Source organism: Scyliorhinus torazame, chromosome 12, assembly GCF_047496885.1.
Source record: "Scyliorhinus torazame isolate Kashiwa2021f chromosome 12, sScyTor2.1, whole genome shotgun sequence".
Lineage (NCBI taxonomy): Eukaryota > Metazoa > Chordata > Chondrichthyes > Carcharhiniformes > Scyliorhinidae > Scyliorhinus > Scyliorhinus torazame.
Genome location: NC_092718.1, coordinates 42,649,755 through 42,721,843, shown reverse-complemented (window position 1 = coordinate 42,721,843; position 72,089 = coordinate 42,649,755). Strand labels below are relative to the sequence as shown.

Here is a 72,089-nt window from a genome sequence, read left to right as displayed (position 1 = left end):
GCAGCAAGCTACACACCCTACGCCGGCAGGAGGATGCAAATGGGTCATTTGCATCCATTTACATTCAATTAATGGACTGGAAACCCAATTCTCCAGGCCCCCGTAATGCTCCAGGCCTCTGCGCCGGGGTTTACTCGAGCCGGGATTGGTGCAGGTATTTTCAAGCGTGGACCCCGCGTTGGGTTGAGGGGGTAAGTGTGTAACATAGGTGCCCCCCCCAAAGTCCATCAGAGTTCTCCCAGCCCCCCACAATGCAAATCCTGCCCCCCAGCCCCCCATCAGATCCCCAACAGAGAACACCCCAGCAGACTCCCAACAGAGAGTTCCTCATCAGACCCCCTCCAGTCCCCATCAGAGCCCCTCCATCAGAGACAACCATCAGATCCCCCCAATCAGAAACTTAAGTGCTTCCTGCTGTGAAAAAGAGGATGTCAAAGCACTTATCTGAGTTTGATATGGTGAGGACCTGCCAATCATAACAAGTGTGTTTGTAAACATTGTGGTTCGAATTAAATCAGGGTAATAGAGATGCATTCAAGCGTGAAAGGAAAGATCAATAAACAATCCACCAAGCAGCTGTCTCTGGAGTAATAAAACTGCTAATCACTGGCTAATGCAATGTATTTTTTTGTGAAATTGAATGGAAGATCTGCATTTCAAAGTCTGTCAAGGGATTTCAAGCCCTTTCAGGTGTAATAGGCTTTTGAGGAGGCCTCTGACACTCGGAACAGCTGCTGCTTTGAACACTTCTGTCGATTCCCGGCTTGGGTCACTGTCTGTGTGGAGTCTGCATGTTTTCCCCGTGTCTGTGTGGGTTTCCTCTGGGTGCTCAGTTTCCTCCCACAGTCCAAAGATGTGCAGGTTATGTGGATTGGCCATGCTAAATTGCCCTTAATGTCCAAACAAAAGGATAGCTTGGGGTTACGGGGATAGGGTGGAGGCGTGGGCTTATGTAGGGAGGTCTTTCCAAGAGCCGGTGCAGACCCGATGGGCTGAATGGTCTCCCTCTGCACTGTAAATTCTATAAAGCAAAAAGGGTTAGGAAAGGGTAAGTAAAAATGCAATGATGTTTAAACCTACTACCTGGACTGCTCTTCAGCTTCCAGGCAGGGTTCTCTGAGATGGGCGTCTGATGGGGGTCTCTGAGGTGGGCGTCTGATGGGGGTCTCTATTGGGGGGTCTGATGGGGGTCTCTGAGGTGGGCGTCTGATGGGGGTCTCTGTGATGGGCGTCTGATGGGGGTCTCTGAGGTGGGCATCTGATGGGGGTCTCTGAGGTGGGCGTCTGATGGGGGTCTCTTAGGTGGGCGTCTGATGGGGGTCTCTGAGATGGGCGTCTGATGGGGGTCTCTGAGATGGGCGTCTGATGGGGGTCTCTTAGATAGGCGTCTGATGGGGGTCTCTAATGGGGGGTCTGATGGGGGTCTCTGAGGTGGGGATCTGATGGGGGTCTGTGTGATGGGCGTCTGATGGGGGTCTCTGAGATGGGCATCTGATGGGGGTCTCTGAGATGGGCATCTGATGGGGGTCTCTGAGATGGGCGTCTGATGGGGGTCTCTGAGATGGGCATCTGATGGGGGTCTCTGAGATGGGCATCTGATGGGGGTCTCTGAGATGGGCATCTGATGGGGGTCTCTGAGATGGGCGTCTGATAGGGGTCTCTTAGATAGGCGTATGTTGGGGGTCTCTAATGGGGGGTCTGATGGGGGTCTCTGAGGTGGGGATCTGATGGGGGTCTGGGTGATGGGCGTCTGATGGGGGTCTCTTGGATGGGCGTCTGATGGGGGTCTCTTGGATGGGCATCTGATGGGGATCTCTGAGATGGGCGTCTGATGGGGGTCTCTGAGGTGGGTGTCTGATGGGGGTCTCTATTGGAGGGGTCTGATGGGGTTCTCTGTTGTGGGGTTGATGTGGGGTCACTGTTGGGTGGGGTCTGATGAGAGGGTCTGATGGGGGCCTCTGTTGGGTGGTGTCTATTGATGTGCCTGATGGGGGGTCTGAATGGGGGGGTCTGATGGAGGACTGGGGGATCTGTTGGGGGTTCTAAGGGGGGGGTTGGGTCACCCTGCTGCATGAGTGCTGTTAGGGGGTGGCCCATAATTCCTGTGGTGGTGGGAGGGAGGATGCCCCTATTTGTCAGCAGGAGGGGGGCAGGATTTACATTGTGGGTGGATGGGGGAGGGGGCAGCTGCCGGAGCTTGGAATCGGGCCGCCTGCTCCAAATGGCAGCCCCATTCTGACAGAGCCCCGCCAGCCCCCCTCCCTGCATAAATGTGCATGGAGAAGGGCAGAGAATTAGTCCTGGGCGCCGCTCCTTGCACCAGCAGAGACCAGAACCGAGTCCACTCTGGTGGCAGCACTTAGTCTCCAGAATGGAGAATCCTGCCCCAAAAGTGTCCTGCCAGGTCACAGCTTCCTTTTCAATCTTTAGACCAGAAGTCACGAGGATGATTTTTACACCTTGGTTTGAAAGTTTGCCTTCTAGAGATCTCCTAGCTGAAACCAAGTGACAAATTAACATCCATCCGACTTTAGTGAGTTTCACTCACCAGCACTTTGATGTAATAGTGAATGAATCTGAGTTGGCATGTATCCCAGAGCGAAGAGATGAAAATCTCCAATCTCTCTCTCTCTCCCTCACTCGCTCTCTCTCAGTCTCTCTCTCCTGCCAACCCTCACCACTTTCTGCAAGATAGGCAATGATTTTGAGCAAGTTTAGGCTTGATTCAGTTTGGTTCAAACTCACAGGATGAAGGCATCAGTTTGGCATCACCCTGCTTTGAGAGATCAGGCTACGTAAAATTAGAGGGAGCTTTTTTAATGATAGGGTTGAGATAGACTTTTGGGGGTGTATAGAAACAGCCTGATTCAATGGGAGGAGAGGGGAGTTAGGATATTAAAGGACCTGTTCCTGGGAGGTTGTTTTGCGAGGCTGGAGGAGTTGGGGGAGAAATTTGGACTGGGGCAAAGGAAGTATTTAGATATTTGCAGCTCTGGAATTTTGCCAGGAAACAAGTTCAGAGTTTCCCGATAGCGCCGGCCTCCACATTGTTGGGAGAGGTATTGACGACAGGGGGAATGGAGAAGCGGGGGGGCGGGTGCTGGTGATTTATGGGAGGATTCTGGGGGAGGGGATCAAAGCCAAGTGGGAGGAAGAGTTGGGAGAATTTATGGAAGAAGCTTATGGTGTGAGGTGCTCTGCACGAGGTTGGGGCTGATACAGTTGAAGATGGTATATAGGGCGCACCTCATGAGGGGGAGGATGAGCTGACTCTTTGAGGGGGTGGAGGATGTGTGTGAGCGCTGTGGGAGGAGCCCCGCAAACCATTTTCACATGTTTTGGTCCTGCCCGAAGTTGGTGGGGTATTGGAGGGAGGTCTTTCAGGTTATCTCGGGGGCGGTGCATGTGAGGTTTGAACCAGGACCCCTAGAAGCCATTTTCGGGGTGTCGGACCAGCCAGGGCTGCAGGCGGGTGCGGGGGCAGACGTCTTCGCCTTCACCTCACTGATTGCCCAAAGGCGGGTCCTGCTGGGGTGGAGATCAGCTTCTCGGCCCTGTGCCTCGGCTTGGCGGGGGGGGGGGGAACTGCTGGAATTTCTGACGCTCGAGAAGGTGACGTTTGAGCTGATGGGGAGGATGGAAGGGCTCTCCGATTCATGGGCATTATTTATCATGAACTTTCAAGAATTGGATGCCTTCGAACATTAGGGGGAGGGGGGCATCGATTGAGGGGGGGGGTTGAATATATTGTTTACTATGTATGGGATGACCTTGGATTGTCTTTTGGTCCTTTTTGTTTTGTTGCATTTGGAGGGTAGGGGTGACGTTTGGGTTTGTATGTTGAAGGGGATGCTGGTTGGGGATTGCTATTGTATTTGTTAATGTTAGTTATCTTTTGATTTTTGTATAATTGATGAAAAAGTGGAAAATGAGGAGAATTTTTTTTTTTTTAATTTTAATAAAAACAATAACAATTTTAAAAATAGGAACAGCCTGATTCTGCTTCCAGTTGGGAAAAGTAAGATTCCTCACCTGGGACTACTCGAAGGCGAGTATTAAAAATGGAAATATGTTCCATTTCCCAGCGATGCCACTTCACGCCCAGATGAACACAACTTTTGACCGAAAATACTAAAGAAAACAAATCAGAGCAACCATTGAGTCGTGGGCAGCACGGTATCATAGTGGTTAGCACTGTGGCTTCATAGCGCCAGGGTCCCAGGTTCGATTCCCGGCTTGGGTCACTGTCTGTGCGGAGTCTGCACATCCTCCCCGTGTCTGTGTGGGTTTCCTCCGGGTGCTCTTTACTTGTGGGGGAGGTTGGTAAACCTGGGTTTGTTCTGCTGACATCTGAGAAGGGGAAGAGGAGATTTGATATTGGTGTTCAAAATAATTTTGATCGAGTAAAAATTAGAAACCGCTTCCAGTGGCAGACGGGTCAAAGGCGAAAGGGCACAGGTTTACGGTGAGGTGGTAGCATAGTGGTATTGCCACTGGATTAATAATTTGAATTAAATAAAAATCTGGAATTTAAAAGGTCTCATAACCATTGTCGATTATCATAAAAACCCATCTGGTTCATTAATGCACTTAAGAGAAGGAAATCTGTCCTCCTTACTCAGTCTGGGCCTACCTGGTTGACTCATAGGTTTCCTCTGCAATGGCCTAGCAAGCCACTCAGTTCAAGGGGAATTTGGAATGGGCAATAAATGCTGGCCCAGTCAGTGATGCCATGAACCATGAATGAATTTTTTAAAATGAACCAGTGACTATATGAGGAAACATTGTATCACAAAATCGCAGGGAGAATAGCTTCAATAGCACTATATCCACGATATAGAAGTATTCTGGTCATTTTCCATTACAGCTCCAGTCTTGGGATAGTGATACCAAAAGTGGGTTTCTGTTGTCAACTTTACAAAAGTCAAGATCATTTATGTCTCGAGCTGGACTAACCACGGAGCTAGAACTGTTTTGTTATGTTTCCTTTGTAACATAAGCGGCTTCCTTGTGTTGCATTTGTCAAGGAAGGTCGAGACGTGTAAATAACTTCAACTCATTTATTTACACTATGTACACTTTTATAACTTGAGTTTGACACGACTGCTAATCCTATTGTAGCTACCTAAACTGACTAACCAGCTGCTGTCTTCCACGTGGTGGGTGTGATAATGAATCAACCCTGTGCCTCTCCTCACTGACTGTCTCCACTGGCCGAAGGGGGCTGATCATGTGTGTGGTATCCTTTATGTATGGGTTGGTGTAATGCCCCCCTGTGGTTGTGTCACCTCCTTGTGTATCGTGAGTGTCCATTGGTCGCCTCCCATCTAACTTATCTATTGGTTGAGTGTGCGTGTGTGTGATGTTTCTGGTGCTCCCTCTAGTGTTTGTCTAGCTTACATGTATTTACAGTGATGTACATCACCACATCCTCCCCTTTTTATATGTTCATATTTTCTGTACACTTTAAGAAAAACTGAACAAAGAACAGGTAGAGAAGGTAAGGTATATACAAGTCATGGGAACGGTGATTGAACAATAAGTCAAAATCATTCATGTGAGTTCATAAACCATCAATCATCATGGTCAAATGTCTCTCTTGGTTATGAACGCCATCAACAGGAACTAAGAAGTGGTCGAATCACTGCGCTGTCCGATTTGGAGTCTTTTTCTTTTTTCTTTTTATGTTTGTGGTGGTGCTGTCGGATGGCATCTTGTAGTTGATAGGTCTTTGACATTGAAGAGGTACCATCAACAGTATCATTCAAGGTCATGGATGTGCCAGATGTTGAAGTCGGATGAGACTATGCATACTGGCTCTGGCCACATGCTGTGCTGGAAGGGTGATTCTGCTGAGAAGCGTTGAAGCATGTCGATTTGGAGACAGAATTGCTGCTCGCATCAATGTCTGGTGATGGTGTGAAACTAGAACCTTGCATCTGATAGGAATATGCTGTCTGGCCAGGCTGTGGTGCAGCAAATCCTGGGCAGTAATTAAGGCATCCAGTCTGTAGAGCAGATTGTGCTGGCGGTAGTCCTCCTTCGGTCTTGATTCCATTAGTGGGCACTCCGTAGTGCTGGTCTGTTTGAGAATATGCTGCTTAGACTGCTGGCTGCTGCAGGCTTGAATACTGGGTTTGTCCAGCATGAGCTGTCATTGGCCGCACTGTCGGTGTGGAACAAATGTGTGGACATAGCTGTGGTGAAAATTGGTGTATTCCTCTTAGACTGTAGCTGCTGCTTGTTATTGCTGACCCAGTGTGATTGTCACGTGATCCATCTCCTGTCGTTGTGGCATCTGCTGTCACCCTGAGCGTGCCATCACTGAGGTTGCGACACTGCCTGTCTGGAGTAAAGTCTGGCTTACGTGAATCAGAGTCGGCGTTTGGTTGCTCCCCATCTGGAGTCTGGTTTGTTTTTTGTTGATGCTCCCCGTCCGGAGTCTTAGCAGGTTCACTGGAGTCAGCTGAGATTTCTTGAAGCTGCACGTCTGGAGTCGGAACATGCAGGAATGCATTGACTAGTGGAGAGGTTCGAGCAATTGAGGGTGGAAGTAGTGTGGTGTCACCGGAGTCACCAGTGGTCTCACAGTGATCGTCGCGTGCCTCTGTACGCACTAGCTGAGGTCTGTCACTTTGCACCTTTTGCATGGGAAGTGGGATGCTGTCGTCACTCGTTTCACATACCGTGGGTAGATCCTCAGTAGCTGCTTGCTGTTCACTAGGGTTGGGTAAATTGTCAGAGTTTTCATCTGGTGGTGCAAACAATGTGGGTGGACTGTCATTGTCTTGCCGTTGTCCTTCATTTGGGCTTTTCTTCTTTGGAATTTTAAATCTTCCCCCAGACATTACAGAACCTTGTTCATTTCCCTCAATTTCTCCCATATGTAGGGCATCAAATGTTAGATCCAATGTTTCTTTCGTCATTGTACTAGTTTCCAAAGAACAGTCCGTTTCAATTTTCTTCTCAGTTACTTCATATGGATCCTTTTCTAATGTACATGCCTTCATAGTCTCTGGCTCTGATTTTGCTGGGACTGGCACAGTCACAGTCTCTCTTTTACTGTTCTCAATTGCCCACATTCTACTCCCCAGACATAAATGCTTAATCTCTGGAGTTAATGTGGTACAATGGATAATCGGGTCAACCTTATCTGCATCTTCACCATCACTGGAAAGCACAATTGGTTCACTTGAAACTGTTGCGGGTTTTAAGTGCTTTATCTGGCTACTCGATGTCAGTGTCCTCAGGATTCTTGCTCCAATGTTCTGCTCATTTATCAGTGGAGTGTGCAGAGGTTCAATGCGATTAATATTCCCATCAGGGGTTGAGGAGTCATTACTGACTAACTGCTGGTCTCTGTAGTTGGGACTTTGCGATTTTGTGTTGAAGGGAGACAGTTGTCCCTGCTGTAAATATGATTCAGGTTGTGTCATTTCCATTAAATGAGGATCAATGTCTTGTCCATTTTTTCGATTCGTACTAAAGCAATGGCAATTTTCAGTCTGCTCCTTGCAAGTTAGATATACAAGCAATTTATTTAGCAAGTCCTCAGCATCCTTCTGTGACTGTGCAGCATTATTAATATCTCTTCGGCTAGAATGATCCTGAAGGTCAGCGCATAATCTTTTTTCTTCGGGCTTGGAAGAGGCGATTCCTTTGGCTTGTCTTCTTTTGGGCTTGAACAGTCATCAGCGCTGTGCCCTTCATTGTAGCATGATAGACCGTCATGGTCGTCCTGCTGTGCAGTGGAGCGTGGTAGACTGTTATAGCCTTCTTGCTGTTTACGTGAGCATGGCAGACTTGCATCGTCTGCCGCTAGTTGGTCAGAGGAGGTTGCTAGACCCTCATGGTCTGGTTCCTGCAAGGACTGCACATCGAAGTCATGCGTTTCTGCAATTGTGGAGTGTGTCCACGAGCTTGCTGTGGAGTCTTGTGACACTGGAGTCACGTCTTGTTCCTGCAAGGACTGCGGTGTGGAGTCTTGCATGTCTTCTTTCGTAGAGTCGGGAACCCTGAGCGGGGCATGGACCACGCTCTGTGTGGCAGCAGGCCGCTCTCTGTGGGCTTGTACCGCTTTCTGTCTCTTGATTTCAGGCTGCAGCATCATCCTGCGCTGATGAGTTGGGACGTCATATCTGCTGGGTTGAAGATCCTGAAATCCGAAAAATGAATCCGCATCTGCGTCGGATTCAATGCGGGGGTCACCAATGTGCAACACAAAAGGTTCGTCTGAGTCGTAGTCGTCTAGGACCATGGAGCTGTCATTGGGCTCGCGAGGTCCAGAAAAAATGTAAAGATCGGTATCGAAGTATTCAGGGTCAGAATCATTGGTTTGTGCATAGATAACTGCTTGTTGCAGGGTTCTTCGGAGGTTAAATTCATTTCCTGGTTCAATTTGAGGCATTGTGCTGTCATTCCAGGTGAAGGAAGGTTGTTTTACAGCTTTAAAATATTTTTTCTTTGATTTGGGACGTTTCCCCTTTAAATTGGATTTGGGACGTTTCCCCTTTAAATTGGTGCGGTCTGGGGCCTCTGACGTCATGACGCGCGTGATGTAGCACGTTGGAAGCGATTGCGCATGCGCAGATCGCTGTTCCTTTACCGATGCCCGTTTTCTGGATTGCACATGCACGGCGTCTCGCGCATGCGCAAACGAACCTTCCGGTTCTGCACACTTCTCGCGCAACTGCGCTAGTGTAATCCCTTTAGCAAGATGGCCGCCGACCTCGACCCAACAAATCGCTCTCTGGTCCGGGATTTCGGCCTCGAGGTGAGTACTGGCGCTTTTCTTACCTTTCCTTGCCGATTGGAGTGTGTTTTCCTCACAGTATTTGGCGAATTTGTCCAGGACTGCCTGGAAGTCGTACCTGTTTTGCCCCTTGGAGAACTTGAATTTTTAAAGATTTCTTCTGCTCTTGCACTGGCGATGGTGAGGAGAAACTCTATTTTTTCATCATCTGCCAGGTCTTTAAGTTCGGCTGCCACCAGGAAGAGTTCAAACGTTTGCCGGAATCGCTGCCAGTTTTCGCGGAGATCGCCGTGGCACTGGAGTGGCTGCGGAACCAGGAGGTTGTACATCTTGCCTGGGTATTGCTGGTTGTCACTGTACGCTGAGGTATGGCTATCTGGATTTACGCAGTTCACTACTGGTACCATGTTTTGTTATGTTTCCTTTGTAACATAAGCGGCTTCCTTGTGTTGCATTTGTCAAGGAAGTTTACACAGACGTGTAAATAACTTCAACTCATTTATTTATACTATGTACACTTTTATAACTTGAGTTCGACACTACTGCTAATCCTATTGTAGCTACCTAAACTGACTAACCAGCTGCTGTCTTCCACGTGGTGGGCGTGATAATGAATCAACCCTGTGCCTCTCCTCACTGACTGTCTCCACTGGCCGAAGGGAGCTGATCATGTGTGTGGTGTCCTTTATGTATGGGTTGGTGTAATGCCCCCCTGTGGTCGTGACACCTCCTTGTGTATCGTGAATGTTCATTGGTCGCCTCCCATCTAACTTAGCTATTGGTTGAGTGTGTGTGTGTGATGTTTCTGGTGCTCCCTCTAGTGTCTGTCTAGCTTACATGTATTTACAGTGATGCACATCACCACAAGAACCAGGCAGCATCACTTCAACTCAGCACTTCTCATTTTGAAAGCAGATGCGAGGCTCACTCTGGGCGTCAAGAATCCATAAAGCAGTGACTCACCTCAGTGCTAAATCTGCCTGCTTTACCCTGGATCTCTCACTCTATAAAGGAAGCACTTCAGGTCAGCGCAGACGGTGTACAATCTCACATATATGCCAACTTTGCTCATTTCTATTCTAAAGATAATTCACCTTTATATTAAACTGAAGCAGGAGGATAGTGCAGCAGAGTGTCCCACTGCTAGCTGTCAAAATACTCTCACAGAAATTGAACACCTTTGCAGCACAGCATAGTTAAGTGACTGATGTATTGCAGCAGATCACAAGGAAAGTGGAGATTATGGGATATCCTGGGTGAACTTAATGAGGTTTTTGTATTTCCACCATCTCATGTTTGTCATGATAGCCTGAAGGTGGCTAAAAGTCTTGCTTCCACCTGCTTAGAGATCTCTACTTATATCTTTCTTTCTATGAACTCAATCTTAATTATTTTTGGAGCCTGAGAGTTTTGTAGTTAAGCATCAGCACAGACGACCAGGATTTTCCCTCATGAAGAAATTATGTCTCTTTTCTAGTGTGTACAGTTAAACAGAAAAATATTTTAAAAAACAATTTTAAACCTTTGGAAACTTATATCATATATATTTCTCCAAAATACAACCAAATCTGCAACACATTTATATACCAATTAAACCAAGTCTGCAGCAATCTATTACTTTGATTCATTCACAGGCTGTGAGTGTGGCTGGCGAGCGTTGGTTGCCCATCCCAACCCGTCCTTGAGAAGGTGGTGGTGAGCTGCCTTCTTGAATCGCAGCAATCCATGTGGTGTAGGTACACCCACAGTGCTGTTAGGGAGGGAGTTCCACTATTTTAACTGGGTGTCAATGAAGGAACAGTAATATATTTTGGGGCCAGTTTAGCTCAGTTGGCTAGAGCAGCTGCTTTGTGACGCAGAGGGAGGCCAGAAGCATGGGTTCAATTGCCAGCTGAGGTTATTCATGAAGGCTCGCCTTCTCAATCTTGTCCCTCACCAGAGGTGTGGTGATCCCCAGGTTAAATCACCACCAGTCAGCTCTCCCCCCTCCAAAGGGAAAAGCAGCCTATGTTTATCTGGGACTATGGCGACTTTACCTTTCACCCAGTTAAAAGTCAGGAGGGTGAGTGACTTACAAAGAACAAAAAACAAAGAAATGTACAACACAGGAACAGGCCCTTTAGCCCTCCAAGCCTGCGCCGACCATGCTGCCCGACTAAACTACAATCTTCTACACTTCTGGGGTCCGTATCCCTCTATTCCCAAAGAATCTGTAGGGTAACTTTCAAGAGGTGGTGTTTCCATGTGTCTGCTGCCCTTGTCTTTCTAGGTGGTAGTGTTCATGGGTTTGAACGGTGTTGTCAAAGGAGTCTTGGTGAATTCCTGTATTGCTTCTTTGTGACGATACACACGGCTGCTACTGTGCATCGGTGGTGGGGGAAGTGACTGTTTGTGGATGGGGTGCCAATCAAACAGGGCTGCTTTGTCAAGCTTCTTGACAAAGCTGTTGGAGCGGCACTCATCCAGGCAAGTGGAGAGTATTCCATCGCAGTCCTGACTTGTGCCTTGTAGATGGTGGACAGGCTTTGGGAAGTCAGGAGGTGAGTTCCTTGCCTCAGGATTCCTAGCATTTGACCTGCTCTTGTAGCCACTATATTTATATGGCTAGATCAGAGTAGTTCCTGGTTAATGGTAATTCCCAAGATGTTGATTCAGGTGGGGATTCAATGACAGTCATGCCATTGAATTAGAATTTTTTGAATATGGATTTTATGCTTGCTGGCTTAATTGCAGATAAAGCTGTCTCGTTAATTATTATCAAACATTCCTTCAAAGGATAGGTGGAATGTGGAGTTAGGGCCAATCATATTAGCCATGGTCTTAAGGAATGGTGGAGCAGGCATGAAGGGTCGAATGTCCTTCTCCTAATTCCAGCTGTTGGTCTGTAACATTGTAGGTTGTAGATGAGGAACTTATCAACCATGATAGAATGGCGGAGCAGACCTGATGGGCTGAGTGGCCTATTTCTGCTCCTATATCTTATGAACTTATGAACTTATATATGTTCAAAGAAAAACAAATCTATCTCCGTTCGCCCTCCAAATTAACTTTTCCGTTTTTGGGGTATAAAAAGAGCATTGGGACTTTTGATTTGATTAGTTTTGTGTGAATTGTTACTGCCCCAGTGCTGGTCTCATTACCCCTTTGGTTTTCTTTGTGGAATCAAAGCATTTGGATTTGGATTTTGTTTATTGTCACGTGTACCAAGGTACAATGAAAAGTATTTTTCTGCGAGCAGCTCAACATGAAAGTACATGAAAAGAAAAGGAAATGAAAGAAAATACATAATAGGGCAACACAAGGTACACAATGTAACTATGTAACCGACCGGCATCGGATGAAGCATACAGGGGTGTAGTGTTAATGAGGTCAGTCCATAGGAGGGTCGTTTAGGAGTCTGCTAACAGCGGGGAAGAAGCTGTTTTTGAGCTAAACTGGGCTAAATGCAGCCGTTTCTGGTGTTTTATGGAACTTGTCTCTTTCGGCAATCACGGCCTGCTAATCTCATCTAATACTTCAAATCATGTTCACTCTAGAATTGACGGCAATGATCAAAAAGACTCTCTCAAGTCAATGAGTAATAGAGTTGCCTCTTACCTGTCTCCTGAAGATGTACAGGTGCACCATCAAGAAAATAATTTTGCTCTTCTAGTTTTAACATGACTCTTCCGGCTCAACAGATGTTAGGGCGAGCTTTCTTTGGGTGACCATGATGGAGTGGGAGAATGAATTCCAAATGAATTCAATATGAAAGGAACTTTCTCAATAGGAAACATCTTTGACACAAGCACAACACGGTGCTGTAAACTAATGAATCATAGCATGCATCCTTTTTGTCATGGAAATCTAAAGTTGTAGGAATTAGAGATTAAATTGTCTGCAGATAACACAAACAAACAATAAATCACATTTACAGTGAAATCAGTCATGCTAATAACTTGCAAACAGTTAATAATTCCTGAGAGTATTAAACAAATGGAGCATGTTTTGCTCGACTGGACCCTACAATTAAATTATGATAAGAAAATTACATCTTTAGATATTAAAATTGTGTTTCTCTTTTTCGAATTATAGGTTATGAGTTGATTGTGCTCACAAAGAATTGATTTGTCTTCACTGGATATTTCGAAGTCTCTTCCTGAACGAGATATTCAGAGTTAGCTGCAGTCCCTAATAGGGTAACACAGACTTCTGGTTGCGGCTATGCGGAGCTAAGCCACACATTCGCAAGCTCCCGCTTGGAACGGACTTTTGGGCTCTTTTCAGGCCCCCAACGGCATTTGTTCGACATTTCCCGGTGTGGGAAAAAGACTGCAAAGGATTCTGCACGTGGCGCCAAAGGCCTTTCCCTCCAGGTCGACAGCGCGCCAACCACTCCGGCGCGGGCCTAGCCCCTCACGGTGAGGGCTTGGCCCCTAAAGGTGCGGAGAAATCCGCACCTTTGGGGCGGCCCCACACCGGAGTGGTTCACGCCACTCCATCCCGCCGGGACCCCCCGCCCCGCCAGGTAGGGGAGAATCCCGCCCCTTGTTAATCAGATCCGGAGCCACCACCAACTTCCCTGCCCTGTCCCTCACCTGAACAAGGTCTACCTGGTTACACTGAATTCTGATTGGAGAACTAAACCAGAAATCTCCGGCAATTTGGATTCTTTGTTCCTGCCAGCAGCGTATCTGTAGCCACGGGTTTCCCAGCGGCATGGGGTGGCCTCAATGGGAAATCTCATTGACAAGCGGCGGGAGTAGAGGATGCCACTGCCAACGGCTCACTGCCGGGAAAGACACAGCCGGGGGGGGGGGGGGGGGGGGGGGGGGGGCGAAATAATCCCTCCCCTGAATTCAACAAATCTGCCACTCTCTGAACATAGAGACTGGAGGACGCCAGTCAACTGCTTTTACCTGTTCCGCCCTCCACTTTAGTCGTCGCTGACCCAGATTCAACTCTATTGACCCACTTATGCTCCATATCCATTTTTCGCCTTACCCATCTGAGCCTAATGACTTGTGGCTCAGTATGTGGTTCCCCTACCTGTAAGTCAGATGTTCAGAGTTCAAATTCACCTCCAGGCTTTGCCACAGAAGGAGTGTTCATGATGTGATTTCAGCAGGTTGATAATCTGCCTGCTAATCCTTCCCAAAACCTCCCCTGCTATTCCCCAAAAGGCAATCTGAAAGAAACAATCCTGAAATTCGTAACTCCCCAGCCTTTGAGTTGCCATTTTCTACTATTCCCTTCTGTTTAGATTTGCTTCTTTATTTCCTGCCTGAAATGCCCAGCTCAAACTTTACTCCTGGTGGGGTTTGCCCTGCTGAACCATCACTGCCTCCACATTCCATTCCTGCCTCTTGAAGTTAAGGCTAATATTAGTTACCTTTTTGCTTGAGAATGACATGGAGAAAAGAACGAGAACCAGCATCAAAGAGACAGGCCACAATAATGTTGACTCGCTATGGCGACAGTGTATTTCATGAGCATATCAATTTCTATACAATGGTAAGACCCGGATTTAATAATTCTATTGAAGTAAATAGTAACTGTTTTCTCAAGAATCTTGGGTGGAATTCTCCGCAATTGGCACGATGTCCGCCGACCGGCACCAAAAACGGCGCGAATCAGTCCGGCATCGCGCCGCCCCAAAGGTGCGGAATCCTCCGCATCTTGAGCGGCCGAGCCCTAACCTTGAGGGGCTAGGCCCGCGCCAGACTGATTTCCACCCCGCCAGCTGGCGGGAAAGGCCTTTGGTGCCCCGCCAGCTGGCGCGGAAATGGCTTGGCCGGGCGGCGCATGCGCGGAAGCGTCAGCGGCCGCTCACGGCATCCCCGCAGTGGAGGGGGTCTCTTCCGCCTCCGCCATGGTGGAGACCGTGGCGAAGGCGGAAGGAAAAGAGTGCCCCCACGTCACAGGCCCGCCCGCGGATCGGTGGGCCCCGATCACGGGCCAGGCCACCGTGGGGGCACCAGATTGCCCCGCGCCCCCCGCCCCCCCCCAGGACCCCGGAGCCCGCCCGCGCTGCCTTGTCCCGTCGGTAAGAGAGGTGGTTTAATCCACGCCGGCGGGACAGGCATTGCAGCAGCGGGACTTTGGCCCCTCCGGGCCGGAGAATCGCCGGGGGGGGGCGGCCAACCGACGCGGCGCGATTCCTGCCCCTGCCGAATATCCGGTGCCGGAGAATTCGGCAACCGGCGGGGCGGGATTCACGCGGCGATTCTCCGGCCCGGCGGGGGGTCGGAGAATCCCGCCCCAGGTTCTTCATGGACAAATTCTGTATATATATCAGACGAAAATGCATTAAACACCACAAACTCAAAAGTCTAATGCAAGGCAGTTCGACAAGGGTCTCGCTAGCTTTCCCTGGGGCAGGCCATGCCTCTGGCCATTATCTGTGTGACATTCACCGAGGATATGGCTGTATGTAGGTGCAACCCCAGTGGGCACTGAAACATATTAATTTGCCGCTCTCCTGAGAGACCTCACATATGGTGCCAGGATCCTAAATTTGAACAATGCAGGTTCTGGCAATGCCTGCATTGTCCACTCATTAAAACAAAGCATAGACTTCCAGTGGCGGGGCTGTGCTGAGAAGTCGGACATCAGGTAGCTCTCCTCCACAATTCAATAAAATAGGCACTTTGGGACGAATTTAGCCAGAAAACTCATTCTACACATAAACAAGAAAGGAAGAGGAAAGGTGCAGTGTGCCAGCGAACGGGAGCTCAAGAGGCCACAGAGAAGGTAGAAGCAGGGTTATGCACGATCAATTAAACTCAAAGACGAGGTTGTAAATAACTGAAGGCTTTAATGGACTAGATCTGTTGCCCAGCAGCTTCGGTACAGAATGAGGGCTGCTGGGATGGCACCGGTTCTTATACACCGCCTGTCAGGGCGGAGCTACATGCCAAACAGCCAAAGGTAAACTCCTAGGTTTACAGACTTTCGGGTATTGCAATACCTGATAATACCACACGGGGGAAAAGGGCAGGAGGGAAAAGAGCATGAACAGCGAGCGAGTCAGCGTACCCACGAGGATAGGGGACCCCGGCCACCCCCGAGAGAGGGAGATAGACGACCCGGACAACGGCTGCACGCACCCCCACCACCACCCCTCCCTGCCGCCTGGAGATGGGTGGAAGATATTCCTGACTAAGGAATTGACCTCGATGAGGGAGGCAATTAAAGTACAGATCCAGGTGGCGGTCAAGGTGACGGTGACGGAGGCGCTGGTCGCCATGGGGACGGCGGTCGGCGGAATGGGGAAGAAACTGGAAACTCAGGGGAAGACAATCCAGGAACTTGAAAAGGCGTCGACGGACCAGAGCGACTTGATTGTTGCACTGGAGGCCAAAATAAAAGGGTTGGTGGCGACCCAGGGGAGCCTGAAAGGGAAAGTCGAAGATCAGGAGAACCAGTCTCAGCTCCAAAACATCCAAATTGTGGGCCTGCCAGAGGGGATCGAGGGCAGAGACCCAACTGACTATGTGGCCCAGATGCTGGGCAACTAAGTTGGGATGGACAGCTTCCCCAAGCCACCGGAGATCAACAGGCACACAGGTCACTCCAAGCGAAACCCAAGGCCGGGGAGCAGCAAGGGCAATAATCACCTAAGTACTCAGGTACCAGGATCGGAGAGGATCCTGCTGTGGGTACGGCAGTAAAGGGCGAGCTGTTGGGAAGGACACAGATTACGGGTGTACCCAGACATTGAGGCAGACCTGGCAAAGCGCAGGGCCGAGTTCAAGCAAGCAAAATCGGCCCTGTACAAAAACGGAATAAAATTCGGGCTGCTTAACACTCCAGCAGTGGCAGACAAGTTTGTGTGGTGAATGGCCTGGACAAAGGGCAGACAAGTCAGCGTAGAGGAAGATGCAGACAGGGAAAGGAGAAAGAAAAGTGATGGACATGAAAATGTTTGTGTGGGACAGTACTGCCTTGCTTTGAGCAAGAGCGCCAGCTCACAGGAAAGGGCAAGGGCAGCGGAGCGCAGCAGAGGGTGAAGAGAAAAAAGAACACTCGCCTTGGGAGCATTGTACAAGAGTTTCACCCACGGGGTTAACCCCGTCCCGAGCCCAAACCGCTCCAGTATCTGTATGAGGTACTTCCACTCAACTCTGTCGAAGGCCTTTTCTGTGACCAGGGAGACGATCACTTCTGGTGTTCTCTCCCTGGATGGGGTCAGTATTACATTCAGTAGCTGTTTGCAGTTAGCTGTCTATCGTTGACAAGGCCCGTTTGGTCCTCTACCTCTGGTGTGCAGTTCTCCAGTTTCTTGGCCAGGATGTTCGCGAGTATTTTTGCACCTACGTTGAGCAGTGTGATCCGCATTCTATCGGGTCTTTGTCTTTTTGGATAGAAGCGATATAGTGTCCTGGGTTTGTATTGGAGCAAGGGCACCCTTCGCTAGCAAGTCTGCGAACATCAGCCTTAGATGCAGGGCAAGAATCGGTGGGAATATTTTGTTGAAGTCCGCTGGGAACCCGTCCGGTACCGGTGCCTTCCTCGCCTGCATGGAGTTGATGCTCTCTCCATGACCTCTCCCAATACTATTGGTGCTTCCAGCTCCCCCGTCTCTCGTCCCCCACAACTGGCATGTCCAGCCCATCGAGGAACTGTTTCATCCCCGAGTCCCCGTTTTCAGCTCAGAGGTGCACAGCCCCTGGTAGAAGGCCTCAAATGCTTGGTTTGGCTACCAGTCTGCCTCTGCTAACCTTTACCTGGGCTATTTCCCTCGTGGTTACTGCTTTCTCAGCTGGTGAGACAGCAGGCGGCTAGCCTTCTCTCCATGTTCATAAAAAGTCCCCTTTGCCTGGTGGAGTTGGTGCACTGCCTTCCTGGTGGATAGCAGGATAAAGTCCATTTGTAGCTTTTTCCTCTCTACCAGAAGCTCTATGCTTGGGGCCTCAAAGTACTTTCTGTCGACCTCGAAGATGGAGTCAATCAGCTGTTGCCTGGCCGCCCTCTCTTCCCTGTCTCTACGAGCCTTGTAGGCTAAGCTCCCTCCCCTAATCACCATCTTCAGTGCCTCCCAGAACATGGAAGATGAGACTTCCCCATTCTGGTTATTAGTAATGTACTCGCCTATGGCCTGTGATGTTTTCTGGCAGAAGACCTTGTTGGTCAAGAGGACCGTGTCCAACCACTGTGTGGGGCATTGGGCACGACCCGTCTCCAACCTCACATCCAGGTAATGTGGAGCGTGGTCGGAGATGACTATCGCGGAATATTCCGCTCTTACTATTTCTGGGAACACCGATTTCCCCACATCAAAGAAGTCAATACGGGTATATACCTTGTGTACTGGTGAGAAAAAGGAGAATTCCTTCTCACCTTGGTGCAGGAACCGCCATGGCTCCACTGCCCCCATCTGCTCCATGAACATTCCCACTTCCTTACCATGCCTGCCTTTTTCCCCGTTCTGGGATTTGATCAGTCTGTCAAAGGGTCCTGAAAGCAGTTAAAGTCCCCTCCCACCATGATCAGTCAATGTGTTTCGATGTTGGGGAATTCCGCCATGGTCTTCTTTATAAAATCCGTGTCGTCCCAGTTCGGTGTGTACATGTTTACCAGGACTACCGGTGCCGCATTCAGGACACGACTGACCATGACGTACCATCCCCCTGGGTCCGTAACCATCTTTGTCACCGTGAACATCGTCCTCTTACTTATCAAAATAGCTACCCCCCCCCCCAGCCCTCGTCCCATAGCAGCAGTGGTAGGTCTGCCCCACACAGCCCTTCTGTACCCACAGTCGGTCTTTCTCCCTCAGGTGCGTCTCTTTGAGGAAGACTATGTCGGATTTCAAACTTCTCAGATGGGCGAAGACACTGAATCTTTTCACTGGGCCGTTAAGCTGCTTACGGCACCTTGTTCCTTCAAACCGAACCTTACCTGGTGAAGCCAATCTAAAACCCTTCCCTTCCTTCTCTTTGTGTTCCCCACATGGTCCCCCTTCCCCCCTCCATTCCCCTTTTACCCTCCCCCTCTGTGTGTCCCCCCTCCCTTTTCACCCCCTTACATTCCGCTTCCCTGCCCCTATGGTCCTCCCCCCCCCCCACCTCTGTCAGGTGCCCCCTCCTGCTGGGAGGTGTGCCACCAGCAGCTATGAATATTTCCAGTTGCAAGGAGGCACCAGGCAGGGATGCCCCGCTCCTGTTCACCCTGGCGAACCCCGAGCAATTGCCCCGGGAGACGCGTGCGGCTGGAAGGGTATCCAAAGAGGAGGCAGAGAGTACAGAGTCTCACTGTCTGTGGATGATCTGCTCCTCTTCATCTCAGACCAGCAGAATAGCTTGAAATAAATCATGAAGCTTCTGGAAGAGTTTGGGGCCTACTCGGACAATAAACTCAACCTGGGCAAAAGTGAGGTTTTCCTGGTGAACCCGAATAGTGGAGGGACAGAGCTGGAGGGTCTACCATTTAAATAAGCCCAAAACAAATTCCGCTACCTGGGGATCCAGGTAACCCATGATTAGACACAGATCCACAAGTGGAATCTGACCAGTCTAGCAGAGGAAGTTAGAAAGGACCTACAGAGATGGGATACACAGCCACTTTCCCTGGCGGGGAGGGTGCAGATGATCAAGATGTACGGACTGCTAAGGTTCTTCTTTTTGTTTAGATCCATACCGATCTTCATCCCCAAGGTCTTTTTCCAAAGAACAGATAAAATTATTATGCCATTGTGGTAGTCTGTGTAGAGGTATTACGGTACCTGGTAATGCTGGAACACCATTGGCAGATATTGTATGTTTTCCTATTGGTCAAACTGTATGGTAGCTCGCCCTGCAAGGCGGGGAATAAGAGCCCGTGCCGTCTCAGCAGCCTTCTTTCTGTACCTGAGCTGCTGGGGGAAACATCTAGCTTATTAAAGCCTTCAGTTGGACTACAACCTCGCTTTAGTGGTCATTGATCGTGCATCAGCCATTTTTATGGGGGGGTGGAGGGGGGGAGAATCCAAGAATCCCTAAGACAACACTGCAGAGGAGAAGAAGCATGGGAGGCCTGACCCTTCCAAACTTGCAATACTATCACTGGGCAGCTACAGCCAAGAGAGTGAGGGGTTGGGTAAGGGAACCAAACATGGAATGGGCGAGGTTGGAGGAGTCCTCCTGCATGGGAAAGACCCTCCGAGCCCTCACCATGACAGCGCTCCCTTCCTCTCCGGCAAAACACACATCCAGCCCAGTGGTAGTAACAACACTAAGAACCTGGAACCAGATGAGGCAGCACTTCGGTTTAATCGAGGTGTCCACCATGGCCCCCATCTGGTTTAGCACAGTGGGCTAAATCGCTGGCTTGTAATGCAGAACAATGCCAGCTGCGTGGGTTCAATTCCCGTACCGGCCTCCCCGAACAGGCACCGGAATGTGGCGACTAGGGGCTTTTCACAGTAACTTCGTTGAAGCCTACTCGTGACAATAAGTGATATTAAATTTAATTAAAAATTAAAATCTGCGGTAACCACAGGTTCCCACCAGCCATGCTAGACGCCACCTTTAAGAGGTGGAGACAAGATGGGGGGACGGTAGCGATCAGGGCTTTTACATGGGGGACAGACTCGCAACCTTAGAAGAGCTGACAGAGGGGCTGGAGCTATCGAACGGACAGGAACACCGACCTTTACAAGTCAAAACCTTTCTCCACAAGGAGACGACAAGGTACCCTAGGGCCCCGAGAGACACAATGTTGGAGGAGCTCCTGGATGGGGACAGTACTGGATGGAAAAATGGAACTGCGGGGACATATATAGATGGCAGTTAGAAAGGCAGAGATGGATGGAGCAAGGTCGAGATCTGGACAACCTTCTTCAAGGCGATGTCCAAGGTTGTGGGGGTGAGGGTGAAGCCGTGCCCGAGAATGGCAATCTTCGGGGTATCAGACCAGCCAGAACTTCATATGGGGAAGAGGGCGGGGGCCTTTGCTTCTCTGATCGCCCGCTGGAGAATCCTGCTCGCTGCTCAACAGCACCACTTTCAGCTGCAGACTGGTTGGCAGACTTGTTGGAATTTCTCCATCTGGAGAAGATCAAGTGCACCATCTGAGGGTCAAACAATGGCTTCCACAAAGCGTGGGGATCATTCATCAGCCTGTTCCAGGACCTGTCTGAAGCCAACGACAGATAGAAATGGAGGGGGGTGGGGAGGACACCCCAGGGTTACAGGAAGCAGACAGGAGCAAGGTGGGGAAGGGGGGAGCTAGGGGGAAGAGACCCAAGGAAACGCCAGTATAGTGTTGAGTGTTCTGATGTACAGATGAACCAACACGGTTGTATTTGGTACAACGCTGTTTTATTTCAACTTGTTATTTACAGTTCTGTCTTGATACTCTGCACGTGGTGACTCCCTGTGTGTGATGTTAATCAAGTCCTGTCCTTGTCCTGGTCTCCAGATCTACTGGCCACCAGGTGTCGTGTTTCTTCTCTTATACTGTCTCTGTCCTTGTCTATGATTGGTTGTCGTGTTGTGTGTGCTGATTTGTCTGTTGGTGTGTCTATCATGATGTGTGTGTTTGAATATCATGACATCCCCCCTTTTTTACAAAATTATGTGCCTACGTGGTTATAAATACGAATGTGTCATGAGTGCATCTAAAAGTGTGTGTGCGTGATATTTACAGCAGGTGCATGTGGCGTAACTATATACATGGGGCGATGTCGGGTGTGTCATGCTAACGAGGTTGTACAATAACAAAACAGGAAGACGAAAAACTTTGAAGTGTGGTCCGGTCAAACGATATCTGGAATGATAAAACAGTAACATGTTACAATACAATAGTCTTTCAACTTTAACGTGTGAACAGTCTCATAAGTCCAATCTAGTAGGTGTTCGACGAATTCGGGTTGACCGCCTCAAGGGTGGGTCGAGAACCACCGGCTGAGGTTCGAGCCTGGCCACGGGTGGCGATGGAAGGGGCATGATCTGTGGCAGCTCCACCAAGTCATCCTCGGGAACCAGTGGAGGACCCGGCGTGTGTGCACTGTTCGGTTGCGAGCGTGGAAGGCGGCGAAGGGCTCGCCGATTGCGGCGACGCACTGATCCATCTGGCATGCGTACCAGGAACGAGCGGGGAGCCACACGTCGGAGAACTTCGGCAGGTGCTGACCAGCCACCATTTGGCAGATGAATGCGGACTTTATCCCCGGAGGACAGTGGGGGAAGATCAGTTGCCCTTGTATCGTACAGACTCTTCTGGCGATCACGCTGCAGTTGCATCTTGTGCAGTACCTTAGCATGGTCCGTTGTTGGTGTCAGGATGGAAGGCAGAGTTGTCCTGAGGGTGCGACCCATCAGTAGCTGTGCTGGCGAGAGACCCGTGGCTAGCGGGGCCGATCGATAGGCCAGCAGGGCGAGGTGAAAGTCCGATCTGGCAGCAGCAGCCTTGCAGAGGAGCCGTTTGGCAATGTGAATGCCCTTTTCCGCCTTTCCATTTGACTGTGGATGTAGAGGGCTGGATGTTACGTGTGTGAAACCATATGATGCGGCAAAGGACGACCATTCACGGCTGGCGAAACAGGGCCCATTGTCCGACATGACAGTCATCGGAATGCCGTGGCGAGCAAAGGTGTCCTTGCAGGCCCTGATGACTGCAGACAACGTCAGATCGTGTAGGGGTATGACTTCTGGGTAATTGGAGAAGTAGTCTATGATGACAACATAGTCCATGCCAAGCACGTGAAATAGGTCGACACCCACCTTCGCCCAGGGGGACGTCACCAGCTCATGGGGCAGAAGCGTCTCAGGAGATTGCACCGGCTGAAACCTCTGGCAGGTTGTGCAATTGAGTACCATGTTGGCAATATCGTCATTAATGCCCGGCCAATATACCGCCTCTCGGGCCCTCCGTCTGCACTTCTCGACTCCCAAGTGGCCTTTGTGTATTTGATTGAGAGTCATCTGGCGCATACTGTGCGGAATGACGATCCTGTCTAGCTTCAGAAGGATCCCATTAATGGTGGTTTGACCTTCATGGCATGGAATGCTGAATATGCTATGAGGTTGGCGGATGCGCCAGTGTCCAGGCGGAAAGTGATCTGCGATCGGTTGACCGTCAGGGTGGCACTCCATTCATCGGCCGGATTGATGGTGTTGACCCTGTTCACATCAATGACTGAAACCCGGAAGGCATCTTGGTCATCTGTGTCATTTGGCTGGATGTCCTGATGTCGGGCTGGACGGTCCTGACGTGTCTGCGAGGTTGTCGGAGATGTGTAGTATCCATCGGTTGAACCGCTCGACAGTAGGCAGCGTAGTGGCCCATCTTGCCACATCGTAGGCATTGTCGGTTTTTAGCAGGACATTGCCCTTTTAAATGTACAGCTCCACAGTTACCGCAAGTCATGACGTCACGGCGTTCGTTACGCCACTGCGCATGCGCAGTTCAGTCTTGCAACGGGCGCGCTTGCGCAGTGCGTCCCTCGATGTTGCCGTTGGTTTTGGCGCGCACAAGCGCAGGAGACCGCGAAAAGCGCGGGAAACGGCTGCCCTCGTCCGGGCCGCGGGCCGGGAGATAATCAATTGCCTGGATGCGTTCGGCCTCGTGGGCGGCCTGGCTTGCCGATTCGACGGCTAGGGACCCCCTCCGTGCCGATTCGGTCGCCTGAAATTGGGCGAAACGGCTGGTTGAATTTTCATGGAGGACACAAGCTTCCACCGCAGACGCTAAGGTCAGGCCTTTAATTTTAAGAAGCTGCTGGCGTAGGCCACTGGAGGCAACGCCAAAAACAATCTGGTCCCGGATCATGAACTTTGATGTGTTGCCGTAACCGCAGGACTGCACGAGTATGCGGAGGTGCGTCAGAAAGGGTTGAAAGAGCTCATCCTTACCTTGCAGGCGTTGCTGAAAGATATACCATTCAAAACTTTCATTCACTTCAACGTTAAAGTGCTGGTCTAGCTTGAGGAGGACCGTGTCATACTTGGATTGGTTCTCGCCTTCCGCGAACACCAGTGAGTTGAATACATCGATGGTGTGCTGACCTGCGGTGGTGAGGAACATCGCAATCTTTGTTTCGTCCGAGGCACTCTGTTTCTCGTTGGCTCACATGTACAGTTCAAATCGCTGCTTGAAAAGCTTCCAATTGGTGCCAAGGTTCCCAGCGACTTGCAACGGCTGCGGTTTGTTGGTGATGTCCATATCTTTTACAGTTCTGTCTTGATACTCTGCACGTGGTGACTCCCTGTGTGTGACGTTAATCAGGTCCTGTCCTTGTCCTGGTCTCCAGATCCACTGGCCACCAGGTGTCGTGTTTCTTCTCTTATACTGTCTCTGTCCTTGTCTATGATTGGTTGTCGTGTTGTGTGTGCTGATTTGTCTGTTGGTGTGTCTATCATGATGTGTGTGTTTGAATATCATGACAGCCAGGAGGGAATCCAGTGAGAGACCGACGCGGGGGCCAGAGGACCCCCCGACAAAGCTATAAGGACAAAATGAGCGACAAATAAACCATCTAGGGCAGAGGGAAATGCCTAAGAAAGTGCTTGAAAATAGTAGAAAAGGGGGAGGGGTGCGGGGGGGGGGGGGGGGGGGGGGGGGGACAAAGTGGGGGGAAGGGGGCGCCAAAAAGGAACAGCATGGAAATAATAACCGTTTCAACCATCTCCTGTACAATATAAAAATGTAAACTTCAATAAAAAATACTTGGAAAAAATAAGCATAAAGCAACAAGGTGGGTCCTGCAGTCGCATTGGTTAAAAGGCAAGGCACTCTGATTGTAGGTAAGTTCTTTAGAAGGATATGGCACAAGGAAGTGCTGAGGGTTTTGGCCAAAGTTGGTATCATGGTTGGTGCAGGCTTGGTGGGCCGAAGGGCCTGTTCCTGTGCTGTATTATTCTTTGTAACAGTGTTACGTTGCTTCTGAAAGCAGCTGGAGACATATCGTCCATCATTACACTTCCCATTGCTTTTGCCTACATTATATTGTCACAATTGGTGAGCACAAGGTTTTGGGCACAGTGTATTTTTTATGCCATATTTATTGCAAAGATGAAGTGCATGTTTAACAAATGAATTCCAAGCTAATCACCAACATACTCCAGGTCTGTTCGTGTACTTGAAGTTATTCTCTGATTATGTGAGATGAAATTAAACTGGCACTTTGAGTTCTAATTAAGAAAAGGCTCACAGCACTAGACTGAACAAAGTAATGACCCACAGGAAATATCTAAACTGATAAATCATCAGTCGGTAAAATGTGCTGAATACAAATATCTAACTTAAAAATAGAGGGTGAGCTGTGTTGCCTACAGAGGGAAAGTGCCAAAGGCTACCCAAAGGTACCCACAATAACTGGGCAGTATAATACTCATTAAAGCATTGATAGATGAATCTCCGGAAGCTATACTCATTAGGAGACAGTTTATGGTGAGAATCAAACTGGCGCTAATTCCAAACAACTGAGAGTAAGCACTCTGATAAATATTTAATCGAATAGCTTTTAAAACTGACAAAAATGTACTCCAGTGCTGCATCATAAGTACCTACAGTTACAGTTGTAGAGCAGGAACCAGTTTGGCACAGGATGTGCGTCAGGAGATGTGCAGCTGAGAGGGTAGAACAATTCTGCTGACTCCATATCATTTGCAAGCCACACAAAGCAAGCAGGTTAAAGAGCAGGGCTCTACCCGTTAACACACACATGCCAATTAATTTCGACATCACGAAGAGCCAATGGGAGGGTAATTTTGAAAACGTTAAAAATGAAGATGTTCCCAGGTGATCCCTAATGTTGGCTAGCAACATCTGAAGCTTCACACCGGCTGAAGCCAATAGGGATCCAAGACTAAGGTCACCCCGTGAATTTGGGCAGCTTGACAGTGGGGTTACATTACACAGATTGCATCAATAAAAAAACGCTGACTATTTCAGATCAAATGGTTAAAGTATAACTGACTTATCATATTTGATGACAAAAGATTATCGGTGATATAATATTAATTTCAAAGAAACACTCTAATACGGAGGGCTTGTCCACAGGGGATGGCTTCTTTAATGTGTTTAGGGTGGAAGCTGGAGAAGTGGAGCAAAGTGAGGTTACCCGTGGGCTTGCGGTAAAGCGAATACGGTATACGGATAACCTACCCTAAACACATTAAAGAAGCCATCCCCTATGGACGAGCCCTCCGTATACACAGGATCTGCTCAGGCGAGGAGGAGCGTACAGACATCTACAGACGCTGAAAGATGCCCTCGTACGAACGGGATATGGCGCTCGACTCACCGATCGACAGTTCCAACGTGCCACAGCAAGAAACCGCACCGACCTCCTCCGAAAACAAACACAGGACACAACCGACAGAGTACCCTTCGTCGTCCAGTACTTCCCCGGAGCGGAGAAACTACGACATCTTCTTCGCAGCCTTCAACACGTCATCGATGAAGATGAACATCTTGCCAAGGTCTTCCCCACACCCCCACTATTTGCCTTCAAACAACCGCGCAACCTCAAACAAACCATTGTTTGCAGCAAACTACCCAGCCTTCAGAACAGCGACCACGACACCACACAACCCTGCCATGGCAATCTCTGCAAGACGTGCCAGATCATCGACATAGGTACCACCATTACACATGAGAACACCACCCACCAGGTAAGCAGTTCATACTCGTGCGACTCTGCTAATGTTGTCTACCTCATACGTTGCAGGAAAGGATGTCCCGAAGCGTGGTACATTGGTGAGACCCTGCAGATGCTGCGACAATGGATGAATGGACATCACGCGACAATAGCCAGGCAGAAATGTTCCTTTCCAGTCACGGAACACTTCAGCAGTCAAGGGCATTCAGCCTCTGATCTCCGGGTAAGCGTTCTCCAAGGCGGCCTTCAGGACTTGCGACAACGCAAAATCGCCGAGCAGAAACTTATAGCCAAGTTCCACACACATGTGTACAGCTTCAACCGGGACCTTGGATTCATGTCACATTACATAAGAACATAAGAACTAGGAACAGGAGTAGGCCATCTGGCCCCTCGAGCCTGCTCCGCCATTTAATGAGATCATGGCTGATCTTTGTGGACTCAGCTCCACTCTCCGGCCCGTACACCATATCCACGAATCCCTTTATTCTTTAGAAAGGCATCTATCTTTTTCTTAAAAACGTTTAAAGAAGGAGCCTCAACTGCTTCACTGGGCAAGGAATTCCAGTGATTCACAACCCTTTGGGTGAAGAAGTTCCTCCTACACTCCGTCCTAAATCTACCTCCCCTTATTTTGAGGCTATGCCCCCTAGTTCTGCTTTCCCCGACCAGTGGAAACAACCTGCCTGCATCTATCCTATCTATTCCCTTCATAATTTTATATTTCTCAATAAGATCCCCCCGCATCCTTCTAAACTCCAATGAGTACAGTCCCAGTCTACTCAACCTCTCGTCATAATCTAATCCCCTCAACTCTGGGATCAACCTAGTGAATCTCCTCTGCACTCCCTCCAGTGCCAATATGTCCTTTCTCAGGTAAGGAGACCAAAACTGAACACAATACTCCAGATGTGGTCTCACCAACACCCTATACAATTGCAGCATAACCTCACTAGTCTTGAACTCCATCCCTCTAGCAATGAAAGACAAAACTCGATTAGCCTTCTTAATCACCTGTTGCACCTGCACACCAACTTTTTGCGACTCATGCACCAGCACACCCAGGTCCCTCTGCACAGCAGCATGTTTTAACATCTTACCGTTTAAATAATAATCCATTCTGCTGTTATTTCTCCCAAAATGGATAGCCTCACACTTGGCAACATTGAATTCCATCTGCCAGACCCTAGCCCATTCACCTAACCTATCCAAATCCTTCTGCAGACTTCCGGTATCCTCTGCCCTTTTTGCTTTACCACTCATCTTAGTGTTGTCTGCAAACTTTGACACATTGCACTTGGTCCCCAACTCCAAATCGTCTATGTAAATTGTGAACAACTGCGGGCCCAACACTGATCCTTGAGGGACCCCACTAGTTACAGGTTGCCAACCAGAGAAACACCCATTTATCCCCACTCTCTGCTTTCTGTTAGTTAACCAATCCTCTACCCATGCTACCACTTTACCCTCAATGCCATGCATCTTTAGTTTATGCAGCAACCTTTTGTGTGGCACCTTGTCAAAAGCTTTCTGGAAATCCAGATATACCACATCCATTGGCTCCCCATTATCTACTGCACTGGTAACGGCCTCAAAAAATTCTACCAAATTAGTCAGACACGACCTACCCTTTTTGAACCCATGCTGCGTCTGCCCGATGGGACAATTTCCCTCCAGGTGCCCCGCTATTTCCTCCTTAATGATAGATTCCAGCATTTTCCCTACAACCGAAGTTAAGCTTCCCGGCCTATAATTACCCGCTTTCTGCCAACCTCCTTTTTTAAACAGTGGTGTCACGTTTGCTACTTTCCAATCCTCTGGGACCACCCTAGAGTCTGGTGAATTTTGATAAATTATCACTAGTGCGTTTACAATTTCCCTAGCCATCTCTTTTAACACTCTGGGATGCATCCCATCAGGGCCAGGAGACTTGTCTACCTTTAGCCCCATTAGCTTGCCCAATACTGCCTCCTTAGTGATTACAATCATCTCAAGGTCCTCACCTATCATATCCTTATTTCCATCAGTCACTGGCATGTTATTTGTGTCCTCCGCTGTGAAGACTGACCCAAAAAGCCCGTTCAGCTCCTCAGCCATTTCCCCGTCTCCTATTATTAAATCTCCCTTCTCATCTTCCAAAGGACCAATATTTACCTTAGCCACTCTTTTTTGTCTTATATATTTGTAGAAGCTTTTACTATCTGCTTTTATGTTCTGAGCCAGTTTACTTTCATAGTCTACCTTACTCTTCTTTATGGCTTTTTTAGTAGCTTTCTGTTGTCCCCTAAAGACTTCCCAGTCCTCTAGTCTCCCACTAATTTTTGCCACTTAGTATGTTTTTTCCTTCAATTTGATACTCTCCCTCACCTCCTTCGATATCGACGGTCGATTTTTCCCCTTTCTACTGTCTTTCATTTATGGCGGTATGAACCTTTTCTAAACACTGTGAAAGATCGCTCGGAAGGTTCTCCACTGTTCCTCAACTGCTTCACCATGAAGGCTTTGCTCCCAGTCTACCTTAGCTAGTTCTTCTCTCATCCCATTGTAATCGCCTTTGTTTAAGCACAAAACACTAGTGTTTGATTTTACATTGTCATTCTCCAACTGTATTTTAAATTCCACCATATTGTGGTCGCTCCTTCCAAGAGGATCCCGAACTATGAGATCATTAATCAATCCTGCCTCATTACACAGGACCAGATCTAGGACCGCTTGTTCCCTTGTAGGTTCCATTACATACTGTTCCAGGAAATTATCCCAGGCACATTCTATAAACTCCTCCTCAAGGCTGCCTTTACCAACCTGGTTAAACCAATCGATATGCAGATTAAAATCTCCCATGGTAACCGCTGTACCATTTCTACATGCATCTGTTATTTCTTTGCTTATTGCCTGCCCTACCATCCTGTTACTATTTGGTGGCCTATAGACTACTCCTATCAGTGATCTTTTCATAGAATTTACAGTGCAGAAGGAGGCCATTCGGCCCATCGAGTCTGCACCGGCTCCTGGAAAGAGCACCCTACCCAAGGTTAACACCTCCACCCTGTCCCCATAACCCAATAACCCCCCCCCAAACACTAAGGGCAATTTTGGACACTAAGGGCAATTTATCATGGCCAATCCACCTAACCTGCACATCTTTGGACTGTGGGAGGAAACCGGAGCACCCGGAGGAAACACACGCACACACGGGGAGGATGTGCAGACTCCACACAGACAGTGACCCAAGCCAGAATCAAACCTGGGACCCTGGAGCTGTGAAGCAATTGTGCTATCCACAATGCTACCGTGCTGCCCTGCGGAGTGTTTGCGTGGGTTTCGCCCCATAACCCAAGGATGTGCAGGCTAGGTGGATTGGCCACGCTAAATTGCCCCTTAATTGGAAAAAATGAATTGGGTACGCTAAATTTCTTTTAAAAACAGGATTGAATCCTAGCTGGAAATTGCTGCAAGGGTTATTAGTAGAAATTGGAACACACAAAAGACTTTTCGCCTTACTATTCCTGATTTCCACCCAAATTGATTCAACCTTGTCCTCCATAGCACCAATATCATCCCTTACTATTGCCCGGATGCCATCCTTAAACAACAAAGCTACACCACCGCCCTTACCGTCCATTTTATCCTTTCGTATAGTCTGATACCCTTGGCTATTTAACTCCCAGTCGTGACCATCTTTTAACCATGTTTCAGTAATGGCCACTAAATCATAGTCATTCACGATGATTTGCGCCATCAACTCATTTACCTTATTTCGTATACTACGAGCATTCAGGTAAAGTACACTTGTGCTGTTTTTTATGTCATTGTTTTGAATCCTAACACCTTGATCAGTAACTTTTCGCAATTTATTTTTCTGTGAATTACATTCATTCCCCCACCATCTGGCCTGGGCTTGCGGAATCCTACCAACTGTCCAGGCTTGAGACAATTCACACCTCTTTAACCTGGGGTTACCCCCATCTCTGGATCTTAAGACTTAAATTACCTGCAAATGCTCACATTCAAAGCATTGTCTTGCATCTTTGACTTTGTCTATATATATGTTTCTGGAACATACCTCTTCATTCACCTGAGGAAGGAGCCGTGCTCAGAAAGCTGTTGGACTTTAACCTGGAGTTATAAGACTTCTTACTGTGCTCAAGAAAATATGATGTGGAGATGCCGGCGTTGGACTGGGGTGAGCACAGTACGAAGTCTTACAACACCAGGTTAAAGTCCAACAGGTTTGTTTCGATGTCACTAGCTTTCTGAGCGCTCCGAAAGCTAGTGACATCGAAACAAACCTGTTGGACTTTAACCTGGTGTTGTAAGACTTCGTACAAGAAAATATGATTCAGACTCACAGCTGAGCTTTAGGTTTTACCCACACTTAGTAAAGGAGGCTGGCAGGCTTCGATCACTCGATGTTGATGTCTTCTCTGGGTTCGAAACCCAGGGCCAAGGGTGAATGGTGGCTCAATCAAGACTCATTTTCCCCTGAAACTCCCTTTGTCATGCCAGCCATCAGTTCATTTGTAAGGAGCATCCAGGAAGGCTTCTTAAAACAATATGTAGATAGTCCAACTAGGGAAGGGTCTGTACTGATCCTGGTATTGGGGAATGAGCCCGGCCAGGTGGTAGAAGTTTCAGTAGGGGAGCGTTTCGGGAACAGTGACCACAATTCAGTAAGTTTTAAAGTGCTGGTGGACAAGGATAAGAGTGGTCCTAGGGTGAATGTGCTAAATTGGGGGAAGGCTGATTATAACAATATTAGGCGGGAACTGAAGAACATAGGCAGCACGGTATCATTGTGGGTAGCACAATTGCTTCACAGCTCCAGGGTCCCAGGTTCGATTCCGGCTTGGGGCACTGTCTGTGCGGAGTCTGTGTGTGCGTGGGTTTCCTCCGGGTGCTCCGGTTTCCTCCCACAATCCAAAGATGTGCAGGTTAGGTGGATTGGCCATGATAAATTGCCCTTAGTGTCCAGAATTGCCCTTAGTGTTGGATGGGGTTGGGTTGTGGGGATAGGGTGGAGGTGTGGACCTTGGGTAGGGTGCTCTTTCCAAGAGCCGGTGCAGACTCGATGGGCCGAATGGCCTCCTTCTGCACTGTAAATTCTATGAAATTGGGGGCGGTTATTTGAGGGTAAATCAACATCTGACATGTGGGAGGCTTTCAAATGTCAGTTGAAAGGAATTCAGGACCGGCATGTTCCTATGAGGAAGAAGGATAAATATGGCAAATTTCACGATCCTTGGATAATAAGAGATATTGTAGGCATCGTCAAAAAGAAAAAGGAGGCATTTGTCAGGGCTAGAAGGCTGAGAACAGACGAAGCCTGTGCGGGATATAAGGAAAGTAGGAAGGAACTTAAGCTAGGAGTCAGGAGGGCTAAAAAGGGTCACGAAAAGTTATTGGCAAATAGGATTAGGGAAAATCTCAAGGCTTTTTACACATACATAAAAAGCAAGAGGGTAGCCAGGGAAAGGGTTGGCCCACTGAAGGACGGGGAGGGAATCTATGTGTGCAGTCAGAAGAAATGGCTGAGGTACTAAATGAATACTTCGCATCTGTGTTCACCAAAGAGGAGGAATTGGCGGATGTTGAGTCTGGAGAAGGGTGTGTAGATAGCCTGGGTCACTTTGAGATCCAAAATGACGAGGTGTTGGGCATCTTGAAAAATATTAAGGTGGATAAGTCCCCATGGGATCTACCCCAGAATACTGAAGGAGGCAGAGAGGAAATTGCTGAGTCCTTGACAGAAATCTTTGGATCCTCACTGTCTTCAGGTGATGTCCCGGTGGACTGGAGAATAGCCAATGGTGTTCCTTTGTTTAAGAAGGGTAGCAAGGATAATCCAGGGAACTACAGGCCGGTGAGCCTTACGTCAGTGGTAGGGAAATTACTGGAGAGAATTCTTCGAGACAGGATCTACTCCCATTTAGAAGCAAGTGGTCATATTAGCGAGAGGCAGCACAGTTTTGTGAAGGGGAGGTCGTGTCTCACTAACTTGATAAAGTTTTCCGAGGAGGTCATAAAGATGATTGATGCAGGTGGGGCAGTGGATGTTGTCTATATGGACTTTAGTAAGGCCTTTGACAAGGTCCCTCATGGCAGACTGGTACAAAAGGGGAAGTCACACGGGATCAGAGGTGAGCTGGTAAGTTGGATACAGAACTGGCTAGGTCACAGAAGGCAAAGAGTAGCAATGGAAGGGTGCTTTTCTGATTGGAGGGCTGTGACTAGTGGTGTTCTGCATGGATTAGTGCTGGGACGTTTGCTTTTCATCGTACATATAAAGGATTTGGAGGGAAATGTAACTGGTCTGATTAGTAAGTTTGCGGACGACACAAAGGCTGGTGGATTTGCGGATACCGATTAGGACTGTCAGGGGATACAGCAGGATTTAGATTGTTTGGAGACTTGGGCGGCAAGATGGCAGATGGAGCTTAATCTGGACAAATGTGAGGTAATGCATTTTGGAAGGTCTAATACAGGTAGGGAATATACAGTGAATGGTAGAACCCCCAAGAGTATTGACAGTCAGAGAGATCTTGGTGTACAGGTCCACAGGTCACTGAAAGGGATAACACAGGCGGAGAAGGTAGTCAAGAAGACAAACGGCATGCTTGCCTTCATTGGCCGGGGCATTGAGTATAAAAATTGGCAAGTCATGTTGCACATGTACAGAATCTTAGTTGGGCCACACTTGGAGTATAGTGTTCAATTCTGGTCGCCACACTACCAGAAGAATGTGGAGGCATTAGAGAGGGTGCAGAAGAGGTTTACCAGGATGTTGCCTGGTATGGAGGGCATTATCTATGAGGAGAGGTTACATAAACTTGTTTGTTCTCACTGGAACAAAGGAGGTTGAGGGACGACCTGATAGAGGTCTACAAAATTATAGACAGAGTGGATAGTCAGAGACTTTTTCCCAGGGTAGTGGGGTCAATTACTAGGGGGCATAGGTTTAAGGTGCGAGGGGCAAGGTTTAGAGGAGGTGCACAAGGTAAGTTTTTTACACAGAGGGTAGTGGGTGCCTGGAACTCGCTGCCGGAGGAGGTGGTGGAAGCAGGGACTATCGTGACATTTATGGGGCATCTTGACAAATACATGAATAGGATGGGAATGGAGGGATATGGACCCTGGAAGTGTAGAAGATTTTAGTTTAGACGGGCAGCATAGTCGGCGCAGGCTTGGAGAGCTGAAGGGCCTGTTCCTGTGCTGTACTTTTACCCCATCTCTGGATCTGTAAAGATTTAATCACCTGCTAATGCTCGCATTCCAAGCATTGTCTGGCATCTTTGAATCTGTCTATATATATGTTTCTGGAACATACCTCTTCATTCACCTGAGGAAGGAGCAGTGCTCCGAAAGCTAGTGACATCGAAACAAACCTGTTGGACTTTAACCTGGTGTTGTAAGACTTCTTACTGTACTTTTCTTTGTTCTTTGTTTGTTCTTAATTCATTTAGGAGTCTGATTGCTTCTTTTGCCTGTTCTTCGTCCTGCTGTAAAGTTGATCACCCGTGCCTGGAAGTTTCTTGCATATTCATAGACTTGGAGTGGGTAATCAAAGTCAATATCGCAATAATAGGTTTATGCTTTGACTTGAGTGCTTTCACAGCCAGTATCAATTCCAGCCACGGTTTCATGAGGCAGTTTCTGTTCCTGGCCTCTGTGTATCTTCTCAGCCTGTTTTCAGTACCACAATGGTTAGTCCAGTTCAGTGGACAACTTTCAGGAACAATCCGAAGGAAGTATTGGAAGTGTTGCCTGTATTTTCAATACTCTCCCTCCCACGGGAATATAGAACATATAGAACATAGAACAAATGTTACAAACTCTTTTCTGGCTCATTGGGTGGGAATTTCTGGGGAGCTGTCAATGCTGCTACTTCCCTGGCATGCAGAAGCTTGAATTCAAGGATAGAGAGTCAATCACTGCTCTATAATACTTCATCCAAAAGCCCAGTTCAAAACTCAGTCAACTGAAGAAGGTGGATTCCAATGAGAGCATGATGAGAGTCTGCCTCAAGACTTAAGTGTCTGGCTACCAGACAAATGAATTTCTGGCTACCAGACAAATGTAGGAGTATCCAAAGAACTATCTGCACCTCCTTGTTAATCTGCCCAATGGACGTCATTGTTTTATCCTGTTTCAATTTTGGAGATTTGAACAGGTTCTCTCTAGCTGCTAAATCCTAGCTTAGAACCCCAAGTGCAGTCGCAATCGCAACTTGAGATATGTGCAGGTTTTTTGAGACCCATGGGGCGGAATTCTCCCCCCCCCCTCCCCCACGCCGGGTGGGAGAATCTCCGGGGCGCCGCGCGGATCCCGCCATGCCGCCCCGCACCCGCATGCGATTCTCTCCCCCCCCCCAAACTGGCGCAGCAAGAATCACGGCTGGCCGCTCGGAGAATCGCCGCTCGCCGTTTGTAACGGGTGAGCGGCGATTCTCCGGCCCGGATGGGCCGAGCGGCCTGCCCAACACGACAGGTTCCCACCGGCGCCGTCCACACCTGGTCGCTGCCGGCGGGAACAGTGCGGGAATGCTGGGGGAGCGGCCTGTGGGGGTGGAGGGGGGTTCCTGCACCACGGGGGGGAGACTCAAAAGGGGTCTGGCCCGCGATCGGTGCCCACTGATCGGCGGGCCGGCCTCTGTGAAGGAGAACCTCCTATCCTCCGCCGCCGCACAAGATCCATCCGACATCTTCTTGTGGGGTGGCCGCGGGGAGGACGGCAACCTGCGCATGCGCGGATGACGTATTTTATGCGGCACCAGCTGCGTCATTTACGTGGCGCCGCTTTTACGCGACGGCAATGGGAGAATAGGGGGCTGGGAGCGGCCTCCGACGCCGGAGTGAAACATTCTGGTTTTCACTCCGGCGCCAGGACTTAGTCTCCCGATGGGAGAATTGCGCCCAGGATGTGAGCAGCCATGAAAACAAGAAAATATCCGTGTAGAGTTCATACTTTTACACATAAGTATTTTCGCATTGACATCACCTTCAATTAGCATTTTATGTGCTCTGTACAGTCCATTTGTTTTACCTTACAGTGATACACCCTGACAACATTGGGCTGGGGATGCTCAAAGTGCATGATCTCTGCTCAGCATTGAATAATGTATCCTAATGTATTATATGCGTTGATTGCAGTTCATTCATTTTTAAACATACCCTGTGTTACAGTTCAAGAGAGGGGACAATAATCGCTCCAACACACTGAGTTTTTTTATAGACCATAAAAAAAGAGTTGGGATATTAAATACGCTGAAAAAAATTAAAATGATGTCGGCTAATGATTATTTGTATAAAACTGCATTTCGGATGCTGTAAGGTGAAAATCCATAGGGAGGCTTGTGTAATTTGGTAACAAAATTTCAGGAAGATTATTTTAAATGTTATTAGCAGTTGTTGCCCGCAGCAAGTCGGTTGGGTAACAATTTTAAAATGGGAGGAGGATTTATAGCCTGTAGCATGCAATGGCCACCACTGTACGCACCACCCCCAGCCCGGGGCAGTTTGAATGGTGGGGGTGGTAAAGTGAGTTGGCATGGCAGCAGCACATTACCTACCCGCCTGTGCTGGAATGTTGCCCATGGCAGGGCTGGCATCAGGCAGCCCATTCACCCATGGGCCAATTGAAGCCCTTAAGGCCTCCTCTCATCACCGCTGGGATTCTACCAGCAGTGGGAGATGTTCCCAGCAGGCGAAACCACTTGATTGGCCAGTAGTGGGATGTGGGACCTCCTCATAGATGGGGTCAGAGGTCTCATCCTGAGCCAACTAAAGTCCAAGTGTTAGAAAATGGTGACCCAGCTAAGCAGACGCGGATCACCCCTAACCTTTTAGCCAGGGGACGAGTACACCGCCTACATGTAAAATTCAAACAAATGTGTTATTATGCTATGATGGAACTGTGTTTAAGATGATCTGTCCGTCTAGGGTCACAAAGTCTTAGTTGTGTATTGCTGAAAAAAGAGACATGCTATCAAACCTTTGCATATTGCGCTCATTAGGTCATCTTTGCAAGGTAAACCATTTGTAAATAATGGGAACAAGAATTTATACTGTTTGAGAAGAGCATGTTTAATCATTGTTTACAAATTCTTTTGGTTCTTGTTTGGAAGTTAATTACCGCACGCTTTCTACGTTCAATTGGTACATTGCCTACCTATCTTGTGCGGTTTGCAATTGTTTTATATTATTACTGAATCCATTTGCTTTTCCTTTTAGCCAATCAAGCATTGAGATACCAAAACGTGAAGCAAATACTCTGCCAGAAAATGCATATACTCATATTACAGTCGTATAATTGTTAGATAGCTTAGATTGAGTGATACAGCTTCAATTCATTCAATTTAACAATTTAATGTGAAGCACCATTATTATTTTGATACTTAGCTTTGCAAACTGATGTAAACGCCAATATTCGAGAAGCTTGTGCATAGCTTTGCATATTACTCAGATAAATTCCTTTCAAACAGGTCCAGAATGCTGTATTAGGAGTGGATGTCAGCAAGAGAGCAAATGAAAGACTTGTGCAGTAGCAAGTGAGTTCCATCAGCTGGCACACAATTAGTGCTCACAACAAGTGCACCCTAGCGTGTTTTAGTTTAGCAACAGATCAATGCTTTAACAAATGCCTCAATTTAAACTAATCTGGGCGCTGGGATACTTGCAGTGTAACTCTTGTGCATATAATGAGCAGACATGAAGGGTTAAATTATGAGGAAAGTCTACAGTAATGAGGTTTTTCAATCCTTGGATTATAGACGGGTGATTTGACTGATGTCTTTGGGATTTTTAAACCAATTGATAGGGTAGATGGAGAGAAACATTTCTTGCTGGTGTGGGGGCAAGGAACATCCTGGAACTCCCTCCCTAACAGTACAGTGGGTGTACCTACATGTCAAGGACTGCAGCGGTTCAAGAAGGCAACTCACCACCACCTTTTGCATCGATTTCAGTCTAAATCAGTTTCAGAGTCTGTATCCATTTCAGAGTCTAAGTCAGTTTCAGAGTCTGTATCCGTTTCACACTCTAAGTCAGTTTCAGAGTCTGTATCTGTTTCAGAATCTGTGTCGGTTTCAGAATCTGCATCGGTTTCAGAGTTTAAATCAGTTTCAGACTCTGTGTCAGTTTCAGAGTTTAAATCAATTTCAGAGTCTGTATCATAGGATCATAGAATTTACAGTGCACAAGGAGGCCATTTTGCCCATCAAGCCTGCACTGGCCCTTGGAAAGAGCACCCTACCTGAGCCCATACCTCCACCCTATCCCCTCACCTCCACCCTATCCCCATAACCCCACCTAATCTTTTTTGGACAGTAAGGGACAATTTAGTATGGCCAAACCACCTAACCTGCACATCTTTGGGTTGTGGGAGGAGACCGTAATCAGCTTCCTCTGAATAGCTTCACTGCATAATCCACAAACCAACCTGTCTTGAAGCGTATCATCGAGTGTTGTACCAAATTCACAATATCTAGCTAATGTCCTTAAAGACGGTACAAACTGTAAAATGGACAATGGTGGTGGAATCGGAACCTTTCTGCAATCAGTAACTGTTTAGGATAGAAATGTCCCTCTAAAGTTTTCATTAATTCACTGAAGGGCTCACCTCCTGGTTTTGTGGGGATGACAAGATTCTGTAGCAGCGTATACATTTTACAACCAACTGAGCTGCGAAATGTTGAGACCTTTAGATTCAATGGTGTCTGATTAGTTATTAAAAACAATTGGAACCGGGCAGCACGGAGCGCTATGGTTAGCACTGCTGTCTCAAGGCACCAAGGACCCAGGTTCAACCCTGGCCCTGAGCCACTGTCCGTGTGGAGTTTGCGCATTCTCCCCGTGTCTGCGTGGGTCTCACCCCCACAGCCCAAAAGATGTGCAAAATAGGTGGATTGCCCCTTAATTAAAAAAAAACAATTGGAATCTTTTTTCATATGAATTCTATGCTTCATAATCTTCATCAATTGCATCCATGGCACCCATTTTCTGGCTCTCGGCTCCTAGTGTCTCCACTTCCTCCCTTCTGACTGTGTTGGAAATTATGGCACAAACAATCCCTTGAACAAGCAACTAGGAATTCTTTCCACTGTTGATTTTGATTTTCTACCAAGTAGTGGCCTGTGCAGTCGGCAGACTTCAACATACCCGTTACCCGAAGCCCATGTAGCTTCACCATGCGCACATTCACTGCAGCCCAGACTCCATTCCACTTGAACAAAAGTAAGTCTTCCCCAACTGTCGGTCTTCTTACTCACAGTTGCTGTCAAAAACATTTTTTAAACCTTCACATCGGCAGCAGTTCTTCGCCGGATGTCAGTGTGCGCGGGACCGGTCCTGAGAATCTTCCGTTGCTACCAATGCCATCCTATAATTAGTCAACAAAAATCTTCTTTCCAGCAATTTTTAGGTCTCAATCCTCATCGCCAGTTTTCTCCCCTGTTATATTTCTTTGTTATCACAAAGAGAAAAGGTATGGAGGTGCCCACTCTCTGGATTCTTGTAAAACACGATGAGAGGTTTATTAAGGGTGTTGCTCAATACAAACTAGATAGTAATCTATCCACAGCCCGCGCAAACACTCTGCTGATGTCACTACACATCATATTATACATAACCAGCAAGAATGCATTCTCAGACACATAACAGACACCAATTCAATCAGCTGTGGGTCTATAACTTTGTTGAGATGGACTCTGTATCTGACAGAGCACCCTGAGAGCCTAGCTTTCTAAAATTAGCCCTCAGGAATCTACAGCTGCAAAAGGAAACTACAGCTTCTGACATCCCCTACAGTAGATAACCAACCATTGGATACAACAGACAAGAAAAAAAACACTGAAGATCAGTAAGAGATCACAGTGCAAAGCCAAAGTGGAGTGCAATGAGGTTCATTTGGCTGAACATACATCAAGAAAGTCCATACCACTGAATGAGAGGGCACTAAAATTATTGACATGCTCTTCAAATGAAATACCATTGGTGGGATTCTCTATCCTGCCGCACCCGTTTTCTAGTGTGGCACGCCCCCGCCAGCAGCGGGATTCTCCATCCCGGCAGCCAGCCAATGGGGCTTCCCATTATGGGAACCGTCACATCGTCGGGGAATCCATGGGCATGAGGGCACTGCCGGCGAAATGGAGGATCCCACCAATGGAGAATCCAGCCCTATATCTCCAGGTTCATTGTTAATGGAATGCTATCACACTTCATCCCCAACATGATTCATTTAAAAATGTGAAGATTTAAGTTTCAGATATTGCATATTGACAGCAAACTACGATTGGAGCCGGGAAGTAGAAGATAATAATAATCTTTATTGTCCCAAGTAGGTTTACATTAACACTGCAATGAAGTTACTGTGAAAATCCCCTGGTCGCCACATTCCAGCGCCTGTTTGGCTACACGGAGGGAGAATTCAGAATGTCCAAATTACTTAACAGCATGTCGTTCAGGACTTGTGGGAGGAAACCGGAGCACCTGGAGGAAACTCACACAGACACGGGGAGAACGTGCATATGTTCTAGTCGTGTTCAAAACTTGTTGGTTCTTGGGCCTTCTTTAACACCTTGTCACGGAGTCTTGGTATCGAACTGGAGCCTTGTCCGCTGGTGTCTATTTTCAGGGTCTTGAACTCGTCTGTGTTTCAGTCAAGGATGAAGGCTGTCATGTGAGAGTACCTTTAAGAAATGGATGTTAAAGCAATGTACCTTTAAGAAATGGAGCTGATCATATTACTGAAGTGATGTCAGAGGGTGGGGGGAGCTGAGCTCACTTCTGCTTTTTTGAGTTTCAGTTTGAGAAGACAGCTGGGAGTGTCTGTGTGTTTTGCTGTGAGCTGCAGGAAGAAACACAGAGCTGGTCTGTTGATGTCTGCAAATCCAAAGACTATAAATATATTGAATGTAACCTCATGTCTGTTTTTGAAGGTTTGAAGTCTTTTGGATGTTTAAAGGAACAGTTTGAAGGATTATTTAGTGTTGTAGTCTTTTGGGGTTATCTTTGAAGTAATGGGTGTTAAGATATCAATGTTTGTTTTTAAAAGGTTAACTTGAGGTCATAGCATCAACATTGTTTTGTTTTAAAAACCATTTGTCCATTTCTGCTGTATCACACCTGGAGAGTACGCCGTGTGCTTCCCACACCACAATCTATTAAAAGTTGTGGGTCGGTTGAACTCCATGAAACACTTTGGGGTTCTGTAAACCCAGACCCATAACAAGGCGGATGGGTAAAGGGTGGAATAACGCATTTGCTGTTGGTTTTTATAAAATTTCTTAACACATTCCTTTTGGCTTCCATTTTCTTCTGGAACTTTGCATTTTACTCCTACCGCTCCTGCATTTTACCTTAACTCCTTTGTCACTTCCCTTTATTCCATGCTCCATGTCTGCTCTGTGAGGGGCAGCGGAGACGCTGCGGTTAGCACCGAGGGCCCGGGTTTGATCCTGTCCCTGGGTCATTGTCCTTGTGGAGTTTGCACATTCTCCCCGTGTCCGTATGGGTCTCACCCCCACAACCCAGGGCAATGTGGATTGGCCATGCTAAATTGCCCCTTAATTGGAATTTGTTTTTTTCACTCCACCAAAAAAAATGTTTGCTATGTGACGTCACCCTGTACCTTTTTCATTTTGTGCCCTTGAATTGCTGAGTTCACCTGTTGTGTCGGTGATTTTTGCCTACTTACATTGCTTGAACTACCTGCACTCAGACTGTTTTCCAAGCGGTGGTTAAAATGCCTCCGTTCAACAGGCAACCGGTGTCTCCTTCGCAATACTGGGAGTCCTTAATTACAGGGGCTGGTTTAACACAGTGGGCTAAACAGCTGGCTTGTAATGCAAAACAAGGCCAGCAGCGCGGGTTCAATTCCCCGAAATGGCCTCCCCGAACAGGCGCCGGAATGTGGCGACTAGGGGCTTTTTACAGTAACTTCATTGAAGCCTACTTGTGACAATAAGCGATTATCATTATTATCTGTTCTTTTTGTCTTTGTCCGGTGTACAAAATAAACTGTCACCAGTCTAACTCTGGAATTCTGAGTTCTTACACAACCTGCGTAACATTTAGAAGAGCCCTCGAATTGCTTAGCTATTGACCAGTTAGCCTAATCTAGTCCCAGGCTTTTCGCATTCACCCTCTTCAACAAACATCATTTTAATTCATGCCCATGGTAATATGCCTTTGCATATACAAGAAACCAGTCAAGGGACACTACAGCAGACTGCTAATATTAAAACAACTTTGCACTTCGCGTCGGCCATTCATTTCAAAAGCATTTGCGTTCCTTTGAACCGTAGGTTGTGTTTTGAAGGTCATATATTTGAACAGCAATGGACATTATCTCCAGCCTGTCGCTTCAGGGCTTTTGCTGGTGTAGAAATGGATCATTAGTCCCAACAATCCACTGCTTTAATTCTAGCTAATAAGCCCATATGCTGCTATTCCTCGAACACAAGTATCATAAAAACATTCACTAAAAGATTTTTAAGACCTTATCCATTTGGGTGTTGTGTTTAATGTCTTGTGAACATGGACATGCAAATTCCTCCGCTCTTCCATGACACTCACTTTTCTATTCGAACAGAATTTCATATTTTTTCAGCAATTTTACTATCCAAAGTTACTAACAGTGAATTTCATCTGCGAGCTCTGTTGCCATTACACAATTTTTACCAACATCCATTTGCTCCTCAAATAAGGTTATCATCCTGTTACCATCTTCAAATGTGGGCATCACACCCTCTAGTCCGATATTCAAATCATTTGTGTATTTATCCTGAACAGGGCTTTACTGATGGGGGTAGTGAACACCGAGTACGCAGCGATCACTATCTTGGATCGTGCCCCGCACTGGGTTGACCTACAGGTGAACAAGAAGAATAGCCAGCGTCCGCACTGGAGGCTGGACGTGGGACTTTTAGCTGATGAGGTGTGTGGGCGGCTGACAAAATGTATCCAGAACGATCTGGACGTCAATGACACGGGGTCAGTTTCGGCTGCGGTGGTCTGGGAGGCGCTGAAGGCGGTGGTTAGAGGGGAGCTGATCTCGATACAGGCTTATAGGGAGAAGGCATACTGAGCAGAGACGGACCGACTGATAAAGGAAATACTACAGGTCGACAGGAGGTATGCGGAGACCCCAGAGGCAGGGCTTCTAAGGGAACGACGGAGGCTACAGATGGAGTTTGGCTAGTTAACTACAGGGAAGGCGGTAGAGCAGTTGAGAACGGTGAGGGGGGCGATCTATGAATATGGAGAGAAGGCCAGCAGAATGCTTGCACAGCAGCTTAGAAAGCGTCAGGCGGCCAGGGAGATTGGGAAAGTAAGGGACAGAGATGGGAACCTGGTCGGAGATTCAGTTGGGGTCAATAAGGCGTTCGAGGAATTCTACAGCGGCTGTATGAGTCAGAACGCCCAGCTGGGCCGGAGGGGATGAGGCAATTCTTAGGGGGGCTGAAGTTCCCGAAGGTTGATGAAGACTTGGTAGAAGAGCTGGGGGCCCCGATCGGGTTGGAAGAGATAGCAGATGGGCTGAAGGCCATGCAGTCGGGTAATGCCCCGGGATTGGATGGGTACCCCGTGGAGTTTTACAAAAGGTTCTCTGGGATGTTGGGGCCACTGCTGATGAGGACATTTAATGAGGCAAGGGAGAGAGGGGGGCTTCCCCCGACGATGTCACAGGCCATGATCTCACTGATCTTGAAAGGGATAAGGACCCGGAGTTATGCGGGTCCTACAAACTGATCTCCTCAATAAATATAGACGCCAAATTGTTGGCTAAGATTTTGTCCTCAAGGATTGAGGACTGCGTCCCGGACGTGATTGGGGGGGGACCAGACGGGATTTGTTAAGAGGAGGCAGTTGGCAGCCAACGTAAGAAGGCTGTTGAATGTTATCATGATGCCCCCAGGGGGTAGAGACGTAGAGGCATTTGACCGGGTGGAATGGGATTATCTGTGGGAGGTAATGGGGCGGTTTGGATTTGGGCGGGGCTTCATTGACTGGGTTAGGCTGCTGTATCTGGCACCTGTGGCAAGTGTTCGGACGAACAGGCTGACATCGAGCTATTTTAGGCTTCACCGGGGGACAAGGCAGGGATGCCCCCTCTCCCCACTGTTGTTCGCACTGGCCATAGAACCGCTGGCAATTGCGTTGAGAGCCTCAAAGGAGTCTCGCTATATGCGGACGATCTGCTCTTATATGTGTCGGACCCATTGGAAGGGATGAAAGAAATTATGAGGTTTCTGGGGGATTTGGGCCGGTTTTCGGGCTACAAATTGAACATGGGGAAAAGTGAGATGTTCACGATCCAGGCAAGGGGGCAGAAGAGGCGATTGGGGGAGCTGCTGTTTAGAGTGATACGGTGAAGGTTTTGGTACCTAGGCATCCAGGTGGCGCGGGAATGGGAACGGCTGCACAAGCTTAATCTGGCCCGACTAGTAGACCAAATGAAGGAGGATTTTCGGAGGTGGGGCGTGCTCCCGCTGTTACTGGCTGGGAGGGTACAGATAGTGAAAACGACGGTTCTCCCAAGATTCCGGTTTGTGTTTCAGTGTCTCCCCATCTTTATTCCTCGGTCTTTTTTTAAACGGGTCAACGAGGTGATCTCGGGCTTTGTATGGGCGGGTAAGACCCCGCGTGTTAAAATGGGGATGTTGGAGCGCAGCCGGGGAGAGGGCGGGCTGGTACTCCCGAACTTTAGTAATTATTACTGGGTGGCGAATATAGCCATGATTAGGAAGTGTATGGTGGAGAGGGCGTGGTCGGTGTGGGAGCGAGTAGAGGCAGCATCTTGAAGGGCACTAGTTTGGGGGCATTTGTAACGGCGCCTCTGCCATTCCCGCCGGCACGCTACTCCACCAGCCCCGTGGTGGTGGCAGCCCTGAGAGTCTGGGGACAATGGAGGAGACAGGTGGGAGCAGAGGGAGCTCCAGTCTGGTCCCCAATTTGCAATAATCACCGGTTTGCCCTGAGGAGGTTAGATGGAGGGTACCGGAGGTGGTAGAGAGCAGGAATCGAGAGGATGGGCGATATGTTTTAGAAGGGAGCTTTCCCAGCTTGTGGGAACTGGAGGTGAAATTTGAGCTGATGGGAGGAAATGAATTTAGGTACCTGCAGGTGCGAGACTTCCTACGCAGGCAGGTCTCAACCTTCCCGTTCCTACCACCAAGGGGGATACAGGATAGGGTAGTTTCCAGAGTTTGGGTGGGAGAAGGGAGGGTTTCAGACATTTATAAGGAGCTTATGGAGTCAGAGGAAACACAGACCGAGGAGCTGAAACACAAATGGGAAGAGGGGTTAGGAGGAGAATAGAGGATGGTCTCTGGGTGGACGCGTTGAGTAGAGTCAACGCGTCCACAACATGTGCCAGGCTCAGTCTGATACAATTTAAGGTCGTTCACCGGGCTCACATGACAGTGGCCCAGATGAGCAGGTTCTTTGTGCTGGAAGACAGGTGCGCAAGGTGTGCGGGAGGACCAGCGAACCATGTTCACATGCTCTGGACATGCCCGAAGCTTAGGGGATTCTGGCAGGGGTTTGCGGACGTCATGTTCAAAGTATTGAAAACAAGGGTGGCGTCGAGTCCAGACGTGGCGATTTTCGGGGTGTCAGAAGATCCGGGATTCCAGGAGGAGAAAGAGGCAGACGTTCTGGCCTTTGCTTCTCTGGTAGCCCGGAGACGGATATTAGTAGCTTGGAGGGACTCAAAGCCCCCGAAGTCGGAGACCTGGCTAACTGACATGGCTAGCTTTCTCGGTCTGGAGAAAATCAAGTTCGCCCTGAGAGGGTCAATGTTAGGGTTCGCCCGAAGGTGGCAGTCGTTTGTCGACTTCTTTAGGGAAAATTAACAGTCAGCAGAAGGCAGGGCGAGCTGTGGGGGTAGTTTAGTGTGGAGTAGGAGGCTAGAAAAGGTGGGACCTGTGAGAGAGGAAGACGGCTTTTGCACTATGTTTATAATTGTATGTACACTGTTTCTTCTGTTACTGTTATAAAACCATAAATACCTCAATAAAATGTTTATTTAAAAAAATAATTGGTGTATATAAATGGTCGAAGAGGGGACTTCCGGTTGCGGCGGGAATGAGCTAGCCGCACGTTTCGGCGGCTCCAGCTCCGATGGAACTTCGGGCTCTTTTAAGAGCCCCAACGGGGACTTTGCCGGCCGAAAAACACGGTGAGGAGCGTGGGATGGGAGTCTCCCCCCGAACGGCAGAGGGAAAAACCGGCGGCGGCGGCTGCAGTCCGAAGAATCTTCAACCACAAGGTCAGAGGGAGTGGAGAACAAAATGGCGGCGGAGAAATTGCAGGCGACATGGGGGCCTGAGCAGGACGAGGTTGTGAGACGGTGCGTGGATCTGCTGAAGAAGGAGGTAATGACCCCGATGTTACAGGCAATAGAGGGGCTTAAGGAGACTTTAAAGACCCAGGAGACTGAGCTTCGCGTGGTGGAACAGAAGGTGTCAGGTATTGAGGACGAGGTCCTGGGCCTGGCGGTTAAGACTCAGACGCATGAGGCACTTCATAAAAAGTGTGCTGACAGGATTGAGGCCCTTGAAAATGGAGCGCGAAGGAAGAACCTTAGGATACTAGGTCTCCCGGAGGGTGTGGAAGGAGTGGACTGTGGAGCGTACGCAAGATGCTGAGCTCACTGATGGGTGCTGAGGCCCCTGCGGGCCCCATGGAGGTGGAGTGGGCAAATCGGATCCCGGCGAGAAGACTAAAAGCGGGAGAACCACCGAGGGCGATAATCGTGCGATTCTACCGCCTTAAGGACAGAGAAGAGGTCCTGAGATGGGCTAAAAAAGTGCGGAGTAGCAGATGGGAGAATGCTGTGGTAAGGATCTACCAGGATTGGAGTGCGGAGGTGGCGAGAAGGAGGGCGAGCTTCAACCGAGCCAAAGAGGTTTTGCACAAAAGGAAGGTGAAGTTTGGGATGCTGCAGCCGGCAAGACTATGGGTCACGTATCAGGAGAGACACTATTATTTCGAGACGGCGGAGGAAGCATGGTCCTTCATCAATGAAGAGAAACTGGACCGGAACTGAGGGACTGATGCTGCAGGGAACTGTTATTGCTGTTATTGTTATTGTTTTTGTTAATGTGATGGTGAAAGTTAATCGAGGGACACTGGGGAAATGTGGGCGCCGGTGAGGGGGGAAAGGCGGGACATAGTCGGAGAATGGGGAAGGAGAGGGGGAGGGGAAAGGGTGCTGCACCATAAGAGGCGGGTCAGGTAAAGGGATGTTCCCGCGCCAGAAAGAATAAGGCGGGAAAACAGGCGCAAGGCGGATGGGAGTTCCCTCACACCAGGGGGTGGTCGGGGGCGGAATGCGACGCCGGGGGAGCGCGGAGGCGGGATATGGGACTGGCCTCGAGAAGGTAATGGCTAGTCGACATGGGAGGGGGGCAGGTAGCCCCCCAGTGAGGCTAATCACGTGGAACGTGAGAGGCCTAAATGGACCGATAAAAAGGGCCCGAGCGCTCGCGCATTTGAAAGGACTAAGGGCAGACGTGGTTATGCTCCAAGAGACGCACCTAAAGGTGGCGGACCAAGTTAGGCTAAGGAAAGGATGGGTGGGACAGGTGTTCCACTCAGGACTGGACGCAAAGAACAGAGTGGTGGCCATTTTGGTGGGGAAACGGGTAGCATTTGAAGCAAAGAACATCGTAGCAGATAGTGGAGGTAGATATGTAATGGTGAGTGTTAGGCTGGAGGGAATGGAGGTCGTGTTGGTTAATGTGTATGCCCCAAATTGGGACGATGCGGGGTTCATGAGACGGATGCTGGGGCGTATTCCGGACCTGGAGGCAGGAAATTTGATTTTAGGAGGGGACTTTAATACGGTGCTGGACCCGGGGCTAGATAGATCCAGCTCAAGGACTAGAAGAAGGCCGGCAGCGGCCAAGGTACTTAAGGGGTTTATGGACCAAATGGGGGGAGTGGATCCATGGCGATTTCTTAGACCCAGGGCTAGGGAGTATTCCTTCTTCTCCCACATCCATAAAGTGTACTCCCGGATAGATTTTTTTGTTTTAGGAAGGTCGTTGATCTCTAGGGTGGAAGAAGCTGAATACTCAGCCATAGCGGTTTCGGACCATGCCCCACATTGGGTGGACCTGGAAGTAGGAGAGGACAGGGAGCAGAGAACACTCTGGCGATTAGATGTGGGACTGATGGCGGATGAGGGAGTGTGTGCAAGAGTGAGGGGGTTTATTGAGAGATACCTGGAGGTCAATGACGACGGCGAGGTCCCTGTGGGAGTGGTCTGGGAAGCACTAAAAGCGGTGGTCAGAGGAGAGCTGATTTCTATTGGGGCCCACAAAAGGAAAACAGAGGCCAAGGAAAGGGATAGATTACGGGGGGAGATTTTAAGGGTGGACAGGGAATTTGCAGAGACCCCGGAGGAGGAGCTGTACAGGGAGAGGAGACGACTCCAGACCGAATTTGACCTTCTGACCACCAGAAAGGCGGAGGTACTGTGGAGGAAGGCACAGGGGAGGAGGTATGAATATGGGGAAAAGTCTAGTCGCCTGTTGGCGCACCAACTGCGAAAGAGGGCAGCAGCGAGGGAGATAGGAGGAATTAGGGATGAAAGGGGAGACACTGTGCGAAGGGCAGGAAAGATAAATGAGGTGTTTAAGACCTTTTATGAGGAACTGTATAGGTCTCAGCCCCCAGAGGGAGAGGAGGGAATGCGGCAGTTCCTGGACCAATTGAGGTTCCCAAAAGTGGAGGAGCAGGCGGTGGCAGGCCTGGGGGCGCTGATTGAGGTGGACGAGGTTATTAAGGGACTGGGAAGCATGCAAGCAGGGAAGGCCCCGGGGCCGGATGGGTTCCCGGTGGAATTCTACAGAAAATATGTGGACTTGTTGGCCCCGTTGTTGGCGAGGACGTTCAATGAGGCCAGGGAAGGGGGGACTCTACCCCCGACGATGTCGGAGGCGACGATATCGCTAATTTTGAAGAGGGACAAAGATCCGTTGCAGTGTGGGTCCTATAGACCTATTTCACTATTGAACGTGGACGCCAAATTGCTGGCAAAGGTGCTGGCATCGAGGATAGAGGACTGTGTCCCGGGGGTGGTGCACGAAGACCAGACAGGGTTCGTAAAAGGGAGACAATTGAATGTTAACGTGCAACGACTATTAGGGGTGATAATGATGCCCTCAGTGGAGGGGGAGGCAGAGATAGTGGCGGCAATGGACGCAGAGAAGGCATTTGATAGGGTGGAGTGGGAGTATTTATGGGAAGTGTTAAGGAGGTTTGGGAACGCTGGGTTAGACTACTTTATGGGGCACCAACGGCAAGTGTAGTGACGGGTCGACATAGATCGGAGTATTTCCGATTATATAGGGGAACAAGACAGGGATGCCCGCTGTCTCCATTGTTGTTTGCATTGGCAATTGAACCTCTGGCCATGGCGTTGAGAGACTCCAGGAAATGGAGAGGGGTGACTAGAGGGGGAGAAGAACACCGAGTCTCGTTATACGCGGATGACCTATTGTTATACGTGTCGGACCCAGCGGGGGGGATGATAGAGGTTATGCGAATTTTGAGGAGGTTCGGGGAATTTGTTAAACATGGGGAAGAGTGAATTATATGTGATACATCCAGGGGACCAGAGTAGAGAGATAGAAGGCTTACCGCTAAGGAAAGTGGAAAGAAACTTTCGATACTTGGGGATTCAGATCGCTAGGAGCTGGGGAACCTTGCACAGACTTAATCTGACACGGCTGGTAGAACAAATGGAGGAGGACTTTAAGAGGTGGGACATGCAGCCTTTAGCGCTGGCGGGCAGGGTGCAAGCAATTAAGATGATGGTCCTCCCGAGGTTCTTACTTGTATTTCAATGTCTCCCTATTTTAATCACCAGGACCTTTTTTAATAAAATAGATAGGAGCATTACGAGCTTTGTGTGGGCAGGGAAAGTTCCGAGAGTAAGGAGGGGGTTCCTTCAGCGCAGTAGGGACAGAGGAGGACTGGCACTACCGAACTTGGGAGATTATTATTGGGCCGCCAACGTGGCAATGATACGTAGATGGATGATGGAGGGTGAGGGAGCGGCGTGGAAAAGGCTGGAGAGAAGGTCCTGTAAAGGGACGAGTCTAGAGGCGCTGGTGACGGCACCGCTACCGCTCTCACCTAAAAAGTACACCACGAACCCGGTGGTGGCGGCAACACTGAACATATGGGGACAGTGGAGGCGACAGAGAGGGGTGCGGGGAGCCCTGGTGGGGTCCCCTATCAGGAACAACCATAGGTTCGCCCCAGGAAGAATGGATGGAGGATTTCAGAGCTGGTACCAGTTGGGAATTAGGAAGGTGGGAGATTTATTTATAGGTGGGACTTTTGCGAGCTTGGGAGCATTGGAGGAAAAGTATAAGTTACCCCGGGTAAATTTCTTGAGATATATGCAGGTGAGGGCGTTTACTAAACAGGTGAGGGAATTTCCGTTGCTTCCGACACAGGGGATACAGGAAAGGGTGCTTTCAGGGGTGTGGGTCGGAGGGGGCAAGGTGTCAGAGATTTACAGAGAGATGAGGGAAGAGGGGGAGGAGTCGGTGGGAGAACTAAAGGAAAAGTGGGAAGAAGAATTAGGGGAGGAGATAGAAGAGGGTATGTGGGCTGATGCCCTAAGCAGGGTAAACTCCTCTTCCTCATGCGCCAGGCTTAGTCTGATTCTATTTAAGGTGCTACATAGAGCACACATAACGGGGGCAAGATTGAGCAGGTTCTTTGGAGTGGAGAACAGATGTGGGAGGTGTGGCGGGAGCCCGGCAAACCACGCACATATGTTTTGGGCGTGCCCGGCACAGGAAGGATATTGGAAGGGAGTGACGGGAGTGATCTCGCAGGTGGTGAATGCCCGGGTCAAACCAAGCTGGGGGTTAGCTCTATTTGGAGTTGCGGAAGAGCCGGGAGTGCAGGAGGCAAAAGAGGCCGATGTCGTGGCCTTTGCGTCCCTAGTAGCCCGGCGCAGGATCCTACTTATGTGGAAGGAGGCGAAACCCCCCGTACTGGAGGCCTGGGTAAACGATATGGCGGGGTTTATTAAACTGGAGCAGATAAAGTTTGCCCTGAGAGGATCGGCTCAAGGGTTCACCAGGCGGTGGCAGCCATTTCTCGACTACCTAGGGGAACGTTAGAGGAAAGACAGATGACCAACAGCAGCAACCCGGGGGGAGGTGGGGGGGGGGGGGGGGGGGGGGTTTAGTTGAGTATAGGTCAATAGAGTATGAGGTTTTGTTACTTGTGTATTATTATTATTATTGTTAAAAAGTTAAAAATTTCTGTTTTGTTATTGTTATCATTTCGCTTGTTTTGTAAGCGGGAAAAATGTTGCTCAGGGAAAAAAAATTTGAATAAAATATATTTTAAAATTTTTTAAAAAATGGTTGAAGAGCAGAGTCCAGAGACACAATTATCCACTTCCAACCATTTGAGAAACAACCCTCAACTCCCACTCTGCTTCTTCCCTTCCAGTCAGTGTTTAATCCATTTGCAAACCAGCTCCAATTCCATACCGCTTGATCTTCAATGTCTTGTGTAGTACTTGGTCAAAGGCTACATTCAATGCATGTCCCTTAAACTACCTGTGCGTCACCTCCTCCGAGAACATGGCCAGGAGTTTTCGTTCTGAAATCTATGCCGACTAATTCTGATTAATTCCTCTAAATGTGATTTCAAAATTTTTCCCACTGCAGATGTTAAACAAACTGCTGCAGTTACCCAGATTAGTTGTCATCATTATTTGAAAATGAGCATTACATTGGCCGATTCTCCTCTACACAATTATCTTCAATAACACTGAAACATAATTTCTAGGGTCAGCTATTATCCTAACCAATAATTTTTGCACGCTCCTTGTAATGTATGGGACATTGAAAACCAAGTTAAGCTACAGAAAGACAAACATCTTTCTTTAACTTACATCTCGCATTTTGATTTTAACTAATTCTAGATTCACCTCCAGGCCAATATCTGTCAACAACTTGCATTGATATATCACATTTAGTATAGTAAGGAAGTCTCGTGGCACAGTAGGTAGCGTCCCTGGCTGAGTCAGACGCTCTGGGTTTAAGTCCCACCCAGGACTTGATGGCCAAGGAAAGAGCATTCACAACATGGCCAAACAAGTTGGATATCAACTTGTAATCCCTTTCAACACACACTTTGACAGTGAGAGCAGGGAGAGTTTCCTTTAGCCTCTGGTGACAGGCTAGTAAACTGTCTCAGAACAATGAAACAGACATAACCTGTCTCATGTGCCAAAGACACGGCAAAGCTTGTAAGTCTGAACATAGTAAAATATCCCAAGGCAAAGTAAAATATCACAAGAACAAAATCACACTGAAAAAAGTATATAAGCAAATTACTGCAGATGCTGGAATCTGAAACAAAGACAGACAAGTTTTTTGACCAAGAGTCATCCCGACTCGAAATGTTAGCTCCCTTCTCTCTCCAGGCAGTGTCAGACCTGCTGAGATTGTCCAGTGCTTTCTGTTTTTGTTACTTGTTAAGTACCCCACCAGCTTCCATTTGTCCCTTAACTCAATGGAATTTCCTTTCAGGAGCCCCCTTCCCATTTGACAATTTTCTTTTACCAATATATGTGGAGAAACCATATGGTTTTTCACCATCAGAGTAAATTCAGCCCCATGTCCTCTTATGGGCAGCACGGTAGCACAGTGGGTAGGTAGCACCGTTGCTTCACAGCGCCAGGATCCCAGGTTCGATTCCCGGTTTGGGTCACGGTCTGTGCGTAGTCGGCATGTTCTCCGTGTCTGCGTGAGTTTCCTCCGGGTGCTGCTCCGGTTTCCTCCCACAAGTCCTGAAAGACGTGCTGTTAGGTGAACTGAACATTCTGAATTCTCCCTCTGTGTCCCCGAACAGGCGTCGGAATGTGGTGACTAGGGGCTTTCACGGTAACTTCATTGCAGTGTTAATGTAAGCCTACTTGTGACAAAAATGATTATTATTAGTAAGATCCTTATTTGATTTCGATAGGTCTTGGTCATTCAGTCCACAACTGATGGCTCAATTCTACTTAATTTTCAAGCTAGTGCACAAATGAATGGCAATTCTGGGTCTAGACCTGTAACCCAAAGCATTCACCTCCACCATGGTATGTTGTGAAACTGATTTCAATAAAACTGGCAATTTATGGACTGGCTGAAGAAAAATTAGCAACCCAACTGTTTCACTAATGCCCATCAGGGGAAGGAACCTGCCATCTTACTTGGTCTGGCCGATACATGACTCTGGTCTGGTTGTCCCTTAAGTAGCCTATAGTAAACCACTCGGTTCACAAAAAAAACACTTTACAATAAACTGCTGCAGATAACACAATCCTCTCATTCTCCACTGGGTATCTTTTCCTCATCAGATTGTTTCTGGAATTAAACCAAAACAAATCTCCACTTATCTACAGTTCACAGCAGGAATGGTAGCGAATTTCTCATCATTGTATTCCAAATTGCAGTTCCGAACATAAGCATGCCTTATTTCATGCATTAGAAAATGATCCCCCCAGTAATATATAAATATCAATGGCATTTTCACTTGTTTCGTCACATTTTGGTGTTTCTCATTAGTACCGATGAAGCGTAAAATAAGCCAATTTATGACTCTCACTGTCAGATGCCCTTTTGTTCTATAATTGGAATCAGGACTTTTTCAAAGCCAAAAATATGACAGTACGTGTTTCCTTCATTACACAGAAACCTCAGTTGCTAGCATTTATTTTTCCTCTGCAGCTAACATGCCATTAAGTGTGGGGAAAACAATCAAAAATAGAATAGCAAAATAAATTTTTTCCCTAAATTATGCACAAATTCTAAACATATCTGGAAACAACATTTTACCCATTGTGAACTGCTACATTCTTCCAATCTTACCGTATTCTATTAACGAAAAGGACCATTAAGCAGACCAGGTAAGAAAGTTAGATTTCCTTCCCTAATAGACATCAGTGAACCAGATTGGGTTTTTACAACAACCGACAATGGTTTCATGATCATTAAAACTTTTTAATTTCACATTTTTTATTGAATTCAAATTACACCACCTGCCGTGGTGGGATTCGAATCCAAGTCCCCAGAACATTATCCTGGGACTCTGGAGGCAATGTCTTAACGCTATTTTCACTGGACTAGTAATTCAGAAGCCAGGCCGATTCTCCGGGAACCCGGGTTCAGATCCCACCACGGCAGGTGTTGAAATTTGAATCCAATAAAAATATGGAACTGAAAGTCAAACGATAACCATGAAACCATTGCCAATTGTCGTAGAAAAAACACACCTGGTTCACTTATCCTTTAGGGAAATAAATTTGCTGTCCTCACCTGGCCTGGCCCACATGTAACTCCAGATCCACAGCAATGTATGAATCTTACAATCACTAGTGCAGGAGGCCATTCGGTCCATTGAATCTGAACTAACCCTCTGAAAGAGCACTTTACCTAGACTCAATCCCCCACCTATCCTCGTAACCCCATCTAACCTTTGAACACTAAGGGGCAATTTAGCGTGGCCAATCCACCTAACCAATGAGTCATGTGGTTGACTCTTAAATGGCCCAGCAAACCACTCAGTTCAAGAGCAATTAGGAATGGAGAATAATTGCTGGCCCAGCCAACATTGCACACGTCCCATTAATTAATTTTAAAAATACTAGTATGGAGGGCATTAGCTATGAGGAGAGGTTAGATAAACTTTGTCTGTTCTCACTGGAACAACGGAGGTTGAGGGGCGACCTGATAGAGGTATACAAGATTATGAGTGGCATGGACAGTGGATAGGCAGTTGCTCTTTCCTAGGGTAGGAGAGTCAAGTACAAGGGGACATAGGTTTAAAGTGCATGGGGAAAAGTTTAGAACAGATGTGCAAGGCAAGTTTTTTTTTAAACAGAGGGTGGTAAATATATGGAGCGCGCTGCCTGGGGAAGTGGTGGGAGCAGATACGAAAGTGGCATTTAAGGGACATCGAGACAAATATATGAATAGGGTGGGAATGGAAGGGTACGGACTCGGCAAGTGCATAGTTTTAGTTTAGGCAGGTACCATGGTTGGTGCAGGCTTGGAGGGCCGAAGGGCCTGTTCCTGTGCTGTATTGTTCTGTTTGTTCTGTCTTTATAGTTACCCTTATTTAATTGTAATACTGTTACATCTGATTGCACCTCCTCCCTCTCAAACTGCAGGGTAAATTCTATCATATTGTGGTCACTGCTCCCCAAGCGTTCCTTCACCTTAAGATCCCGAATCAAGTTTGCCTCATTACACATCACCAAATCCAGAATTGTCTGTTCCCTTATAGGCTCTGTCACAAGCTGCTCCAAAAGTCCAGAATTGTCTGTTCCCTAGTAGGCTGTCACAAGCTGCTCCAAAAGTCCAGAATTGTCTGTTCCCTAGTAGGCTGTCACAAGCTGCTCCAAAAGTTCAGAATTGTCTGTTCCCTAGTAGGCTGTCACAAGCTGCTCCAAAAGTCCAGAATTGTCTGTTCCCTAGTGGGCTCTGTCACAAGCTGCTCAAAAAAAAATCCAAAAAAGACATTCCACAAATTCCTTTTCTTGGGATCCACTACTAACCTGATTTTCCCAGTCCACCTGCATATTGACGTCCCCCATTATTGTGATACTGCCTTTTTATACATGCTTTCTCCATCTCCTGATTAATTTTCTGCCCCACATCCTGACTACTGCTAGGGGGCCTGTACATAACTCCCATCAGGGTCTTTTTACCTTTGCGATTCCTCAACTCTACCCACAGAGATTCTATGCCTTCTGATCCTATATCGCTCCTTGCTATCGATTTAACTTCATTCCTTACTAACAATGCAACCTCTCCCCCCTTTGCCCACCTGCCTGTCCTTTCAATAGGGCACACATCCTTGTATATTTCGATCCCAGCCCTGATCCCCTTGCAGCCACGTCTCTGTGATGCTCACATCGCACCAACCAATTTCAATGTGCGCAACAAGCTCATTTACCTTGTTCCATATACTGTGCGCATTAAGGTATAACACCCTCAGTCCTGCATTGACCACCTCCCTACGAACACTTGTCATTAGTCTAGCTGATTAGCTATTTGAAGGGTCATTATTTCTCAGTATGTCAATCTATGTTAATGCTAAAGGATTTAAGGGACAACTCAGAATATGAAGTCACTTGTTCACCCAAGAGAGCCTTGCTGTACAGCAGACACATTTCAACCCAAGCAACAGTAAACAATTGTGAATAGAGTACAGCATTAAAGAGGGCTGATGTAATTCTTGAGACAATTTTCCAGTTCACTTTGCCGATCCCCAAGGTGATCTTTGATGCTCCACTGAAGCACGTGATCTTACTTCCAGAAATAGTGACAGAACAGATGAACCAAGGTGAAAATAGTTTTATTCACTGGCTATCTTCACCACATGCTTTCTCTAGATAAGAGACAGGAATACAGCTGTTGTATTTTGTTTTTTAAAATGTATCTTTCAAATGATAGCAGCTCAGATCAAAGCTGTAATTAAGGGAAAGGTACCAGAGACAATATGCAGGTTATCTTTCGGTAGTCAATGCGTAACTTATAACATGTAATAAACTGTGAGAATGAAAGTTGAGAAAAAAAATGAACCTCAAGATATTTAATATATTAGAAGTCAAAACAAGAGTTGTATTGTTGATTTAGAATTGGGGATTGGAAAACTCGAAATTCGGCTGTTGGCAAACTGGAAGTGGTTTGCAAATAATCAAGAGCAGGGTGATTCTGTACAGAATAATTGCAAGAGATTTTAGATGTTGGATTGAAAGTGGCAGATGAAACGCTGTGCTGACAAGTGTAAAGTTGATGAACCTAGATGAGAGAACAAAGAACAAAAGTACAGCACAGGACCAGGCACTTCAGCCCTCCACGCCTGTGCCGACCATGCTGCCCGTCTAAACTAAAATCTTCTACACTTCCTGGGTCCATATCCCTCTATTCCCATCCTATTCATGTAGTTGTCAAGATGCCCCTTAAACATCACTATCGTAAAGGCAGGGGCTGGTTTAGCACAGGGCTAAATCGCTGGCTTTTAAAGCAGACCAAGGCAGGCCAGCAGCACGGTTCAATTCCCGTACCAGCCTCCCAGAACAGGCGCTGGAATGTGGCGACTAGGGGCATTTCACAGTAACTTCATTGAAGCCTACTTGTGACAATAAGCAATTTTCATTTCATATTGGCACTCTGTAAATCTACAACATCTGCACAATATGTGGCAACAGCAAACAAACAAATGGAATCTTGGGTTATCCATAGAATTCCTACAGTGCAGGCCCATAGAGTCTTCACCGGCCTTCTGAAAGAACACCCTAAATAAGCCCATTCCCATGCCATATTCCCATTATCTCACCTAACCTGCACATCTTTGGGTACTAAAGGCAATTTAGCATGGCCAATCCACCTAACCTGCACATCGTTGGGACTGTGCGAGGAAACCAGAACACCCGGAGGGAACCCAGACATGAGGAACGTGTAAACTCCAGTCACCCAAGCTGGGTCCCTGACACTATGAGGCAGTAGTGCTAATCACTGTGCCACCCATGATCCAGAACATGAATCTCAGACTGTGGCTCTGAGTCTATGCCAGGCATTGACTTTGCTTATTATGCAGTGTGCATGGTAAACCATGGCACTGCAAAAGACTACTTAAAGAATTTGATAAGTTGAATTGAGAAAGCCTCATAATGCAAAGGCACTTGGGATGAAACTCAAGAGAGCAGGTGGATGGATAGATTGGATATTACTTCAAAGGGTGGTGGGGATACTTGGAATTGTCAGGAAAGGTTTTGAACTGTTAAAATGATTCAGAGTGACAGGAGGCCATTCAATCCAACCCAGCTTGCCAGTCCCATTTCCCCACTCAAGTGCCCATCCAATTTCACTTTGCAATGATTTGTCTCCACTTCCAAAACCCACACGGACAGCAAATTCCAGGTAATTAACATATGGACCAAATTCATCCTTTTCAGTCGTGTGAATTCTTCAAGAATGTACAATGTGATTAGTATGAACAATTGGAGAAAATAATTTTCAAGGAATTACACTTTTAGTGCAGATGACATCAACAGATTTAGTTTTCCCTCAAAGATGCCTTAAAAGGAAGGCAGTCTATAATGTTGTTAATTAAACAGGAAACGGGCTGGTTTACCAAGGCAGGCCGGCAGCACGGTTCAATTCCCGTACCAGCTTCCCCGAACAGGCGCCGGAATGTGGCAACTAGGGTCTTTTCACAGTAACTTCATTTGAAGCCTACTTGTGACAATAAGCGATTTTTAAACATGCATGCAAAGCATTTAACACAATTGATGCATCTCATCTGATGTGTATTGGTTGTCACCACGTTACCCATATGTAGTTGTGTTATTATCTAGTCTTTTAGCTAATATCAATCTTCTTGGAGATTTATACCTCTCGTGCCACTTTTCCTTTTTCCAATTTCAAAGCTCTTTATCAATGAAAATCTGGACTTGCAAGATTATTTGTTTTGAATCAGTTCCATTGTTCACCCATGATTTCTTAACCAGTTGTTCAAGTTACAGATCATTGTGCATAGGTCCAAACTCAAAAGTTTGTTCAAAACAGTTTTGATTTTCGGGAGCTCCTCATACCTTTAACTTCTGGTAAAATATTTGTGAAGTTGCCAATACGCTACCTTTTAAAGGAGCGGCATGGCTTTATTAGGAGACATATGCAGGGCTATGGGGCCAATTGAGTAGCTCTATCAAAGATGGGGTGAAAGATGCCTCCATGAATCACAAAACTGAATATCACCATGGAACAGAAATCCCTGCCAATTCACCAACCATACAGATAACAAGTGAAGGATGAGAAACTATTCCCCTAATTTTTTTCTCCAATCCACAGGTATTCTGAACCATCTATGACCAACTGTTTCTTTCAATAGTCGTTGTCATTTAATACAGGGTCACATTACACACTAACGGTATTCAAATGTAATCCTAGATATTCAGCTGATAACAAGGAGCTGTATCAGGAGCAGGCGGACAGAATGCATAATTTAAAATGAGTTCATTTACCAGATTTGAATTATGATTAATATTCCAAATACAAATTTAAAATGTTGACTTATTATGGGTGCTACATTGGCAGTCAGAATAGAATATTATAGGTCATTGAATGGAAGGATCAACACTTCACATCCGAGTGGAAATACAAGAGGTCAATGATAAAGCAGTGATGAACCTGTGAGCACCAATCAAATTCCCTCATGCTTCTCTCACTTTACACTAAGGAGGAAGAACATCCTGAATTATAGACTTCAAACCACACCAACAATATAATTGTAACCAGTAAGTGGAAATGAATTACAATTGGGCCGGATAAAATAGTTTTTCATACTCAGTCAATTAAAATTAAATTTTATTGTTGATTTTTTTTAAACTTACTCAAAGGGAGTTCAGGTTATGGCCAGCTCTGGGATTTGAACATGTAAACATCATGTGGAAATCAAGAAACCAATTGATCTTCCAAGCTTATTTCATGCTTGGCACTGCCATAAAGCAACCGGTGCCTGCTTTTTGGTTCATAAAGCACAAGAATGAAAAATGCCGAGAATCAAAGCAAAACCGGGTTAGAAATGGTCACTTGTGGACTGCATTACACAACTGGAAACAAGCCTTTAGGCACTGATTTCAGTTGAGACCAATTTTTAAGGCCATAAGACACAGGTTGACTTTTACATGGATAATATGAGTGGTTGACATGCCTGTTGATTTGACACAAGACCGTTGTAATGGAATAAAGCAAAAAGCCAACAGCACTAAAATAAAATTCATATTGTCATTCGTTATCTGATTGCAAAGATTTGTTTAAGCATTTACTTGTTGACTTTCATTTCATTTGTATCTGTACATTTACGATTAAATTGAATCGCTACCATCTCCAGCATTATACTCTAGTTCTGAAATTTTTGAGCTTTAATCACTGGAAATACTAGGATCTTATCAAATGGTAGAGCAGGCTCAAGGTGCCAAACGGCCAACTCTTGCTCCAAGTTGGAATGTTCGTATGACTCTTATATGAGGTATATTGAAACAAATAGCATAGATGCATTTAAGAGGAAGCTAAATAGGTGAAAAGGAACAGATGAATATTCAATAAAGAGGTTAGTTAAGAGGAGGCTCGTGTGGAGCATAAATACTGGCACTGTCCAGATGGGCTTAATGACCTGTTGTTGAGGTGTAATTTCTGAGTAGCTTCATGGTGCAAATAGAAAAATCAAACACAAGCCTGTAATTCCACTACCCAATCAAAAAAAAACAGGAACTCAAAACATATGCGTAACTTAATATCTGCATCACAATCTCACAGATTATCACAGCTACAAGTTTGTTTTTTTAAATGTGAAATATATTTTTTATTGACTGAAATCTGAAAATTTGAGTTTAAAGTAATCCACATTTAAATCTGGCAGGTCAGTCAACAGTTTTCTTTTCAATATATACCTGACACTTCTGGAACAGAAAACTTTTATCATTGGACAGGGAAACAAAAGGTGCACCAGGTTATTCATATTAAAGCAGCAGTACTGAGCGAGTGCCATTTGTGAAACTGGTATTTTCTGCCAGTTTTATGAGGAAGATGATTTGATAATCCCAATCTTTTAAGACTCGGCAGGTAAAGATTCATTAATGGTACAACAAACAAACGGGTTATCCATCAGGGTCCAAACTACACCATGCAGGCCCTCGCAATTTGACACAGGAGCCTGATCAATCTGATACACAAAATTCAGGTACCTGAATTTCTTATTCCACCTACATTTCTTTCTCGTCGGTTTGCCCTGTTTGAATTTTGGGGATCAGGAGATGTGAAAATTGCCACTGGTTATTAGTGTGACTATTGGTGAAGTCATTCTAAAAATTGTTATATCCACAGCATTCTACAAATTGTTATATCCACAGCTTCTGAGACATACAAATGAATGGGATTTTTATGTATTCACATATCTTGTACTTTTTGGGCACCAAATAGCAAGTTAAGAATCTTCTGCCATTTCCATATCTTCTTGCAAAGTTTGTACCATCTTCTCTTCCAATTTCCTGGGTCTCTCTGTTAAAAGAAAATATTAAGACTTGTAAATTATCAGAACAAAACATATTAATATAGCATTATTTCTGAATGACTTCTAAACCTCAAAGAAATTTATATTTATAGACAACACATGTTTGTTAGGTTGGGGGTTTGTAAGTTTCCTCTATACACCATGAATATCTAAACAATCCCAGTCCGTTACCTGCATGAGGAGCCTTGATGAGATGGATGTTCTGTTTGACCTCTTTGATGTCTTCCTTTGTCTGTAACTCTTTGCTTTTTTTCAACCTTGGACAAAAAGCAGGATGTTCATTACATTAGCAATCATGTTTTATTAAATACTAGTTTTCGATAAATAAGGTTTCAGCCACATACTGCAGCTGGTCATACACAACGAAGACTCAAGATTCAAATAGAAAGCAAGAGTCTCAAATTAGAAATCAAAAGAAACGTACACATACATAAGAAATAGGAGGAGTAGGCCAGTTGGCCCATTGAGCCTGCTTCATCATTCAATAAGATTACAGCTGATTGGACTGCTTCCCTAACTCCAATTTCCTGCCTGTTCAAGAACCCTTATCTCCCGTGTCGATCACAAATCTGTCGAGCACAATCTTCACTGCTCTCTGAGCTAGAGAATTCCAAAGATTAACTAACCTCAGAGAAAAATCTCCCCCTCAAATCTTAAATGGGAGACCCCGTATATTTAAACTATGTTTTCCAGTTCTAGGTTCCCCACAAGAGGAAACATCCTCTCAGCATCTACGCTGTCAAGCCCCCTCAAAATATCACATGTGAATAAGATTGCCACTCATTCTTCTAAACTCCAGTGAGTACAGGTTCAGCTTGCTCAACAATTTCTCACAAAACAACCACTTCCTTCCAGGAATCAGCTTAGTGAACTATCCCTAAACTGCTTCCAATGCAAGTATGTCCCTCCTCAAGTAAAGAGACCAATACTGAACAGTCTCCAGATGCAGTCTCACTTACACAGGTGTGGCAAGACTTTTACTCCTCCCCCCCCCCCCCCCCCCCTCCATACTAGGCCACCCAAATCCCACTATATTGCAGCATTCTGCAGTCTCTCAGCCCATTTAAATATATTCTGCTTTTCTATCCTTCCTGCCAAAGTGAACCTCATATTTTCTCATGTTATACACCATCTGCCAATTTTCTGTCCACTCAGTTAATTCCTAAATAATAAAGGATTTTGGGTCCCATGCTTATACTTAAGGAGGACATTTCATCAGATATACCGGCAGATACCATCTTAATCTAACCATTACTTAATCTAAATATATTGACAAACATTTAGCATTTTCCTACATATTGTGAACACTCACCTTTACTGTAACTCTACTACAGCATGGATTCAATTTGGCATATTTCCATTTGATTTTTGTTTCTCCAAAACTACCAGTGATCAGGCAACCTACACTCAATGTTTCCTCTCATGGCCATGCAGGATCCAAAAAGACACATACAAACTGGCCCCTTTTAACTTACTGAAAGTAATTAGCTTCAGTGATAGCATTCTCATCACAGTTTATAAGATTACAAGCTCACGGTTCACTCAACCACACTAATATAGATTGCCACTTTGGTGCAGTACTGAACAAGTGCCATTTTCCATGAGAGGGTATACTGGACTCCCACTTATCTGTCAGTTGTATATAAAAAGATCTAATGGTGTGACTAAAAGAGGAGAAAGGTTTTGGTGTCCCGGCCAACATTCATCCCTCAATTCGCATTATCCAGACCAACTGATCGTTTTACCTCATTTGCTGTTCATCAAACCTTGCTGCATGAAAACTGGGTGGAATATTTGCCTACATAATCGCCATTACATTTCCAAAGTAATTAACTGGCCGTGAAGAATTTTGTGGCATGGTAAATTGTCAGTGGCACAATAGCCTGTGTGGTCTCTTTTGTAGCTGTATCCATCCATGAAAGTGCATATAAATGCACTTTCTTGATTTGCAGTCACCAGAAATTTACACATCAAGCTACTATTTTAGAACAGGAAATATTAACAATTGGTCAAGTTGTAAATAAATATCTTGCACTTTAAAACACCTTTTAAGTTTCTCAAGTTCACACCCACCTGTTCATAACAAATCTTGCTTGACGTTTCTGTTTGACTTCCTCAACTCTCTTCATTGCCACAACTGTTGAACAAAATTTCATCATGAATGTAATGAAGTCAAAGAGCATTTACTCCCATTCTTTTCAATGGCCTCAAATAAATTTGACTGGAAAAATAAAAGCACATTCTAAAAGCTACTTTGTCGAAATCAATGAACTTTTAACACCCCTTTGCTAGCCAAGGGTCCCCATGAATATTAAACTTCGACCACCAAAAGTGCATATGTAAGCTTTCCCGTGACAGCCTCCCCGAACAGGCGCCGGAATGTGGCGACTATGGGCTTTTCACAGTAACTTCATTGAAGCCTACTTGTGACAATAAGCGATTTTCATTTTCATTTCATTTCATTCATTTTTGGTGAGGACAGATGTGATGCACCCACTACCAAATATCCTGCTGAAACCAGGTCGAACCTAACACATGAAGAATGACCACTTGGATGTGGTGGTAAGAGGATGACTGGTGTTTTTGACCAATCACAGCAGACTTCAGTCAAGTCAAAATAGGGTGTGGTGGAGAAATTTGCTAAATAAAACCATCAATCAAGGTAGAAGGCATTTCCCTGAAACCCATACCAGTCTCCACACACGCACATACATACAGACACATATCACTGCTATATTGCCAAAAGTATCTCCATTTTTCCAGATCACAATGCAAGATCCATAAAGCTCAAGATCTCAGTAAAACCAAGCTGATTCCATATAACATGCATAAAGAGCTACATTTGTCAGTTCAGTATTCTCCATTGCTGCTGCCACTTGTAATGTTAACTGTGTGTAAAATTAACCAGCAGTCCCATTTCTGTACTGAAGCGAGTCTTCAAAAAAAATGGTTAGCTCGCATTTTACTGAACCCAGCAATCCCTTGCAATAAAAGAATTGCATAATTACATCAACTTCCACCAAATATTGAAATCCTCAAAAATATGATGGAAAATCATCTATTGTGCAGAGTTAGCTTCTTTGCTTGCATATGAAATACCAGTGCAAACTGATCCCAAATATATACATAATATATATATATATATATATATACACACACAAACATACAAATTAGGAGCAGGCTATTTGGCCCCTCAAGCCTGCTCCGCCATTCAATAAGATCATGGTTGATCGGACTGTGGCCTCAACTCCACATTCTGCTTATTCTAAAACCTTTGACTCCTTTGTTAGTTAGGAATCTACTTACCTCTACCTATGACCTTCACCTAAATTTGGGTACTAGATATTAATAATATGTGAATAGATAATGGAGAAACAGCTTCCGTGACAAGCATGTCAAATCAATGACATTTCTAGCAATAACTCAATTTTTGTAGGATTAAGATGGCGTTACCTTAGGCACACATCTTTAGCACAATGACCCACTATGCTGTGCTTCACATCAGATGTGCAGAAATTCTGGGAAGCCATTCTGCGCTCATCCACTAGCTTAAGATCATCAGTGACACAAACAGATGTGAAATGTCAGATAACATTTCCACTTCTGAATTATTTACTCAGTTAAAAGGTTTGCTTCAGATTTACCCTCCACAAGCCACTTTTGTTACCATCCCTTAATCTAACATCAAAGGGAAATTGTGATCCCACTCTAAATAGGCTGAACGCCTCATCAGATCCATCAAAAGTACAGAAGCCCAATATATTCGTAACACATATGCCACAAAAGCTGCTTACCTGACTTAGACCACAGTTCTCTCTGGTACTTGACTGGCATATTCCTGCGTTTTTCAAATTCAAACGAGTTATCCTGTAAATAAAAGATTAACTGTCAAGATGATCAACTTTTAAATGGAGTGCAGTGGAAAGCTAGACTGCAATTTGAGAAAAGATGTTTCTTACGCACCACAGTCAATTCTTTGCCAGCTGATTTCCGGAAGGCCTTTGTCCATTTGACCTTTCTTGGGTTACGCTTCTTCTTGAAACCCTTATGACACTTTGACCTGCAGAATCTGAAAACCTGGAAGATTACGTAATTGAACTCATTACTGGATTTCATGCAATGTTGCTCACAGAAAGTCAGGCCAAAGCAAATTTCCTTTCGAGAGGATCAATGATGCTGTAGGCTCAGGGACCTGCAGTCTGACACATCGAAAACATATCTAGTGAACCCAGTGCAGGCATGATTGTCTGCCAGGTAACTTTATAATAGAAACATCTGGCAGAACAGGAGAATGGTGAAGTCCCCCAAAATAGCAGTGCATGATTAACAAAACAAATAACAATGTACATGGGAGTGTCACTTCACCTCATCTCCCTTCTTAGGAGGGCAGGGCAATAATGTAAACAAAACATGAAGAACACTTAAGCTGAAACAAAGAACAGCAGCTTGACCAAGATCTGTAATTGGCTGGACTGAGCAGAAACAAAATCAAACCAAACGTATTCAACAGCTGGTATTTCAATATATCTCAACTGCCCGAGACATTTACCTGGGAAATGCCAAGTTTACAGCAGTTAACTGATGTAACTTTATTCACAAATATTCAGATAACAATGAAACATCGTGTGATAAACTGATTTTGAGAATTTGGATTTTCCCACTATCTATAATAACCTGATATATCAAAAGAGCATTGAGGCCAAGGCAGATTTCACACAATACCCCGTTACATTTAAATAACTAAAAAGCCAGCACCATCAACTATCCAAACTTCAGAAAATCTTGCTGCTCAATAACTTCAAAACAAACTTCTGCCCGTGCATCAATAACCTACATAATTGGCAGCCTTGGCTCAGTTGGTAACACTCCAGCCTCTCCCTTTCCACAATCTTGAACACACAAATCAAGGCTGACACTCGGGCTACACTGTTGGGAGGTGCCACCTTTTGGATGCGACGTTAAACTGCTCTTTTAGGTGATGTAAAAGTAACAACTGCAATATTCTGAAGAACATACGTATACGAACATATACGAAGAGTTGAGTGGCCTACTCTCAAATGGGTCAGTAGAATCATGCTCAGATTTGCTGAGAGTGGGGTCTGGTGCAGGGGTGTAGTTGTAACGTGGTGTGCTGTGGCCACTCAACTCTTCAAGCTTTCTCCGCCACCCATCAGATGATGTCTGATCTGATTTTAACCGCATTCCTGCCTACCCCCAATAACCCTTCACACCCTCGCTTTTCAAGATTCTATCCACCTCCTGTGACATTTGAGGAAGAGAGCTCCGAAGATTCACAACCTTCAGAGAAAATGTTTTTAAATGGGTGACGCCTTATTTTTTTAAAATAAATTTAGAGTACCCAATGCTTTTTTTCCAAAAAGAGGAATTTAGCGTGGCCAATTCACCTATCCTGCACATCTTTTGGGTTGTAGGGGTGAGATCCATGCAGACATGGGGAGAATGTGCAAACTCCACACGGACAGTGACCCAGGGCCGGGATAGAACCCGGGTCCTAGCCAGTCCAGCCTTTCATCATAAGACAACTCACTCATTTGCGGTATTAGTGTAGAAAACCATGTCTGAACTACTTCCAATGCATTCCTTAAGGAGACCAATAGTGTATATGGCACTCCTGACCAATGCCCTGTGTAACTGAAGCTTAACCTCCACTCCTTAAGCTTTCACTCAAGTCCCCTCACAATAAAGGATGATAGTCTATTAGCTTTCCCAATTACTTGCTGTACCTGCATATCAACCTTTTGCAATTCATGGACCAGGACACCCAGATCTTTCTGTATTGCAGGACTATGCAATCTCTCACCATTTAGATGCTATACTTATTTTTTATTCTTCGTGCCAAAACGGACAATTTCCCCATTATACACCATTTTCTATATCTTGGCCTATTATCCGGACCTACTTATATCCTTTTGTAGTCTCTTTATGTCCTGTTCATAACTTATTTCCATACCTATCTTTATGTCATCAGCAAATTTAGCAATCAAACCTGGTCCCTTCATCCAAATCATTTATATAAATTGCAAAGATTTGAAACCCCAGTACTTATCTCTGTAGCACACCACTCCTCACATCCTACCAACCAGAAAAATACCTATTTACGCCAACTGTTTCCTGTTAGTGAATCTTCAATCCATGCCAATGTTACCCCCTCTCCCTTCTCCGTTGCGAGGTCCCCACCTGCTTCAAGACCACCATTATACCGGTGCCAAAGAAGAACCAGGCAACTTATCGCAACGACTATTGGCCGGTGGCCCTGACATCAATCGTAATGAAGTGCTTTGAGAGGTTGGTCATGAGGCACATCAACTCCATATTCCTAGAATGCCTAGAACCGCTGCAATTTGCATACCGCCGCAACCGGTCCACAGGATATGTCATCTCCCTGGCCCTACACTCATCCCTGGAGCATCGCATCAACAAGGACTCCCTACACATCAGACTCCTATTCATTGACTACAGCTCCACCTTCAACACCATAATCCCAGCCATGCTCATATCAAAGCTCCAAAACCTAGGACTTGGCTCCTCACTCTGCAACTGGATCCTCAACTTCCTGACCCACAGACCACAATCAGTAAGAATAAACAATGCTGCCTCCATGATAGTCCTCAATACCAAGGCCACAAAAGGCTGCGTACTTAGCCCCCTACTATACTCCCTATACACACACGTCTGCGTGGCAAAATTTGGCTCCAACTCCATCTATAGGTTTGCTGACGACACACTGTAGTGGGTCGGACCTCAAACAACAATGAGTCCGAATACAGGAGAGAGATAGAGAACCTAGTGGAGTGGCGTAACGACAACAATCTCTCCTCAATGTCAGTAAAACTAAAGAGCAGGTCATTGAAATCAGAAAGCAAAGCACTGTACACACCTTTGTCTGCATCAACAGGACAGAGGTGGAGATGGTCTACAGCTTCAAATTCTTAGGTGTGCACATCACCAAAAATCTGTCCTGGTCCACCATGTCAATGTTATGACCAAGAAAGCACAACAACGCCTATACCTCCTCAGGAAACTAAGGAAATTTGGTGTCCACATTGACTCTTACCAACTTTTACAGGTGCACCATAGAAAGCATCCTATCTGGCTGCATCACAGCCTGATATGGCAACTGCTCGGCCAATACCGGAAGAAACTACAGAGGTCCGTAAACACTGCTCAGTCCATCACACGAAACCGCCTCCCATCCATTGACTCTGTCTACACCTCCCTTGGGAAAGCAGACAGTATAATCAGACCCCTACCACCCAGCTTACTCACTCTTTCAACTTCTTCCATCAGGCAGGAGATACAAAAGTCTGAGAACACACACTTACAGATTCAAAAACAGCTTCTTCCTCGCTGTTACCAGACTCCTAAATGACCCTCTTATGGACTGATCTGATCTCTTCTCACATCTTCACCCAATGTCTGTGATAATGTATTTAAATTGTCTATTTTATGTTTGCCCTATTATGTATTTTCTTTTCATGTACGGAACGATCTGTTTTAGCTGCACGCAGAACAATACTGTACCTCGGTACGCGTAACAATAAACCAATCCATCCATACATCCACCATGGGCTTTTATTTTCCACAATAACCTTCAATGTGGAACATTATCAAGTGCCTTTTGAAAATCTAAGTACAGTACATCCCTTTATCCACAGTACATGCTGCTTCTTCAAAGAAGTACCTTCCTTGGTATCAGGTTGTTGCTTAATTCGCTCGGGGCAGCACAGTGGTTAGCACAGTTGCTTCACAGCACCAGGGTCCCGGGTTCGATTCCAGCTTGAGTCACTGTGCGTAAGTCTGCGTGTTTCCTCCGGGTGCTCCAGTTTCCTCCCACAAGTCCCATAAGGCATACTTGTTAGGTGAATTGGGCACTCTGAATTCTCCCTCGTGTACTCAAACAGGTGCCGGAATGTGGTGACTAGGGGATTTTCACAGTAACCTCATTGCAGTGCTAATGTAAACGTACTTGTGACAATAATAAAGATTATCAATGAAGTTACTGTGAAAATCCTAGTCGCCACACTCCAGTGCCTGTTCAGGACACAGTGAAGAATTCAGATTGTCCTATTCACAACACTCCTTTCGCGACTTGTGGGAGGAAACCAGAGAGTCCAGAGGAAACCTACGCAGATGCGGGGAGAACGTGCAGACTCCGCACAGACAGTGACCCAAGCCGGGAATCGAACCTGGGACCCTGGAGCTGTGAAGCAACAGTGCTAACCACTATGCTACTAATAAAGTGCTACTTCATAGATATCATAGAATTTACAGTGCCATTCGGCCCATCGAGTCTGCCCCGGCTCTTGGAAAGAGCACCCCACCCAAGGTCAACACCCCCACTCTGTCCCCACAAACCAGTAACCCCACCCAACACTAAGGGCAATTCTGGACACTAAGGGCAATTTATCATGGCCAATCCACCTAACCTGCACATCTTTGGACTGTGGAGGAAGCCAATGCACACATGGGGAGGATGTGCAGACTCCGCACAGACAGTGACTGGGACCCTGTGAAGCAATTGTGCTATCCACAATGCTACCATGCTGCCCTTGTAACACTAATGAAGATTAGCAGCTTGAAAAAAGTTTATCACACTGCTGCTTGTGAAATTTTGCTGTACTCAAACTGCTTAACACTTTTCCCACTTTACAGCAGCGATGCCAACTTCAAAAAGTACTTCACTAGCTGCAAAGCATCTTCCAACACGTTGTTGTCCTGAGGCGCTATATAAATGCAAGTATTTTTTGAACTGCGAAAGCAGTGAGGACCCACCAGCCCTGATCGCTGAGCCCATATCGCCCGCATCTTTCCCAGGCAGGCCGCAGGCCGGCGCCTTCATTCCGCAACAACATCACGATGAACAGTGGGCTCAGTGAGAAAAGCCGCTGGCTCCACAAAGACAACTTGGGCCTAGTCACCCTCCCTGGCCTCACCTTACAATCATTGCGGACAAACATCATCCCGTGACCCGGATACACCGGCGCTGAGCAGAAATAACACTTCTCGATCCGCATTTTCGCTCCGGCTTGTACTTTAACCGCGCAGTCACCAACAACGGCCTCTCACCACCCTGACTTGCAACAAAATGGCGGAGCCACACGTCAGGCTGCCTGGAGGACAGCACCCTCAACCGGCCCGGAGGACTTCAGGACAGCGCTCGCAACCGGCACGGAGGACCTCAGGGCAGCGCCCTCAATCGGCCCGGAGGACGACAAGACAGCGCCCTCAAACGGCCCGGAGGACGATAGGACAGCGCCCTCAACCGGCCCGGTGTACCATAGGAGAGCGCCTCCAACCGGCCCGGAGGACCTCAGGACAGCACCCTCAACTGGCCCGGAGGACCTCAGGACAGCACCCTCAACTGGCCCGGAGGACCTCAGGACAGCACCCTCAACTGGCCCGGAGGACCTCAGGACAGCACCCTCAACTGGCCCGGAGGACCGCAGGACAACGCTATCAACCGGCCAGAAGACCCATAGGACGTCCTCAACTGGCCCGGAGGACCGCAGGAAAGTGCCCCTAATCGACCTGAGGCCCACAGGATAGCGCCCCCAACTGACCGCCGGCCCGGAGGACCTCGCCCCCAACCGGCCCGGAGAACCGCAGGACAGCATTTCAACTGGCCCGAAGGACCTCGCCCCCAACCAGCCCGGAGAACCGCAGGACAGCATTTCAACTGGTCCGAAGGACCTCGCCCCCAACCGGCCCGGAGAACCACAGGACATCGTCTCCAACTGGTCCGAAGGACCTCGCTCCCAACCGTCCCGGAGGACCGCAGGACAGCGTCCCCAACTGGCCCGGAGGACGACAAAACAGAGCCCTCAACCGGCCCGGAGGACAACAGGACAGCGCCCTCAACCGGCCCGGTGTATCATAGGAGAGCGCCTCCAACCGGCCAGGAGGACCTCAGGACAGCACCCTCAACTGGCCTGGAGGACCTCAGGACAGCGCCCTCAACTGGCCCGGAGGCCCACAGGACCTCGCCCCCAACCGGCCCGGAGGACCTCGCCCCCAACCGGCCCGGAGAACCGCAGGACATCACTGGTCCAAAGGACCTCGCCTCCAACCGGCCCGGAGAACCGCAGGACAGCGTCTCCAACTGGTGCGAAGGACCTCACCCCCAACTGGCCCGGAGAACCGCAGGACAGCGTCTCCAACCAGTCCGAAGGATCACAGGCAGCGCCCCCAACCGATCAGGAGGACCACAGGGCAGCTACCCCGACCGGTCCAGAGGATCACTGGCAGCACCCCCAACTGATCAGGAGGACCACAGGGCAGCTACCACGACCGGTCTGTAGGATCACAGGCAGCGCCCCGAACCGATCAGGAGGACCATAGGACAGCAGCCCCAAGCGGCCCGGAGGACCCCATTCACAGGGTAGCGCTAACTGCCCCCTGCAGATCAGTTACAGTCTGTCCAATTCTTCAGCAAATGAATTGAAAAATTTCTAAGATGTAAACCGGGCTTAAACATGTTTTATGGATAGGAAAGAAGCGGCTTCCCCCTCTCCCAAGATTGGCCAATTGATGAATTTCTATTGTTAAAAAAAGGCAACAGTATAGAATTTACAGTGCAAAGGAGGTCTTTCGGCCCAATGAGTCTGCACCGGCCCTTGGAAAGTGCACCCCACTTAAGCCCATGCCGCCACCCTGTCCCCATAACCCCAACTAACCTTTTGGACACTAAGGAGCAATTTAGCATGACCAATCCACCTAACCTGCACATCTTTGGACTGTGGGAGGAAACCGGAGCACCCGGAGGAAACCCACGCAGGCACGGGGAGAAAGTGCAAACTACAGATAGACAGTCACCCAAGGCCGGAACTGAACCCGGGACCCTGGTGCTGTGAGGCAGCAGTGCGAACCACTGTGCCACCGTGCTGCCCTAATTCAGTAGAATTCAGACAATGGCCCATCTTTACCCCTGTCTGAATTTTGACTTTGTAAAGCAACAAGCAGGGTGTGTGTGTGGTCTCAGCAAAGTGTGAAATCTAGTCGGGTATTGTTGGAGACAAACAACCACAGCAACCAGATAAGGGTCCCCATGCAGATTTGGAACAAATGCAACAGCCATACCACAATAGCCTGGAGACTCAGACAATCTCAACAAGCCTATAACTACAAGGCAGTAACCACAGCCAGGTGGATGGGTGCACACAAGCAAATAATTGTACATTCTTTTAAATGTATATAACGTGTCTCATCCTGAACACTAATTGCTGCCTAGAATCAATTTGAATTATTTTTTCACTGTATATAAACTTGACTCTGATCTAATGTTTAAAGGCATGATCTCATTCGGGCGTGTGGATGATTAGTAGCATGATTTACTTGTCACGGAACCCACACTATTTAGATAGAAATTGTGATGAAAGTTGCAGAAATATTTGGAAATTCTGTCAAACCCCTTTTAAAAGGTACACCCGCTGCAAAGAACCATGACTAATATGGCACATGATGCTCCACCTATGTTAATATTTACCTAATAGGAGGATATCAGCTTCAAAATATGCTCTAAATCGGTAAAGGGATGCCTGAATCCTAGCTTTTCAGTAAGAAAGTATTCGCCTCCCATAAGATTCTCCAATCAGCCAATCGGGTTTCAAGTTTGCAAATGAAATACACGTGTAATTTCACA

At 47.0% G+C, this 72,089-nt stretch overlaps 1 protein-coding gene across 1 annotated transcript; it reads right to left on the bottom strand.

Moving 5' to 3' along the window:
- Positions 1 to 55,695: 55,695 nt before the first annotated feature.
- On the bottom strand, positions 55,696 to 69,562 carry LOC140387539 (probable ribosome biogenesis protein RLP24). The gene is made up of 6 exons (XM_072470773.1): positions 69,385 to 69,562; positions 64,394 to 64,507; positions 64,225 to 64,297; positions 62,504 to 62,567; positions 60,602 to 60,687; positions 55,696 to 60,417 (listed from the first exon to the last, which is right to left on the bottom strand). The coding sequence occupies exons 1-6, from the start codon at positions 69,463 to 69,465 to the stop codon at positions 60,344 to 60,346; spliced, it is 492 nt and encodes a 163-aa protein (XP_072326874.1). The 5' UTR covers positions 69,466 to 69,562; the 3' UTR covers positions 55,696 to 60,343.
- Between the last annotated feature and the right edge of the window lie 2,527 nt (positions 69,563 to 72,089).

Bases quoted from the DNA above. Each gene is read 5' to 3' on its own strand.
- LOC140387539 (XM_072470773.1), bottom strand. From the start codon at position 69,465: ATGCGGATCGAGAAGTGTTATTTCTGCTCAGCGCCGGTGTATCCGGGT. The intron at 64,298-64,393 runs GTGCGTAAGAAA...TTTTATTTACAG, and splicing joins CTGGCAAAGAATTGACTGTG to GATAACTCGTTTGAATTTGA. The intron at 60,418-60,601 runs GTAACGGACTGG...TTCTTTTAACAG, and splicing joins CATCAAGGCTCCTCATGCAG to AGAGACCCAGGAAATTGGAA.